At 34.1% G+C, this 72,089-nt stretch overlaps 2 protein-coding genes, 1 long non-coding RNA gene and 1 pseudogene across 12 annotated transcripts; all 4 read left to right on the plus strand.

Moving 5' to 3' along the window:
• The first annotated feature begins 7,951 nt into the window (after nucleotides 1-7,951).
• Nucleotides 7,952-22,572, plus strand: LOC112743782 (uncharacterized). 9 transcript variants are annotated; one of them, XR_003172383.3, is made up of 5 exons: nucleotides 8,172-8,462; nucleotides 10,337-10,558; nucleotides 15,053-15,195; nucleotides 15,369-15,616; nucleotides 15,749-16,028. It is a non-coding gene; the product is annotated as an uncharacterized lncRNA (long non-coding RNA). The 9 variants fall into 9 exon arrangements; XR_003172379.3 differs by lacking the exons at nucleotides 15,053-15,195; nucleotides 15,369-15,616; nucleotides 15,749-16,028 and adding exons at nucleotides 20,950-21,705; nucleotides 21,797-22,572 and having other exon boundaries at nucleotides 7,952-8,462; XR_011871118.1 differs by lacking the exons at nucleotides 15,053-15,195; nucleotides 15,369-15,616; nucleotides 15,749-16,028 and adding exons at nucleotides 20,950-21,705; nucleotides 21,804-22,572 and having other exon boundaries at nucleotides 7,952-8,462.
• A 5,369-nt stretch (nucleotides 22,573-27,941) lies between these two features.
• Nucleotides 27,942-33,088, plus strand: LOC112740542 (uncharacterized). The gene is made up of 4 exons (XM_025789206.3): nucleotides 27,942-30,536; nucleotides 30,654-30,739; nucleotides 31,270-32,121; nucleotides 32,240-33,088. Exons 3-4 carry the CDS (start codon nucleotides 31,712-31,714, stop codon nucleotides 33,006-33,008), a joined length of 1,179 nt encoding a protein of 392 aa, XP_025644991.1. The 5' UTR covers nucleotides 27,942-30,536; nucleotides 30,654-30,739; nucleotides 31,270-31,711; the 3' UTR covers nucleotides 33,009-33,088.
• Nucleotides 33,089-34,383: 1,295 nt separating this feature from the next.
• On the plus strand, nucleotides 34,384-36,766 carry LOC112743783 (uncharacterized). Of its 2 annotated transcripts, XR_011871119.1 has the most exons (5): nucleotides 34,384-34,582; nucleotides 34,673-34,765; nucleotides 34,869-34,976; nucleotides 35,196-36,225; nucleotides 36,540-36,766. XR_011871119.1 is itself a non-coding variant. In XM_025793116.3 (4 exons), the coding sequence occupies exons 1-4, from the start codon at nucleotides 34,502-34,504 to the stop codon at nucleotides 35,268-35,270; spliced, it is 357 nt and encodes a 118-aa protein (XP_025648901.1). In that variant the 5' UTR covers nucleotides 34,384-34,501; the 3' UTR covers nucleotides 35,271-36,521. The 2 variants fall into 2 exon arrangements, 1 of the variants encoding a protein (XP_025648901.1); XM_025793116.3 differs by lacking the exon at nucleotides 36,540-36,766 and having other exon boundaries at nucleotides 35,196-36,521.
• An 18,948-nt stretch (nucleotides 36,767-55,714) lies between these two features.
• On the plus strand, nucleotides 55,715-60,496 carry LOC112743784 (uncharacterized; annotated as a pseudogene).
• Nucleotides 60,497-72,089: the final 11,593 nt, after the last annotated feature.

Raw genomic sequence — 72,089 nt, forward strand, 5'->3', positions numbered from 1 at the left:
GAAGAACACATTACCCTGCATTCTCTCTACTAACATCTGAATCTGAATATGGATCTTGTAATGAGAAGACACATGATTTATGTGTCATTGTCAGAACCAGAATCTATTTCTCCAAATCCAGGGACTGATCATGCGCATTCATCTTCAGGAACAAGCTTTCCAATCATAGCAATTGCCATATTCAGATTCAAATGTTGGACAGTTAAGACAAAAGGAATTGGATTATAAGTTGGTCAGAAAGACAGCAAATAGCTCAGAAAAACAACAAATAGAAACACACAATTTCCTTTTTCTTGAAAAAATCACACACAAAAAATAGAGCAATTAGAGTAGGAAAGGAAAGATTTGAAGTGCGAACCTAATGAAATGAAACAAGTTTGGTTGCAGATCAAATGCAGAATGAAACCAGATCTTGTACTATGTAATTTTCTGGCAAAATGTAGAGAGAAGTAACCAAGACAGTGCAAAGAACAGAGAAAGAGAGGAACATGAGGTAAACTATGTTGAAAACAGAAATGAATGAAAAAATCTCAGCAGAAAAAGAAAAACTCAACTAAAAAATATACTACCTGAATTAATGCAAGCTAACAAGGCGAGAATAGGAACGCGAGAAAAACAAGGCGAAGAGAAGAACCTGACTAGCATGAAGAACCGCGAGTAGAGAGGAACATGAAGAGAGCACAAGAAGGGGAATAGTGACAGAAAGACCAAATTAATTATAATTAAAATAAACAATTCATGAAGCAAGGCTTAATTTCAATTTGCTCAACAAAACAACTGAGTAAGAAATACCTAGTGATAGAAAGACCAAATTAGACACAGCCCTTTAGCATACATACAACAAAACCTAAACACAAAGAAAGCACTAAAAATTTACAAAACACAGCTCCTATTTAGTTTCTGGTTTTCTCTTTTTGTTTTAACCTTTAGTTTCTTTTAGTGTTTTAGAAGCTTCAAAGGCCAATAAGTATGCAAGCTTGAACTATGTTTGGTACTAATGAGCATGACAGTGATGCAACTCCTTATTATTCCTAAAATAATGTAGAGGTTTTCTAGAATAAAAATTATATACAAAATAAAATACCTGAAGATTACCATCTGCACTGCCTCCTTGTTCCATTTTGATAATGGCTTGCTGCAATTCTACCTTCCTTTCCTAATATGCATAAAAAATAGTTAAAGCGATGTAGTGAAATGTCATATTTGCAGAGAAATATGGACAAGACATGTCAATTAACCCTACCTTTAACTATTTGCCAAATAATAATGCAAATTTCTAATTACCTATATATCATGAAATTTAGCTTCTTCAACAATCAATTTGGATGTTATTTCTGCTACAATGTTGGTACTTCTCCTCATATTTCTTGCTTACCAACTCTGCCTGCAAAATAGCAGCAATTGAGAGTTTATTCTTCCAATATCTTAAACTTAAAATTAAATCACATATTTAAAGACAAAAGGAACATTTATGAAGAGGCCTACTCCTTGTAAGTTCCCATCACTTCCAATTCTAAATCCTTGGTATTCTTGGCAGCCACAACACTGTCCCCGGTGGCCACGAACACGGCTGCACAACTCAAAACAGAACCAGAAAGAGCGGCATCAGCCTCCAACAACTCCGGTGAGCTTCCTCAACGACAATGGTGGCAGGAGCATCGGCGGTGCTAACCGAGGCTTCACCTCCTCCGCGCGCTCTTTCTTCTCCGTCCGTGGCTATGGTTCGCGCGCCCTTCCGTTCGCAGTTCTGTTTCCGACGCGGTTCAAGGACGATCGGCGGCGACGACCAGATCTCCAGCGACGACAAGAGGATGCACGACGGTGCCTTCTCCCTCCCAGTCCTGGCTTGCGCTTGTCACTCTCTCCCATGGCTCCCTCCGCGAACGCTCTCTCTCTCTCCACGGTTCGACAACGACGCGACGGCGCAGTGAGGCCCAGCGCGCCGGCGCGGTCTTCTTCTCCGCTCTCCTCTGCTTTCCCCAGATCTCTCTCTCTCCAGTGATGGTGGTGCGGCGGCAAGATGCAGCACGGTCCCTCCTCCCTTCTCCCTCGGACTCCCCCGTTCTTCTTTCTTCGTTTCTAATTGTTGGAGTTAGGGTTTCTAATTGAAAATAGGGCTTGCAATTTCGTTTTGAACTCTTAAAGATTTGAATCAGTAAATCAGTAAATAATATATAAATTATAAAGATGTATTTTGTGTTAAGTTAAAAAAAGGAAAAAGTATTTTTTGTTAAAATATTTGGAGAAAAGGTCAAAATTTTAGAGAAAAAATTTTAATTTATTTTTGGCAACATTTATAATGAGAAGTTTATTAAAAATTTAAGAATAACACTTATAAAGTGTAATATATAAATATTATAAATATTGCTTATTTAATTTACAAAAGCAACACTTTTTATTTGTACTTTTAATTGATCAAAAGGAACATTTATGGTCTGTTGTTAAAAAAGAGTTGCAAGAACTTTATTTTTATGTAACAAATATTAAGTGTTGTCTTTAATTAGTTTAGACAACACTTTTTGAGTGTTATTTGCAATATATGTTGCAATAGCTAAGAAATGTTGTAGTGCATGTGAACATTATTTTTTGATAAAATTATGAAAGAATAGGAAAAGAATAGATGAAAAAATTTTATTAATTGTTGATTGATTGAATTGTACTGAAGTGTGTTGTAAACTATGAGGGTAAAACTAAATATATATAGAACATTGTCCTATGAAAGATAAAAGCAAATAAAGATAAGATAAGAACAAATAAAGATAAGATAAGAACAACTAAAGATAAGATAAAGATAAGATAATAAAGACTAAAATTGTAATTGAATTTATGTATTCTATTTGGCTGAATTTGTGGCCACGAGACTTCTTTATTGTTGTCATGGGCTAAGGTAGAAGAGTAGTTTAATACGCCCCCGCAAGCTGGTGGATAGAAGATGTCAATAATCCACAGCTTGGATAAGTTTCAATGAAATTGTTAAGGAAAACGCGTTTGACGTGGTGATGCGGAGGAAGATGCGTGTGGCGGAGCTTGAGCTGCCGGCGGCAAAAAGATAAAAGGAGATGCTGTGCTTGAGAAGCGATATTCAAAAAATACGTGCGGCGGAGCTTGAGCTGCCGGTGGCAAAAATATAAAAGGAGATGCTGTGCTTGAGCAGCGATCTTCAAAAAAATGTGCTTGAGCAGCGATCTTCAAAAAAATGCGTGCGGCGGAGTTTGAGCTGCCGGCGGCAAAAATATAAAAGGAGATGCTGTGCTTGAGCAACGATCTTCAAAAAAATGCGTGCAGTGGAGCTTGAGCTGCCGGCAGCAAAAAAATATAAAAGGAGATGCTGTGCTTGAGCAGCAATTAAAATTATAATTGAATTTGTGGATTCTGATGGGCTGAATTTGTGGGCCATGAGACTTCTTCAAAAGAAAAATGAAAAAATAAAAATAATAGGCGCGTAGAGCGCAATAAGATTGATCTTTAGAGGGCGCGTATGGCGCAATAAGAGTGGTCTTCAAAGGGCGCGTAGAGCGCGATAAGTGTGCAGATGGAACTGCTTGAAGAAAGGAGGCGCAGACGGAATTGCTGGTAAAGAACCGGAATAACAAAAAATGTGGTAGGATTTTCACTTAGATGCATGTAACTAAATCTATGATTATTGATTGTGGGAGGAGGTTGAAAAAGAAGCATGGTGATTTTTCAACGAAAAGATGATAACTTATATATCCTCTTCAAGGAGGATACCATGACTCTGATACCATGATAAAATTGTGAAAGAATAGGAAAAGAAGAGATGAAGAAATTTTATTGATTGTTGATTGATTGAATTGTACTGAAGTGTGTTGTAAACTATGAGGGTAAAACTAAATATATATAGAACATTGTCCTATGAAAGATAAAAGCAAATAAAGATAAGATAAGAACAACTAAAGATAAGATAAAGATAAGATAATAAAGACTAAAATTGTAATTGAATTTATGTATTCTATTTGGCTGAATTTGTGGCCACGAGACTTCTTTATTGTTGTCATGGGCTAAGGTAGAAGAGTAGTTTAATACGCCCCCGCAAGCTGGTGGATAGAAGATGTCAATAATCCACAGTTTGGATAAGTTTCGATGAAATTGTTGAGGAAAACGCGTCTGACGTGGTGACGCGGAGGAAGATGCGTGTGGCGGAGCTTGAGCTGCCGGCGGCAAAAAGATAAAAGGAGATGCTGTGCTTGAGAAGCGATATTCAAAAAATACGTGCGGCGGAGCTTGAGCTGCCAGTGGCAAAAATATAAAAGGAGATGCTGTGCTTGAGCAGCGATCTTCAAAAAAATGCATGCGGCGGAGCTTGAGCTGCCGGTGGCAAAAATATAAAAGGAGATGCTGTGCTTGAGCAGCGATATTCAAAAAATGCGTGCGGTGGAGCTTGAGCTGCCGGCGACAAAAATATAAAAGGAGATGTTGTGCTTGAGCAGCGATCTTCAAAAAAATGCGTGCGGCAGAGTTTGAGCTGCCGGCGGCAAAAATATAAAAGGAGATGCTGTGCTTGAGCAACGATCTTCAAAAAAATGCGTGCAGCGGAGCTTGAGCTGCCGGTAGCAAAAAAATATAAAAGGAGATGCTGTGCTTGAGCAGCAATTAAAATTATAATTGAATTTGTGGATTCTGATGGGCTGAATTTGTGGGCCATGAGACTTCTTCAAAAGAAAAATGAAAAAATAAAAATAATAGGCGCGTAGAGCGCAATAAGATTGATCTTTAGAGGGCGCGTATGGCGCAATAAGAGTGGTCTTCAAAGGGCGCGTAGAGCGCGATAAGTGTGCAGATGGAACTGCTTGAAGAAAGGAGGCGCAGACGGAATTGCTGGTAAAGAACCGGAATAACCAAAACTGTGGTAGGATTTTCACTTGGATGCATGTAACTAAATCTATGATTATTGATTGTGGGAGGAGGTTGAAAAAGAAGCATGGTGATTTTTCAACGAAAAGATGATAACTTATATATCCTCCTCAAGGAGGATACCATGATTCTGATACCATGATAAAATTGTGAAAGAATAGGAAAAGAATAGATGTAGAAATTTTATTGATTGTTGATTGATTGAATTGTACTGAAGTGTGTTATAAACTATGAGGGTAAAACTAAATATATATAGAACATTGTCTTATGAAAGATAAAAGCAAATAAAGATAAGATAAGAACAACTAAAGATAAGATAAAGATAAGATAATAAAGACTAAAATTGTAATTGAATTTATGTATTCTATTGGGCTGAATTTGTGGCTACGAGACTTCTTTATTGTTGTCATAGGCTAAGGTAGAAGAGTAGTTTAATATTTTTCTTTTGTTCTTTTTTCATTTTATCTTCTAGTTTTTGTTGGTCAAAGTAAGCAAATGACTTACCTTAGGCATGTAAATATTTCCATTTGGATGTTCAAGATATTGGGTCTTACTATTTTTTCTGATTGTTCTTGTATTTTGATACTTTTGTTTGTGCTTTTATATTTGTCATATTATATTTTGCATTGCCTGTGGCATATAAATAAAAAATCCTAACAGTGAGTCGATCCAATTTGAGTTGTTTAACCATAGTTAACATCACGCTTGCTACTTTCTTCTAAGATTTTGTTTCATTGCAATTTTACCTTCATGAGCATATGAATTCCGGCAACTAGTATCAATCTAATTTGTGGTTCATATAAAAAGATCGTCCAAAGATCAATCCTGACGAAGCTGAGTGCTCGAACCGAGGAGAAGATAGTGAAGAGACAAGTTGTGCTCCACTGGACTTTGCTAGCATAATCAGCAAGAAATCATTGGAAGGTAAATTGAGAAGAGAGGGTGACCTAAAAATGATATCCATTCTTACAGCAATTCCAATCCTAAGAAATAGAGTTCACACATGGAGACTCAATTACCATTGGAGTGAAAAGGAAAAGAGGACTCTTCACAGGGATCAAAGTTGAGAGTCCCTCTAAACAGGGACTTGCAATAACCAATAAAATCATGCCATGTGGTAAGTTAATAAAAAAAATAAAAAATATATTAAATATATATATTAAATATTTATATATCTATTTAATTAATTATTTATATTAGGGTAAAGTATACTTTTTGTCCCTAAAGTTTAATAAAAGTTTCAAAAATACCCCTAAGTTTTATTTTGTTTCAATTTTGTCCCAGAAGTTTTCGATTTGCATCAAATATACCCTTGACGGCTAAATTTTTAAAAAAATTTAAGATCAATCTAACAATAATACATGAAAATTATGCTTGATTTGTTTGTATTGAGGGTTGTTCTTATGAAATTGTTGTTAAATTGGTCTTAAATTTTTTGAAAAATTAACCGTCAAGAGTATATTTGATGCAAATAAAAAACTTTTGGGACAAAATTGAAACAAAATAAAAGTTAGGGGTATTTTTGAAACTTTTGTAAAACTTTAGGGACAAAAAATATACTTTACCCTTTATATTAATTATTTAATAATTAATTATATTAAATTATAATTAATATAAATAATTATGTTAAATCAATATCAAATATTATTTATATTGTTATATTAAATCATAATTAATTAAATTTATTTTACATAAAAAATAAATTTAATTTTTATATATTATAAAATAATTTTTAATTAAATTATTTATTTTTATTTATAAAATTTAAAATACTAATCAAATTTAAGTTATTTATTTTAATATTTTATAATATTGAATTATTTTAAATTTATAAATTTAAATAATATTATTATAAAAAAATAATAATTATATTAATTTTAATTACTTTAATTAATTAATTAAGTAGGACCACAATTAGTACTATGAAGAATCAAGAGAGTTCAAAATTCCTATCATATTGTGTAGCTAAGAGCTTTTTTCTGGTTATCCTAGTAAAGTTTTGATTCAAGTATGGTAAATAATAGTAACTTTTTTTAATGGACAATAATTAACTAAAAAAAAATGCTATTTTGTACAATAAAATTTAGTCTTTCGTCAGTCTTTAATATTATTTAATTATTTTTTAATTAAAATATATTCCTAACTTTTAGATACACATTTATAACTAAAATTAATTTAAATTTTAAAAACTAAAATTTCTCTAACTTCCTATCCACTTCATAGTTAGTTATTGTTTCCTTCTTTTAGATTTTTTCTCTCTGTAACACGATTTTTTTCTTTCTTCTATTCTTCTATCTTATTCTTTGCTTCTTTCGTGGCCGTAATTTATTTTTCAATTGTAACAAATCTAAAATTATTAACTTATACAAAAAATGTTTTTAAAATGTATCCAAAATCATAAATCTAAAATTTAAATTTAAACATTAAAAAATAATTATAACACATCTAAAATTATGAAGTGATACACAAAATATTTCTAAAACACATTTAAAATTATAAATAAAAAATTTAAACTCTTGCCGCAGCCGTAATTACAGATATAACAGTGTTGACAATTTGAAGATTGTGATTCTTTAAGTTCTTCAATTTTACTGAATTTATATTTTTAAAAGTATATTTAAATGATAATTTATTAATAATTAAAAATAATAAAACTGAAACAGAAATTTTAAATTTTAAAATTTTAATTTTAATTTTATTTAGTTTGTATTTTATATGTGTATTCAATTTTAAAAAGATACTAAATTTATTTAAATGTGTTTATTTTATTTTTTTAAATTATTATAATAAAAAATTAAAAATTATATAATTTAAAAAAAATACGTAGTTGAATTGTTAACTAATTGATTAGTGATTATGGGACTCTTTGGTATATTTTTTTTTTGGGCGGTGTCATTTATTATTCTGCAAGAAGCGGAAACTTTTTTGTTAATATAAAGCACAATGGTTCAAGAATTGGTTATCCACATATGCATATTTTATTTATTATTTTATTATAAAACAATTATTTCGATTAAATTAGGATTGAATTGGTTAAATTAATAAAATAATAAATTAATAATTAAAACGATTTAATCACAGATTAAATTTCGAGAACCTTGAAATTATTTAAAAATAATTTACATAATTTTAAGCCCAAAAAATTAGATTAATAGCATCCAAATCAAATCCAAACACGCAATTGTTGTAATTGGTCATCGTTATAAAATAAAGAATAATCTTATCCAACACGGTACGTTGACTATTGAATTCGGAATCTTCTAGGCCCAACAAATTCACATTACAATTAATTATTAATTATACTTAATAAGAAAAGATTATTCAATACGCTACATATATGTTTCTGCATTCATCATGGCAAATCCGCCACCACCACCGTTTCCGACGATCGCAATCGTTGACCCTCAGTACTGTGCACCATATCCAGTCGCACTTATAATAAAGAGAGAGAGGACTTTTACGGAGAAATACACGGTCACAGACATAAACGGCAACTCGTTTTTACGGCCAAGACACCTTCCCTGACTCTGCGCGAGCACCGTTTCTTGCGCGATGCTTATGGAAACCCTATTCTCTGTCTTCGCAGAACGGTAATTGCTTCAACCAATTCCATTTCTTTTTTCGGATCTACCATGTCTATATATTTTTTCCCCTTTTTTTGTTTTAATTTTATGGAACGATAAGTCAAACCAAATTTCATTTAATCTGTTCTCTCTTTTTCAGTAAAATTTGAACCTTTAAAATTTTATTTTTTAGTTTAGAGAATAAAATATACTTTTTTTATATATTTTTTTTGTTTTATTTATAAAATAAATTATAAAAATTATATTTTATTCACTCAAATAAAAGCAAAAATTTAAAATATTCAAATCCTTTTTCTAATATTCTCGATGATATTAGTTGAAGTAAGAGCATCGATCTCTGTTTTTTTTATTTGAAACCGCTTTGTTGTCAATATAAATTTCTTTTGTTACTTTAATTCGAACTATGTAACGATATTTAGGGAAGGAAAAACATGGATCCAAATCCTCAGTTCTTTCACATGCAAAGTTTAATTTATTTTATTTGGTTGTTGAATTTCGCTATGCCACAGCCTTAGTGACTTACTTTTGTGTGTGTTTTTTAATTTTTTTTATGATTTTTATAAACATGAAATAATCAATAAATTTGAATTTAAGGTTTTATATTATTAGGTTGAAATTATGAGATTAATCTTAATGTTTTAATTGTGTAAAATATTTTATATAATTATCTAATTATATCTCTTTTTTTAAAAGATTATTCATGCCGTTAATATAAAATAATTATTTTTATTAATATAACTTTGCAGGTTAGATGTACATATAGAATTATTTTATATTTACGATATATCAAAATTAAATTCTTAAATTATTTGTTTTTTTTGCTTAATAATTTAATAAAGTATCTTTTTCAAATATTCGGAGTGAATATTAATATTGATCTTAACATTTTTAATCCTACTTGGATCTTAAATATTTCAAAATCACAATGTTATCTTTACTTTTAATCCTGTTAAAAATATTATAAAAGTCTTCTCAAACTCTTTTTTTCTTAAATTTAGTAGAAATAGTTATATATTAAAAATTGGTTATCAAATTATATATATATATATATATATATATATATATATATATATATATATACATTAAAAATAAATTATATATATTTAAGTATATTGTAATTAATTTAGTGATTAATTTTTAATGTATATATGTATTATTTTTGTTAAATAAATATAGGAACTTAATAATACTGTAAGGTGAGAAGAAGAACATAATATTTTTAATTTTTTTGAGTTACTTTTTTATGTTTTAATTTATTTTATTATTTTAACAAATTTTTAAATATATTCACAATAATAATATTATAGAAGTTTGTCATAAACAAAATTAATTGTATATATCATCACTTTTATTAGTAATTATTTGTACGATATATAAAAGAAAAAGAATATTGTAGACAACATTAATATTTATAAATATTAAGAATGAAAATAATTTTATCTTTGAAGTTTTAAAAAAGACAACTCATGAGATGGAAAGGTGTATTTTATATATATGAACTTATGAAGTATTTATGTGCTCAGATGATAACATATACGTACGTGATATTTAGATTTGGAGAAATATTTGGTGAATAATTTATTTTTATAATTAAGTTTAATTAAATATTTTTTATGTTTATTTTTAATTAGGATTTTATTTATTAATATTTAAGTTATTAAACTAATTTAGTTGAATTTAATTTTAAAAATCACTTCATGTAACATCATTATTAAATTTTTATTAATTACTATTAGTTAGTTAACCACCTAAGTGTATATAATGATAACAGTAATGATAATTTTAACAAGACTCCAAAATAAAATATAATTTTAACCAAAGTTGAAATTAAACTTCAAATTAAGTAGCTAACAGTTTTAATTTGTTGTTGGATCCACCAGCTATTGGGAACAGATAAGTGGAAAGCATTTAGAGGTGGAAGTACAAGCGAAAGGGATCTAATCTTCACTCGGGAGCGATCATCATGGTTCCAGCTAAGAACAAAATTGAATGTGTTCTTGGCAAATAACACATCAGGAGTTTGTGACTTCAAGATCAAAGCAAGTTTCTCTGAACGATCTTGGGTTGTTTACATCGCCGAATCTGACATGGTTGCTGCCCAGGTAGGTTTATTTTTTCGACACATAATTATTCATTTGTTTTAACTCACGGTTTAATTTTTTTTTTTTAAAAATGACTTATCGATTTTTTTTAGTTAACAAAAAACAGAAGTAAAGTAGTAAAGCTATTGAGAAAATATTATGTTATTAATAAAACTACTTTATGAAAGAAAGAAATTTATACTCAATACTCTTAAGAGGTTTATTTCGTTTAGAAGAATTTACCTAAAAAATCAATATTTTGTCAATGTAAAAATTATTTTTTATAAACAATAATTTTATCCTTTTATTTTTCAATAAACAAGTTCCCAACGACATATATAATATCTTATATATCCTATAAGGTAACTTTGATATTTTACTTAAAAAGAAATTGTTGTTGTGAAATAAATAATTAAAGAAGAGAAAATAAATATAAAATAAAAAAATATAAATAGAAGGTTCTATTATATTAGCAGTATAAAAAAAATGAGGATTATTGTTATTGCTGTGTGTAAATTGTATCTGATGATGTCTTCTATTTATATATGTAAGATGCTTTCATTTTTAACTCTCATTAATTTTGAATTCATCTTTGAAAAAGTGATTCCTTCAATGTTAAGAAAGTTAGCCGCCCAAGTCATAAGTGATAATCTATATTATCATATTTATCACAACATTCTCCTTGGATGACCATGGAGGATTATGCCTCATTAAAACCTTAGTAAAAAAATCAATAGAAAAAAAACTTTAGTAAAGGAAAAAAGGTACAATATCTTTTGTGATCGAAACTGCTTCATTAAAAATCTTGTCAAGAAAAATCCAATGAAAAAAACATGACCAAGAAAAAAAGAGTACACTCTCTTCCTCATGTCGACATTATTTAATATCTCGAAATCGGCGCATCCCAATCTGATTTCAAAGAGGATTTTGGAAGTGATTTAGTAAATAAATTTTTCAGATTATTGCTTGAACGGATCTGTTGGATATCAATTGTTCCTTGATTTTGAAGATCATGAGTGAAGAAGAATTTAGGAGAATATGCTTTGTTCTGTCACCTTTGATATATCCACCCTTAAGTTGAGCAATGCATATTGTATTATCTTCAAACAGAACAGTTGAGCTATCTTATGATCAATCAGTCCACATGATAACAGAATATATTGGATCAAACTTCTAAGTCAAAAACACTCGCGACTAGCTTCATGTATCGCTAGTATTTCAGCATGATTAGAGGATGTTGTTGCAATTATCTGTTTCGTGGACCTCTATGATATAGCTGTACCACCATAGATCTTCATTTGTGTGAATCAGACAAGTATCCAACATCTGTATAGCCAACCAATTGTGACTTAGATTCATAAGGATAAAACAAACACATATCAGCCATTTCATGAAGATATCGAAAGATTTGTTTGATTCTATTCCAATATCTTCTGGTTGGAGAGGAACTATACCTTGTTAATAAATTCACCGCAAATGATATATCCGGTCGTGTATTATTAACAAGATACATTAGTATCCCAATGACACTGAGATATGGTATTTTAAGACCAAGGATAAAGATCTAACGATCGTTGGAGTACTTAAGGGATGTGACTTATCCATATAAAATCTCTTCAAGCTCTTTTCTGTGTATGTTGTTTGATGAATAAAGATCCCATTTTTTGTATGATCGATCTGCATGCCAAGAAAAAATTTAGTCTTTCCAAAATCTTTTATTTCAAACTCTTCTTTTAGAGTTTTTATAATTGTTGAAATCTCTTTAGAAGTTCCAATGATATTTAAATCATCAATGTACACAGCAATTATAAAGAATCCAGATGTAGATTTCTTTATACATGGACAGATATCATCATCCATTTTTGTTCAGATACTCAGTAAGACGATTATACCACATTTGTCCAGATTGCTTTAGACCATATAAAGATCTTTACAATTTGACTGAGTATAACCCTTTGTGAATATTCATTGGATGGTTTAGATATCTTTAATCCTTCGAAAACTTTCATATAGATATCACGATCTAATGATTCGTATAAGTAGGCTGTTACCACATCCATTAAATTCATATGTAGTTTATTGCATGCGAATAAATTGACCAAATAACGCAATGTTATTGCATCCGCTAAAGGGAAATATATTTTTTCATAATCTATACCGTGCCTTTGTGAAAAACCTTATGTCACAAGTCGAGTTTTGTAGCGTACAACTTCATTTTTCTCATAAATATCTATCTGTATCCAACAGGGTTTATATCTTTTGGTGTATGGACTACAGGTCTAAAAACTTCACGTTTTGCAAGTGAGTTTAATTCAGCCTTTATAGCTTTTTTTCATTTTGGCCAATCATTTCGTTGTTGATATTCTTCGACTGTTCTTGGCTCAAAATCCTTACTTTCATGGATAATATTACTCACACATTATATGCAAATATTTCATTGATAATTATCTTATTTCTATCCCATTTTTTTCCTGTAAAGACATAATTTATCGAGATCTCGTCATTTTCACAATTTTTAGGTACATGAACATCTTCTGGCATCAAAACTATATTAGAATTTTGGACAACTGCAAGTATCTTAACAATGTCTTTATCTTATTCAACAAGAATAGTATTTATCTCTTTTTCTTTTTCGAGAATTTTTGTCTTTGGAACTGACAGACCTACCACACTTCTGACGTGAATTTGTTTCGATGGCTATTTGTTTGGCTGGAACATCAATTCGGATTGGAGCGTTTTCAGCTGGTATATAGGATTTAGTAATCCTTTTTGTATTAAAAAATGCATCAGATAATTCATTTGCTATTCTTTGCAGATGTATAATCTTTTAAACTTCTAGTTCTAACGTCCTGATCGAGAATCTAAATGCATCAAGTATGATGTATTTCAATTAAGTTCCTTTTTAGGAAGCTTATTCTCTCCTCCTAATGTTGAAATTTTTAATTCATCAAAATGACAATGTGCAAATCAGACTTTAAATACATATTCAATTTGTATCTCAAGATACTTTATTATAGATGGAAAATCATATCCAACATATATCCCCAATTTTCTTTGGGGTCCCATTTTGATGCGAGAAGGTGGTGTAATGGGAATATATATCGCACACCTAAATATTCTTAAATGGAAAATATTTGACTACTGGCTAAAAGCTAATTGCATAGGAGAGAACTGATGGTAATTTGTTGGCCTCAAACGAATAAGTGTTGCGGCATGTAAAATAGCATGCCCCAAGTCGAGGTTGGGAGATTTGTTCGCATAAGTAATGGTCTAGCAATTAATTTGAGGCATTTAATAAGTGATTCTGCTAATCCTTTTTGTGTGTGAACATGAGCTACTGGATGTTCAATGCTTATTTCGTTAGCTATATAATAAGCGTCAAAAGCTTGGGAAGTAAATTTACCAACATTATCAAGATGAATTATTTTGATTGGATTTTCAGAAAACTGTGCTTTTAATCGAATAATTTGAGCAAGTAATCTCGCAAACACCACGTTGCGAGAAGATGAATAGGTCCACATATATCACCTTGAATCCTTTCTAGAAATTCAGGAGACTCAACTCCAATCTTTATTGGTGATGGCCTTATAATTAGCTTTCCTTGAAAACATGCAGCACAACAAAATTCACTAGATTTAAGAATCTTCTAATTCTTTAGTGAATGTTCATGGAAATTTTCAATAATTCTCCAAATTATGGTTGTTCCTAGATGATCCAATCGATTATGCCCAATGATAAATTCATTTGGACTAGTAAACTTCGGGTTTACAATGGCATGTGATTCAATTGCACTAATTTTGTATAATATAACCCAGATGAAAGTGAGGATAACTTTTCTAATATAACTTTTTTATTTGAATCATGAGTTGTGATACATAAGTACTCATGATTTTTCTTATTCATTGTTTCAATATGATATCTATTTTGCCGAATATCTTTAAAACTTAACAAGTTTCTTAGAGACTTAATAGATAATAGTACATTATTTATTATGAAATTTGTTCCTCCGAAAAACAAAATTATAGCTCTTCTAGAGTCTTCTATCACATTGTCTGAGCTAATGATAGTATTAACATATTCTTCTTTTGGTACAAGATGTGTAAAATATATATACTTTTGAGAATAGTATGTGAACTTGCACTATTCGTAAGGCAAACATTTTCACTATATGTCTTTGCTATTTACCTCAAAGACAAATAATATCAATAAATTGAGTAAAAGTATATGCGCAGTGAAATTATTTTCTTGATTGTTTTTATAAGAAGTACTGTACATAATATCATATACTAAAGTTTTTATTATTATTATTTTAGAACTTGACATATTTAGTAATTTTGAAATTCATTAACATAATATTTTATTAAACATTATTTATATACATCATACTTGAAATTCAAATGCATAGAAAATAAAATTTAACAAGAAATTTCTTTCATTATTTATTTACACGAGTACTTAACAAACTCACATATTAAACTTTTCCATTATTGATCAAATGGCCAATATTTCTTTCAGGATCCTCAAAGAAATCAGATGCTTCATAATGAGTGGTGTAATTTTTAGCAGCATCATTTAAAACAAAATTTGTCTCATTTCCTTTGTCGTTCTTTTTCAAAGATGCTTGATAAAGATCAACTAGGTGCTTCGGGGTATGACAGGTACGCGACCAATGGCCCTTTCTACCACAACGGAAACATTTATCCTCTGTTGATTTATTTTACCTATTATTTCTTTCTTTATCCCACTTTTGGTGAGATCCTTTCTTGTGAACATAATTTTTCTTGTTTCCATAATTTTTTTTTTACTAAACCTTGCCATTTACCTCTTTTAGGATAATGATTTGCCGCATTTGCTTTAGGAAATGGGGCGGCGCTAGCTGGGCGTGCTTCATGATTTTTTAAGAGTAATTCATTATTATGTTCAGCAACAAGAAGGTAAGAAATTAGCTTAGCATATTTTTTAAATTCTTTTTCTCGTTACTGTTGCTGCAGGAGCACATTCAAGGCATGGAAGATCGAGAAAGTTTTCTCTAACATGTCATTATCAGTTATCTTTTCTCCACATAATTTTATTCGTGAGGTAATTCGAAACATTGCTGAATTATATTTATTTATAGATTTAAAATCTTGTAGATGCAAGTGCGTCCAGTCATATCGGGCTTGAGGAAATATCACTGTCTTTTGATGATTATACCTTTCTTCCTTCCTACAGATCTATGAAAAAATGTTGAAGAAAGGTATAATCATCTAAAGACAGTGATACTTCTTCAGACCTGATATGACTGGATGCACTTGCATCTACAGGATTTTAAATCCATAAATGAATATAATTTAGCGATGTTCCGAATTACCTCACGAATAAAATTATGTTGAAAAAAGATAACTGATAATGACATGTTAGAGAAAAATTTCTCGATCTTCCATCCTCGAATGTACTCCTGCAGCAGCAGTATCGAGAAAAAGAATTTAAAAAATATTCTAAGCTATTTTCTTACCTTCTTGTTGCTGAGCGTAATAATGAATTACTCTTAAAAAATCATGAAGCGCGCCCAACTGGCGCCACCCCATTTCCTAAAACAAATGCGTCAAATCATTACCCTAAAAGAGGTAAATGACAAGGTTTTGTAACAAAAAAATTATGGAAGAAAGAAAAATTATGTTTACAAGAAAGGATCTTACCAGAAGTGGGATAAAAAAAGAAATAATAGGTAAAATAAATCAACAAAAGATAAATATTTCCGTTGTGGTAGAAAGGGTTATTGGTCACGTACTTGTCGTACCCCGAGGCACCTAGTTGATCTTTATCAAGCATTCTTGAAAAAGGACGACAAAGGAAATAAGACGAATTTTGTTTTAAAGGATGCTGATCAAAATTACACCACTCATTATGAAGTATAAATATTGGTCATTTGATTAATAATGAAAAAATTTGAATTTGGGTTCAGTACTTATGTAAATAAACAATGTAAAAAAAAACACTTAAGTTTTATTCCCTATGTATTTAAATTCTAAGTGTGATGTATATAAATAATGTTTAATAATGTTTATGAATTTCAAAATCACTAAATAAGTGAAGTTCTAAAATAATAATAATAATAAAATTTTAGTATATGATAGTATGTACAGTAATTCTTAAAAAAAAACGATTTCAATCAAGAAAATAATTTTACGGCCCATATACTTTTACTCATTTTATTATTATTATTATTATTATTATTATTATTATTATTATTATTTGTCTTTGAAGAAAATAACAAGGACATATAGTGAAGATGTTTGCCTTGCGGATAGTGCAAGTTCGCATACCATTCTCAAAAGTAATATATATTTTACACATCTTGTACCAAAAAAAGAATATGTTAATACTATTATTGGCTTAGACAATGTGATAGAAGGCTCCGGAAGAGTTATAATTTTGTTTTTCGGAGGAACAAAATTCATAATAAATAATGCACTATTGTCTACTAAGTCTCTAAAGAACTTGTTAAGTTTTAAAGATATTCACCAAAATGGATATCATATTAAAACGATGAATGAGGAAAATCATGAATATTTATGTATCACAATTCATGATTCAAATAAAAAGTTTATATTAGGAAAAGTTATCCTCATTTTCATCTGGGTTATATTATACAAAATTATTGTAATTGAATCACATGCCATTGTAAACCCGAAATTTACTAGCCCAAATGAATTTATAATTTGGCATGATCGATTGGGTCATTCGGGAACAACCATGATGTGGAAAATAATTGAAAACTTCCATGGACATTCACTAAAGAACCAGAAGATTCTTAAATCTAGTGAATTTTGTTGTGCTACATGTTCTCAAGGAAAGCTTATTTTAAAGCCATCACCAGTAAAGATTGAATTTGAGTCCCCTAAATTTCTAGAAAGGATTCAAGGTGATATATGTGGACCTATTCATCCACCATGTGGATCTTTTAAGTATTTTATAGTTTTAATAAACGCATCTTTGAAATGGTCACATGCGTGCTTGTTGTCTTCTCGCAACCTGGCGTTTGCGAGATTACTTGCTCAAATTATTCGATTAAAAGCACAGTTTCCAGAAAATCCAATCAAAGTAATTCGCCTTGATAATGCTGGTGAATTTACTTTCCAAGTCTTTGATGCTTATTGTATGGCTAACGAAATAAGCGTTGAATATCCAGTAGCTCATGTTCACACACAAAATGAGTTAGTAGAATCACTTATTAAATGCCTTCAATTAATTGCTAGACCCTTACTTATGAGAAAAAATCTCCCAACCTCTGCTTGAGGGCATGCTATTTTGCATGTTGCAGCACTTATTCATTTGACGCCAACAAGTTACCATCAATTCTCTCCTATGCAATTAGCTTTTGGCCAGCAGCCAAATGTTTCCCATTCAAGAATATTCAGGTGTGCGATATATGTTCCTATTGCACCACATTCTCGCACTCAAAATGGGACCCCAAAGAAAATTGGAGATATATGTTGGATATGATTCTCCATCTATAATGAGGTATCTTGAGATACAAACTGGAGATGTATTTAAAGCCCGATTCGCAGATTGTCATTTTGATGAATCAAAATTTTCAACATTAGGGAGAGAGAATAAGCTTCCTGAAAAGGAGCTTAATTGGAATGCATCATTCTTGATGCATTTAGATTCTCGATTAGGGTAATGTGAACTAGAAGTTCAAAAGATTATACATTTGCAAAGAATAGCAAATTAATTGTCTGATACATTTTCTGATACGAAAAGGATAACTAAATCCTATATACTAATTGAAAATGCTCCAATTCGAATTGATGTCCCAACCAGACAACTGGCCACTAAAACAAATTCACATTAGAAGCGTGGTAGGCCTATCGGTTTCAAAGACAAAATTCCTCGAAAAAGAAAAGAAGTAAATACTATTCTTGTTGAAAAATATAAAGACATAGTAAAGACACTTGTAGTTGTCTAAAATTCTAATATAAAGACACTTGTAGTCGTCCAAAATTCTGATATAGTTTTGACGCCAGAAGACGTTCAGGTACCTGAAAATTGTGAAAATGACGAGATCTCGATAAATTATGTCTTTACAAGAGAAAAATGGGACCGAAATAAGATAATTGTCGATGAAATATTTGCATATAATCTGGCATTACGTATCATGCATGAAAGTAAGGATCTTGAGCCAAGAACAGTCAAAGAATGTCGATAAAGGAATGATTGGAAAAAATAAGAGGAAGCTATGAAGGCTGAATTAGACTCACTTGAAAAACATGAAGTCTTTGGACCTGTAATATGTACACCAGAAGATGTAAAACTTGTTAGATACAGATGGGTATTTGTGAGAAAACCAAATAAGAAAAATGAAGTTGTACACTACAAGACTCGACTTGTGGCACAAGATTTTTGACAAGGACCTGGTATAGATTATGAAGAAACATATTCTCTTGTAGTGGATGCAATAACATTGAGATATTTGGTCAGTTTATCCACATACTATAAACTACATATGCATTTAATGGATGTGGCAACAACCTACTTATACCGATCATTAGATCATAATATCTATATGAAAGTCCCTGAAAGATTAAAGATACTAAATCATCCAATGAATATTCGTAGGGGTTATACTCAGTTAAATTGCAAAGATCTTTATATGGTCTAAAGTGATATGGACAAATGTGGTATAATCGTCTTACTGATTATCTGGCCAAAAATGGATTTAAGAATGATGATATTTGCCCATGTGTTTTCATAAAGAAATATGCATCTAGATTCATTATAATTGCTGTGTATGTTGATGATTCAAATATCATCGGAACCCCTGAAGAGATTCCAACAATGATAAAATTTCTAAAAGAAGAGTTTGAGATGAAAGATCTCGGAAAGACTAAATTTTGTCTCGGCCTGCAGATCGAGCATACAAAAATGGAATCTTTATTCATCAGACAACATATACAGAAAAGATCTTGAAGAGATTTTATATGGATAAGTCGCATCCATTAAGTATTCCAATGATCGCAAGGTCTTTGGATATGGAAAAGGATTAATTCCGTCCTAAAGAAGAAAATGAAGATATCCTTGGTCCTGAAGTACCAAATCTTATTGTCATTGGAGCGCTAATGTATCTTGCTAATAATACATGACTCGATTTATCATTTGCCGTGAACTTACTAGCAAGGTATAGTTCTTCTCCAACCAGAAGACATTGGAATGGAATCAAACAAATCTTTTGATATCTTCATGGAATGATTGACATGAGATTGTTTTATCCATATGGATCCAAGTCACAATTAGTTGGCTATGCAGATGTAGGATACTTGTCTGATCCACACAAAGAGAGATCTCAAACAGGATACCTGTTCACATATGGTGGTACCACTATATCATGGAGGTCCACGAAACAAACGATTGCAACAACATCCTCTAATCATGCTAAAATACTAGCGATACATGAAGCAAGTCACGAGTGTTTTTGGCTCAGGAGTTTGATCCAATATATTCTGTCATCATGTGGACTGATTGGTCATAAGATAGCTCCAACTGTTCTGTTTGAAGATAATACAACATACATTGCTCAACTTCAAGGTGATATATCAAAGATGATAGAACAAAGCATATTTCTCCCAAATTCTTCTTCAATCATGACCTTCAAAATCAAGGAACAATTGATGTCCAACAGATCCGCTCAAGCGATAATCTGGCAGATTTATTTACAAAGTCACTTTCAAAAACCTCATTTGAAAGATTGGTACATCAGATTGGGATGTGCTAATTTTGAGATATAAAATAATGTTGGCAAGAGGGGGAGGTTGTACTCTTTTTTCTTTAGTCAGGTTTTTTCCCATTAGATTTTTTATTGACAATGTCTTAATGAGGCAGTCCCAATCACAAAAGATATTGTATTCTTTTTCCTTCATTAAAGTTTTTTTCATTAGATTTTTCTTGAGTAATAAGATTTTAATGAGGCATAATCCTAAATGGATATCCAATGGGGAGTATTGTGATATGGATATGAATGTGGATGCCCATTCAATTAATGATGTGATGATTTTGATTTATTATATGGGCGGCTAAATTTTCCTATGAAAGAATGAAGCTCCCAAGTTAAACTGAACTTAAATGAAGTTGAAAAAGTAAACATTGTGCATGTATAAATAGTGAGAAGGTGTCCGACAATACATGTACAACAAAATACTTTTTTCTTTTATATATATAATATAAACTCTCTCTTTCTTTATTTCTCTGAGTATAAGCTGCAACATATATAATATTAGTAAATATATATGAATTACTTTTATTATAGTAAGATAATAATATTAGTAAACTTTAATACTAGAATCTTCAATTTATATTTTTTATTTTATATTATTTTTTTTCTTTATTTATTTATTTTACAACCAGCAGTAATATATGAATTGTTATCATCGTAGATAAAGAAGAAATTCGGTGGTATATTTAGAAGAGAGAAGTTCATCGTCACCGTGTCGTCCAATGTTGACTATGCGTTCATAGTGGCCTTAATTATCACCTTTGATAGCGATAACAGCTAATCAAGCCTACTCATGTGTTTTTAGTTTCTTTCTTTCTTATTTTTTTTTTGTGTTATAAGATTTTTTATTAGGTTTTACCAACAGTAATGGTTAGGATTTTTGTTCATAAATGTATGATAAATATATTTAGAATTTAAATTATGTTTTTTTTTTATAAAAACAGTTTTAGTTAATAATTGGTTATCAATTTTTTACTAAAGAATTTAATTTATTATTATTTTTTGTCAGATGAATTTAATAGTTCTAATAACTCTAAGCATTTTTATGTTACCAGAAAACATTAGAGAAAAATAACAAAAAAGAAAGCAACATAATAACATCTGTCAGAAAAAAATAATCGTATTATGTGCACATTAAAATCAGTCACTAAAATTAGTTATTAGTATAGAATATATGTTGGAATATAAAATATATTTTAAAAATGAATTAAACAATACATGTATTTATACATAAATAAGTAATAATTAATTTTAGTGATTCATTTTAATGTACAAAAAGCATTAAAAAAAAACCCTACTACTCAGTAGATAATTAAATTCTTTGTCATAGGCACCTGAAGCTTTTCTCAAGGCTCCAACCACTCAACATAATCATCAATATCGCTCCTCTCCCCTCTCTTCGCAATCAAATCCGCAGGTAAGTTAGCTTCACGCCTAACTAAACTGAAATGAACTTCCCAGTTTAAAACAAATAGCTCTTTTCCTAATAATGTCTCAATCTTCGCTAGTCCCCAGCCGACGATGGTAAGAATTGGAGTAACAGAAAGTCTCAGGGACCAGCAAATATATAAAAACATAACCATCATTCAGCTAGCAAGTATTTTTATACCATCATAATACAGAAAGCCTCACGCGCGTTGTTGAAAAGATACGATACGATGACACAAACGGATCTCTCTCACGCTCTTCTCCAAGGCACTAGGTGGATATCTCAGTTTCTAGCCTCTTCAACGATAGTTAGCATGGTTCTGCACTCGCAGTTCTATTGACAAAGGTTATGAAGCTTCACCTCTTTAAGATCGCGGCTCCTCTACTTGACTTGTCCGATTTTCAAATCATCGGTGCCGCTGTATTTTGCACTCTTCCAAGAGGAGAATGAAGGTCTCGATTAATGGAGGATGTGACGCACTCATCGGTTGCTGACTTTCTTACTCTGGAATAGAAATTCTCTTCTCTGTCGCTCATTCCTTCTCAACTGCAAAACAACTCAGAATTTCACTCTCTCACTCCATGTCAATGGTGGAATCAGTTTTAGAAGAACAGAATATTGAAGTGAGCAGTTTCTCCCTCTTCTAATTTCATGATTTTTGTAATGGTTTTCATATTGCATCAATGAACACAATGATGATTATGATTATGAATTTCTGAGCTCGCAAAGCATGCTATTTATGATTTTCATAATAAAGTTTAAATTGAATGTACAGAATCCAAATTATACATTATTCGATTTTGATTTTCATAATGCAATAATGCACAGTTGACACAAACCAACTGTTTGATGAAATGACTAAGACAGAAAATATAAAAAATATTAGTGTTTGTTGTTTGTTGTTTTGATTTTTCAGTGTAATTTGAGTTATATACTGTTGTTTTCTTTCTATTTTTTAGTGTAAGACACCATGTTGAAGCATCAAACATACTGAAAATTTACATCCATTGAACCATAAGCCAGAATTTCTATATTAAAAATGAGGCATGTAATTATGATTTATACATTAACCCTCATACAGTGTTTCACCTAGTTTGGCCTCCTAACAACATAATAATTTATTAATTTGTATGAAATAAGCATAGAAATAAATAAGGAAAATAGATAATAAGACAAGATGCATGCTCAATGAAGCTGATCTAACCTTAGCTGCTAAGAACCCGAAGTAGAAGTAGAAGCATCAAATTTGTAACTATTTTTAACAATTCAATGAATGTGCAAATTGGTAGCAACTTCTCTCTCTGTTTTGCTTTGTGTTACTTTTTCTTCTTCTTCTTCTATTCACACCTCACTAGTTTTCTCCACTTGTTGGCACAAATATTTTTCAATGTAATTATTATATTATTGAATTTTCCCAAATTATGAAATTCAAATCTTCAGAACCAGGCAGATTTGGTCATGAAGGAATATTTGTTAGCAGATAATTCCGTGTGCATACATTCAAATCTTCACCTTTTTTAAGTTCTAGTGTCATTTGTTAAAACAATTGCCATGATATCCATCCTCACGCATTGTATTCTCTATGTATCCAAATTCAAGAAAAGTAAATCATGCTATTGCATTCTCTGTTCCTTTTACCATTGTGGCACTTGATGCCCATCCTACAAGGCTACAAGCTAGGCTAAGAAAGTTGATATTTCTTTTGTTTTAGCTATTTTTGGATTTATATTGACCATCCCATTCTTTTCTCTTATTTTTTATGGAGAAGCATGCAACACTTTGATGTTGGCCTTTTATTTTGAATGAATGAAATTCAATGATGCTATGCTAGATCATAGAAGTTTTAATGATAAATACATTTTTAATTGGCTTAAATCTTTGATTATGATAGATCATAGAAGTTTGTTAATGATTCTTATTTATGCAAAAGGGTTTTGTTGATTCAATACCTAAGAGTAGTTGAGATACTTCACTCAATACATTTTGCACTCACTTTAATGAGATTTTGCACACCTTACTCAGCACACTTTGCACCCATCTTAATGAAATTTTGCACACATGAATCAAACAGTTTCCACCCACTTTAATGAGATTTTGCAAACCTTACTCAACACATTTTGCACCCAATATAATGAATTTTTTGCACACATGAATTAGATTGTTTACACCCATTTTAATGAGATTTTGCACACCATACTCATCACAGTTTGCACCCAATGTAATGAGATTTCGCACACATGTATCAGACAATATGCATCCAGTTTAATGAGATTTTGTACAACTAACTCGGCATAATTTGTATCCACCTTAATGAGATTTTTCACACATGAATCAGATAGTTTGCACCCACTTTAATGAGATTTTATTTTATCATCTAATGTATGCTTACTTTTTTACAAGATGTGCCCAAAGTTGGCATGTGTTTTGGAACCCTTAATGATGCAAATCAATTTTATCAGAATTATGCCAAGCGCGTTGGTTTTGTTACTAAGATAAGGTTTACCCGAAGAGTTGGTAGAGATAAGGTTCCTAAGAATCAAATGATCACTTGTAATAGGGAGGAAACACGTAAGTCTAGAGTTTCACCAATAGAAAAGACCAACCCCAAAACCAACTACAATTGCCCAGCAAGGATTTCTATTAGATTGAATAAGGAGGGTCTTTGGGTTATATCCAAGGTGTGTTTGGATCATTCACATCCTTGTAATTCAGAGATGGCAAAATTGTTGACATGTAATAGGGAGATGAGTATGCACATGTGTGAAGTCATTAAGAGGAATGATGGAGCAGGTGTCAGACCAAGCAAAACATATTAAGTGTTGGTGGGTGAAGCGGGGGGGTTTTTCTAAGATAAACTTAATGAAAAAAGATGTTAAAAACTATCTCAGTAGAAAGGTATGCAATGTTACGAAAGAAATAGATGCTAGGAAGATGTTGAAGTATTTTACACGGATGAAGGATATGAACTCTAATTTTTATTTTGATGTTGAACTTGATCAAAAGAAGTGTCTCAAAATTATATCTTGGGCTGATGCTGAAAGTAGAGCCGCATATGAGTACTTCTGTGATGTAGTTTCATTTGATATTACTTATAAAATCAATAATTACAATATGCTATTTGGTTCCTTTGTGGGGGTTAATCATCATAGTAACTCAGTGCTTCTTGGGTGTGGTTTGTTGACTAAAAAAAAATTCAGGCTTGTTTACTTAGTTATTTAATGCTTGGCTTAGATGTATGTATGGAACGGCTCCTTAGGGGTGGCAACGGAGCGGATTTTTGCTTTACCCAACCCCATCCCGCCCTACAAAAACCCGCATCGAACCCGCTCCGCCTCTACCCGCGGGTAGTAAAATGTTAAACTCTAACCCGCCCCTGCGGGTATCTATCCCGCTCCTATCCGCCCCTATAATTATTAAATCCAACAAATAAAATTAAATTTTATAAATTATATAACCATTATTTATATACATAACATAAATTAAAGTAAAAATTTAAATATGATACAATATTATTAATCATTTTACTAATTATTTTATATATATTATATATACCGAGACGGGTAGGGGCGGGTTTAACCTAAACCCGACCCCGCCCCGCCCTGTTAAAACCCGTCCCAGTGCGGGGCGGGTAATTACCCGCATTACCCGCCCCGAACGGGTAGGAGCGGGGTGGGTACCCGCGGGTTCGGGTAGTGTTGCCACCCCTACGGCTCCTAAAGGCATTATAACATATCAATGCCTCGAAATACAAGTTGGAATTGAGAATGTGATGCCAGAGACACGTCATAGGTTATGCATTTGGCACATTTTAAAAAAGATTTTAGAAAAATTCAACGAATACAGGAGATATAAAGAGTTACAAGGTGATTTAAATAATATTATTTGAGAGTCTACTCCAGAATATGATTATCAAAATCAATGGGAGGATTTTCTGATTGAATATGGTCTAGAAGATAACAAGTGGCTATCAGGTACTTCTCTACACATGAATTTTTATATTTTGCATATAATAATTAGTATATTAGTATTTTGAAAGTATCAAGTGGCTATCATATTTTATTTGCTAGAGTTCTAACATGTGTTTGAATATGCCTCTAGTACAATTTTCTTATTCTAATATTTTCTAAGTTTCAATGTGTTATTAATATATTTATAGCAACATTTTGCATCCACTCTTATTAAGTTTTTTCACAAGAATTTTTTTATGTATATTTGTTTACTATGATACATAGATATTTATGAAGAAAGACATCGATGGATTCCAATTTTTTTACCACTCTTTTTGGGCTGGTATGAGATCCACACAACGAAGTGAGAGCATGCATTCATATTTTGATAAATTTTTAAATAACAAGAGCTTGTTGATTGAATTTGTTAAATAATATGACAATTGACTTGGATAGAAAGAGTAACAAGAAAGGGAGGCTGATGTTGAAGACTACAAATTAATAATACCTTGTGCCACTAATTCCTTAATAGAGAAGCAATTTCAAGATGCCTATACTAATGCAAAGTTTAAGGAAGTACAAAAGCAATTTAGAAAGAAAGTAAATTGTATTTTGCACCTTATGAAAGTAGTTTCTACATCTAAAGTGTATTCTATTTTGGAGGATGTATCTACTTCTAAAGAGAGGTTTATAAAATTAACTACAATGTGAAAGCGAATGATATTACATACAAGTGTCAAATGTTTGAATCAATAGGCATATTATGCCATCATAGCTTAGTTGTCCTAGGGCATGAACGTGTGAAAGAAATTCCAAGAAGATATATTTTGGACCATTAGAGCAAACTTGTGAAGTTGAGACATAGTGATATTAAGAGCAGCCATGATCCAAGTTTGTTGAACCCAAAAACAGAGAAGTTTGATGATTTATGTTCCCATTAAAACAAGTGATATCTTGCATTGTTATCTTGATATGGCTATGGCAGAGTGTCAAAAACATGTTGCTAAGTCATCATCTAATGCCAATGAGTTAGATAATTTGATTACATTAGAAGATGGTGGTAAAGATGCATTATCCATTTTTATAGGAGGTTGTACAATAAGCATTCAAGATATTAAAATTCCTCCTTATGTGTCCACTAAAGGTTGTCCAACAAATAGGCTAGGATCTGAAAATGACAAGATGATAAAAAAGAAGACCAAAGCAAAGAAGAGGAAAGTGAGATAACTAAAAAAGAGGTAAATACATAAATCCTCAGTGGTCCTTCTTCTTCACAAAATGAAAAAAATTAACACAAATATAAAATGAAAAAATTAATACAAATACATAGAGAGTAGTTTTGGTTTTATTCACCTATCTATGTTTTGAAATTTTCTTTTTCTCAAAGAAGCTGTCACTATTTTTTCTAAAATAAGTGGAAAAAGGTACATAATTTTTTTTCTTTTGGCCAAGTGTCCCCAATGTAAGAATATCTCTCTCTATATATAAAGATATAGTTAGATTATAAAGTTTAAACTATTCAATCATGAAATTGGAAAAGTAGTTTATATACACACCAAAACAAAAGCATTCATGCAATAACCATCCAAATTAGGTGACCTTAATTTGTTGAAAAAAAAAAGATCATATAATTCAGAACCTGCATGTTATAATGTAATGTTAGTTCTAAAACATAATACACATAAAAATATTAAAAATAGAAACATGTAATAGTCAAGAAATCTAACCATATTGTTTATCTGATGTCTTGACAACATTGACATGATATCCTCCCTAAAAAATATTGCTCTAGGTATGTCTTTTAAGATGCACAAAGTCTCATCCTTGTTCAACCTATTATCTGTTTCCCAAAAGTATATATTATCCTTATCTACTTCTGTTAACTTATTGTCCTCTGTCACCTTTTCTTCTCTCCTATTTTGTTTTCTTCATCTATCCTTAGGGAGAATGATGGAATTGATGGTCGCACATGTTCTTGTGTCTTCTTGATTGGAGAACGTGTATAAATATTAGGGTCTTCTATTTCTAAGAATGCTTGGACTGCGCTTTGCACTATTTCTCTCCATTCAGGTTTTATTGCCTTATCTAAAGCATAAAACAGAACATATACACATAAATTATATTAACGTATGCACACAAAAATGAGATTTAAAATAGAGAGAAAGAGGAATCTAAATAATAGGAATGTGGGTGCAAACTATGCTAAGTCATGTATGTAGAATCTCATTAAAGTAGGTGTAAACTGTCTGATACATGTGTACAAAATGTGCTAAATGAGGTGTGCAAAATCTCATTAAAGTGGGTGCAAAATGTTTGATACATGTGTGCAAAATTTCACTAAATTGGGTGCAAACTATGCTGAGTAAGGTGTGTAAAATCTCATTAAAGTAGTAACAAAATCTCATTTATAATCACATAATTCATAGCCAAAACAGTGTGGAATGCTCATAATAACAAGTAGTATTACTTAACAAAAATTACACTAAAAAATCAAAACAAGAAACAACAAAAACTAAGAACTATAGTTTATACCACTATTGCTAGGCCTCATTAATTTGTTCGGTTCAGCTTCTTCTACTAATTTTATTGGCGATCTCGTACTATTTTCATCTTTTTTTCTCTTCCCTATTAAATTAGATTTTCATGACAAATAAAAAAAGAAATCATAACTTTAAAGAAGCACATACACTATTTTTACCTTGTTTTGACATCCTTCTTCCTATTTTGCTTTGCATCACTATAAAGAAGCACACACTCTATATTTTACTTTATATTCTCTTTTATCACAAAAGATAAATCAAAACTAATTTTTACTTTTCTTTATCTTTTTCTTCATCTGACACATTGCCTTCTTCCTTTGACATTTTGTTGTCATTATTTTCTTCATCAAATTTATATACAAGAAATCAAACTAATCCAAATATATATAAACTTAAAGGTGATCTTAGAACAAAAATTACTGAGCTTTGAAGCTAGCATAAAGATAATAGAAAAATATTAGAAAAATTTAGTAGTACCAAAAGTTTAATTAGTAGTAAAGAGTGTTTGTAAAACTCATAAGCTTCTGTCCTTTCATTTATAACACCTCAAAACTTTATTTGTTTACCTTTCTTTTTTCTCTTTAATTGTGTTATCATCTTTATTAAACTCCTTCATCCCTCTTTTCTTAGCCAAATTAGTTGGTGCTTTTGTTATGTTTTTTGCAAATTTAGCATCAACAACACCTTACTTAACTAAAAAGGTAACAATACCCAACAATAATAATCACACAAATAAAGGTTTTGTAAGAAAAGAGAAGAATGTGACAAGATAAAAAAAAAGCTATATTGAATTAACAAGATAAAATAGATAAAACAAACTGTTGACCTTTGTTTTGATGACTCTTGTATCAACTTCTTGTCAAGTTTTTCTTTATCCCAATAAACAACCCATGGTGGTGAAAGCCCCATATAATTTTTCTTATTTCCAAATGCGTCTTTGTGGTCGTAGATAATCTAGAAGCAAAATAATAAATGTAATGATTATCATCAAAAGAGAAATCGAAAAAGAAAAAAAAAGATAAGTACAATAGATTGATTACCATTAAAACATAAAGAAAACCATCAATACTTAATGTATTTTTTTCCTTGTTTCAACCCCTTTCATAAGCTCATCATGGACAAATCTTGCCCAATTGTATCTTGTGATGTTCTCTACATCAACAATGGCACGTAAGTGCTTTGGAGATGTGACAGGACTACTTCTTGGTGCTAAAAATGAGTTAATAATGAACATTATAAATACTCTTCTAAAGTAATATCTCCTATTAGATGTTGATGAAACATTACATTCTCTTGAATATAATATTTCTTGTAGCCATGGTCTTCTCACAGACTTGAACCGGGAAATCAATCTTTCTTGCTCTGAAGTTCATTCTTCTTCTTTTGGAAAGCTTTTACCAATTGAAGGTAGTCCTAGAGCTTCTCCAATTTTGTTTGTTGTCACATCGATGTCCCCCCCCCCCACCACTAATTCAAGTTTGCTTGTTGTTGTGTTATATACTTTAGCAAGTGCGAGGAATAATCGTCACTACAACAATTCTGATCTATGGCAACATATATTCTAAACAATACTTAAAAAGTGTTGTCTAAAATAATAAAAGGCAACTCTTAATATTTATTGCAAAAAAATAAGACTATTGCAACTTTTTTAAATCAATATGTTATAAATGTTCCTTTTTAGTTAATTAAAAAACATAACAAAAATGTTGCTTTAATAAATTAAATAGACAACATTTATTGTATTCATATATTACATTTTTTAAAAGTTGCTTTAAAATTTTTAATAAACATCAACTTATAAATGTTACCTAAAATAAATTAATATTTTTCTTAAAATTATAATCTTCTCACCAAATGTTTTAACAAAAATTACTTTTTCCCACTTTAACTAAAAAAAAGAAAAACAAAACCCTTTTCCTTCACGGGCCTTCAATTCACCATCTTCTCCTTTTACTGAAAGAAAGTCTGAAACAAAACTCCAACCCTAATTTTTTAAATTACAAGCACAAATCATCTTCATCTTCCTCTCTTCGATGATGGCAATAGAGGAGACATTGACCTGTGTTCTTCTCTGCTAATTCATCCCCATCTTCATCTTCCTCAGACATTGACGTGCTGCTAAATCATCTTCATCTTCTTCTTCTTCTCTTCGAGGATGGCAATGAAGGTCTTGACACGTGTTTGAGCTTTGATTCTCTCTGCTCACAGTTCAAGATTCAATCTTCTCTGCTCGCATTTGAGATTCAATCCACTTTGTTCACGTTTGACCTTTGATCGTCTCCGCTAGCAGTTCGAGCTTCAATCATTTCTGCTCGCTTGTTCATCACCACAGGTACCTATGATTTTGCCTATTTCTTTTCCTTTTCCATTTTGAATTCTAATTTTAATAATGTTGACGTTGCTATTATAGGGTTTTTGGTAATAATGTTGTTGTTTCGAGCTTCTCTAGGTTTTACTTGCCGTTCATCTATGATCTCTTCCAATTTGCCAGCGTTCTTCTGCTAGGGTTCATCACCGCTGATCATTGTTCTGCAGGTACTCATGATTTTACCTCTGTTTTTCTTTTCTAGTTTTGTGTTTTGAATCCTAATTTTTGGTTATATGAAACTTGTTGCTTTGTGCATTAGTGTTGAGCCATCTCTACTGTCACTGTGTGCATTTAATAGAACTGCATGTGTATTTTAGATCCTTTAGTTGAACTTAAACTTGTTTTTACATACATAGCTTTGTGTAGTACCATTTTATTTTGGTTATTTTATTATGATTTTGAATTTTAGCTTATTTTCATTCAATGTACTCTGTAGAAATAAATATATAAAGTATATGTTGTAGTGCTGATTTTTTGAGATTAGCAATTATTCTGGAAAATTTTAGTTATGAATAAAATATATCAGTAATTAGACTTTGTATAAACTGGATACCGAGGGTTGCGTAAAATTTTTATTACTGATATGCCATTCCAAGATTCGTATCCAATATGGCAATATCGATACTTGTTTAATTACTGATAAGTCTATTAAGATGATTTAAGTGTGTTTAAAACTAATGCAATGTCTGTATATCAGGGTAACATGAGTTGAAGTTATATTATATATGCAGTTAAATTCTTTGACATGGAGCCCATATGTCATAGAAAAGTGAAGTTTGCAAAAGCATGTTTCTCCATGACTAAAGCTGAAAAATCAATTTTTTGTGATGTCTTGAAGAAAGCAAAGCTACTTGATGGTGCTGCCTCAAATGTTTCTCGATGTGTGAACCTTGCAAAAAGAAAAATATCTGGTTACAAGACTCATGATGCCCATTTTATGCTGCATTATTTGCTGCAAATTCCCATCAAAAGTATACTTCCAGATTCGGTCGCAATCCCTTTAATTCGGCTTGGCTCTTTTTTTCGTCGGTTATGTCAAAAGGTTATCACATTAGAAGAGATAAATCAATTGGAAGCAGAGATTGTGATAACACTATGCCAATTGGAGAGGATTTTTTCTCCTTCATTTTTTTGACATAATGATGCATTTGCCTATTCATTTGGCTAATGAAGTGAGACTAGGCGGCCCAGTTCAATTTTTGTGGATGTATCCTCCCGAAAGATACATGTGTACTTTGAAGTCATATGTTCGAAATAGAAGTCGTCCTAAAGGATCTATTACGGAGGCCTACTTGGTTGATGAGTGTTTGACTTTTTGCTCATGTTATTTATATGATGGTGTTAAAAAAAAATTGAATAGAATACCCCAGAATAATGATGCTAATGACTTTGAAGCGGAAATTCCACATTCATTTCCAATTTTGTTTCCTAAGAAAAGATGTCCATTGGGAGCAAAGAAGGGTGAGCTTTTTTCTCTTGACGACAAGTCTCGAAACCAAGCCCATAGCTATATATTATTGAACTGTGGAAAAATTGAAGACTATGTTAGGTAAATCCTACTTACCTAACATATATTATTGAACTGTCCATTTCTTTTAATTTTTTTAATTATGAATCATGGTATTATCTCTAGGTTTTACTTACGAAAATCCTAATTTTGGATTTAGAGAGCATGAGGCTGATCAACAAGGAACAAGTTGGGTGAAAGCTAAGAACCATAGTCAAACCTTTTCCTCATGGTTTAAAGCATGTGCCATGCGTCAGAATGTTCCAGATTGCATTAAGGAGCTTTCTAGAGGGCCCAACAAGATTGCAAAAAGATATTCGGGGTATTTTATCAATGGGTATAGATTTCATACTAGGCAACGTGAGGCAAGATGCAAGACGCAAAATAGTGACGTAACTTTAGTTGTGTTAACTACGAGCTTTGCAAGTGCAAAGGATCCAAATCCAATTCATGCAAAAGTTTCCTACTATGGCAGAATAAATGATATAATTGAGTTAGACTACTTCGACAATTTTAAGGTTGTATTGTTTAGATGTGACTGGTATAAAACTCAAGAAGATGGCTATGGCTCTTCATATGTTCAATTCAACAAAAAATGCTATCAAGAAGAGCCTTTTGTATTGGCATGTCAAGTACACCAATGCTTCTATGTGCAAGATCCATTTGATCAAAATAAACATTATGTTATGAAGTCAATTCTAAGGGATTTATTTAACATAGGTGACGAAGCTGATGTTGATCCCCAAGCTATTTATGACAAAGAGCCATCTGACCAGTCAATGGGTCCTTCTATACCCAATGATAATGGTGAAATTGATTTGATTAGGGGTGACTTGCACGAAGTTGTTATAGATGCTTCAAAAGGAGTTCTTCTTTCACAAGAATATAACACAGAATCAGAAGATAATTCCGAAGACGGCATTGAATGATTTATACTTTTTTCCTTCATTACACTAAATAGTAGGGAAGTAGAATGAAAGATGTATCACTTTTTATATATGTGTCTTATGGCATGCCTTCTTGTTTATTTCTATTAAATAGTAGTCTTCTTTTTTTTATTGACATACAGCAGCTATAGCATAACTGATTAATTTTATTTTCTTTTTATTTTTAAGGTTCTAATAGAATAGGTTTATTTTGTTTTATTTCAAAAATAGAATGAAAACAAGAACTACTCTAAAGCGGAGAAGACTGTAAAACAGTATCAAAGCAACAAGCAATTCATGCAGAAAAATACAGCAGAAATTCATAAGAAGCAGCATTTTATCTCTCCCATGATGGCTAGTGGTTATGGACAAAAGAGAGTGACTCATATGCCTTCTAAGCAAAGCACTCAAAAAGAAGTCCCAATTTCCAAAAGAATGAAAAGTATGCCGAACCAGAAAATTGGAGCTAGTGAAGAAGAACCAGAAAATCTTAAAAAGCGTCCAACTATGGGTATGGATAAATTTTTGGAGACACATGGGATTCATTTGAAAAGAGAAGATGACGATTTTGAACCAAGTGCTGAAAATGAAAGATCTATTCAGGAAAAGCAACAAAATCTTAGGAAAATAAATACAAAATCAAGTTGTCAAGCCATGACACTTGATACATTTTTGGAGACAAATGGGATTCATGTGGAAGGAGAGGAGGAACATAGTGGAGCAAATGCTAATGAAGTTGGAGATGATGATGATGATGATGATGATGATTTCTTGGATGATGAGGACTATGTTGGTGAATATGAAGATGCAATTCTTCATGGTGATGACAATCACCTTATGGAAACTAACAATGTTAAAGGTGCTGTACTTTATACATAATTATCATTTTACTTATTCATTAGCATGTATAGCTATATAATTCAGTTAAATGGTTAAATTGCACATATTTATAGATACTCCAAAGACTAGAAGGACACGAGGAAAAATAAGGTGTGCTAAAATCCATGCAAGAAGTTGGGAAGAAAGAGAAGAGGTGACTTTTTATAAAGGACAGGCAGTGGGACCAACTCCAAGAAGAGTGAAGGACTTAACTTACTTTATTGGAACAATGGGAAGGAATAGTGATTTCATAACATTGATGTACACTAGTTGGAAAGCTGTGCCCCTCAAAGTCAAAAAGCGCATATGGAAATATATTAACGTAAGTGTTTTATTTCTCATCTATTTTTTATGATCTGAAATTTTTCAATTTCGTATGGCTTAGCTGTAGTTTTGTGAAAATATGTAGCTGCTGTTTTATGCTGTAGTTTCGTCTTTATTTTTAGTGTTCTTGAATTGTCATTTACAATTTTTGTTTTGTACTTTTTCGTAGTCAAAGTTCATTCTTCCAAAAGAGGGAAAAGAGTGGGTGATGATTGGTGTTCGAGAAGCTTGGAAAGGTTACAAAAAAAAGAATCAAGGAAAAGCATTTTGAGATATATAACAACATTGAAGATATGCTGAAAAATTGCCCTTTAGATATTCCAGAAGTTCAATTTCAAAAGTTAATTGCATATTGGAGTATTCCTTCTGTTAAGGTGAGTTGTAGAATAAATAATTTTGTTTCTTTGTCTTTTTGATGCTTTTGGTTTATTACATATAACTCCCTTTAATTTTGTTGGGTATAGGCTCTATCTCGTTTAAATTCTGAAAATCGTAAAAAACAACAACATCAACATCGAATGGGACCTATAAGTTTTGCAAGAGTGCGTAATGAAATGGTAATAATTTTTATTTTTTATAATTTTTTTCTTGTTGTATAATGACCATCTTAGATAAATATTATTTTTGGCCATTTTTAATACTCTTTCCCCTTACTTGTAGCGTGAAATGAATGAGAACAAAGAAGACCCATCACAAGTTGATGTGTTTGTTACAACTCGAACTGGACGAAAAGGAAAAGAGCTTGATTCAGGAACACAAGCTGTTATTGTAAGTCATAATAAGTTGAAGTAGAACTGCCTTAATTTACAAATTGATCTGAAGTAGAACTGCCTTAATTTACAGTATCATTTTAAGTCAGATTGTCCAGTATAAAACTAACAATGTTCAAAGTCATAATAACGAAAGCAATTATCTTTATCTGCCACAGAACATGATAATAGGATAAACTTATCTACCACAAGCTAAAATCGTTATTTTTTTTAATAGGATAAACTTAAGAGCCACCAAGAAGCTGGAGACACTCCCGAGAAAACATTTACTGCAGTATTTGGCAAAGAATAACCAGGAAGAGTTCGATGTTATGGGAGGACAAGCACAAAAATATCTCTACAGAAAGAATGGGAGATTGCTAAAATTAAGCAACAATATGCAGAGACTATAAGTTCAATGAAAACTGAACTTTATGAGACAAAGTTTGGAAGATCTTGTGAAGCTTCTCTTGCAACAGAGTTCTCTTGGCACAAATATTGATGAAGCACTGTCTTTGTTACGGGCCAAGGAATCAACACATGATATAAATAGTAAGCAATGTTTGAATGGCAACAATCGTCCTTCCTCATCAACTCGTGATCCAAAATGATGACCAGGTATAACCAAAATATTTGCAGTAATTTTTGTGATTTATCATTTATTGGGAATGGACTATCAACATTTTTGGCCTTTGCTTTCTCTGTCTTCTATCATCTTACTTCATGGTGGCTTCTGCAATATACTCTTGCTATTTTTAATCAATCATCTTTTTTTCTTTTTCCTTTTAATTACTTATTTTTATAGCGTTGTGCTACTGGGAGGAAGAAAAATTTTTTCTCATTGCTGAAATAATGTGAATATGTTGGGGAGTGATGCGTGTTGTCACTGCAACAGACTCTAGTAACTGTTGTTTCATTCGCAGGAATGGCAGAAATTGTCAAGGGAGTTGTTTCATATCTTTATCTTTTCATTTTTTCCCCTTCAAATTTATGTTTCAGTCATTTATTTCTCTGTTGCTTTCTCTCAAACATAAATTAATTAATTTTATATGATAGTGATAATAAAAGAATAATCATTAAAAAAAAGAGAAAAATCTAATATAGCAGCAACGTTATTTCCTTCCACACCAACAGTTATGTGAGTGAAGTCTCTTCCTATGAGCTTGTTCCTTCTGATTCTATGATTCTAAATAAGAACTACTAAGCTAATACCTTTTTGGAGCAATCATCATTCTCTGAATTGCATTTCTATTTCTCAGTTTACTCAGGTACTTCATCAAACACATACCATGCATCATTTTCCGTTATTGCACCTTTTATGTTTCAATTTTTTTTAAATGCAACTTTAACTAAACCCCAATTCATTTATGTGTTTGTTTTTCATTTGGAAACTTCCGCTTTTATATGCTGTAACTTTATAAGTTGTTTCAATGGATTCAACACTAAAAATTTGAAGTATATGGATCCTGAATTATTTTGTTCCTTTAATTTTATTCTATTAGTGTTGTTTTGCTATTTTATGGATAATCATATGGTTAGAACTTCGAATAATTTGGAAGTTTTCTGACACCTGTATTTTTAGCTGACACAGGTTAAGAATTATTGACTTAATAGGGAAGTTTGATGTTACTCGCATATAGTTATTAGGGGAGTATAACAATGGCTATTGCAGCAGTTATTGGACTCAGTGGAGGCAAGAGGATTTTGAGTTCATCATACTATTACTCTAATGTTACCGAAAAGCTTTCATTTGGCACTGATTTTGGATCCACACACTATCAGATTGTTCCAACAAAGTCAAGCATGGATATAAAATATGCAAATAGATTGACATCTTTTTGATAAATATTAATTACTATTTTGTTATGACAATTATTGTTAGACAAAAATTTTATTATTTTGTTGAGAATTATTGATGAACATGTATTTGAAATACTAATTGAACTTTTTAATATCTATTTTAATTAGAATTTTATTATTAGTTATTTTGTCTCTTTTATAATTTTTTTCTATTGTGCACAAATTTATTTATTAATTAAAATAATTACACAATGAACAAAAAATTTTATTGTAAATTTTATTTTTTTGTATTTTTATTACAAAAATAATTTTTATTTTTATCAAAAAGGCAACCCTTTCATTAGTTGCATATTTTGAATATTAGACAACACTTGTATGGTTGCACATCCAAAAGAAAAAGCAATACTTGTATAGGTTGCATATCAAAAGAAAAAGGCAACACTTGTATAGGTTGCATATCCAAAAGAAAAGGCAATACTTTAAAGGGTTGCATATTCAAAACTAATAGGCAACACTTCAAAGGATTGCAAATTCCAACTTATAAGTAACACGTAAAAGAATTACATTTTATTGCAAATAGGCAACACTTTTTAGTAGTGACCAAAATACGAGAGAAGAGACAACACTGCAAAAGTGTTGTCTCAAACACACCTTTGAAGTGTTGTTGTTTTTCAACCAAAGGCAACACTTACCAAGTGTTGCTCTCAAAACGTTGCTTTTGAAACAAAAAAGTGTTGCCTTGATCTAAGGCAACGGCTGCATATGCAACATCACCCAAAAACGTTTCCTTAGGTCCAAAAGTGTTGCCATAGATCAAAAGCAACCTTTTGTCAGTCTTTAGGCAACACTTTTTAAATGTTGCCTCAACCTGAAAATGTTGTAGTGCGTCTATCAACTTTTCAATCTTGAATAGTCTTCAAGAATGAAAATCCCATTTTATCGACTTCAAGTTTTTGCTCTTTTGTAAGTGAATTTATCATTGTGAAAACCAAATTGAAAGAACGACATTTTATCAATTTCTACAAACATAAAGTAAAAAATCTTCACCCAATTTAACTATCTTTTTTTTTGAAAAATAATAACAATAACAATAACAACAATAATAATAATAATCATAATCATAATAACAGTAATACTCGCATTCAGATACAGATACAGATGGGTGCAAACTATATTAAGTCATGTATGCAAATTCTCATTAAACTGGGTGCAAACTGTCTGATACATGTCTGCAAAATTTCATTACATTTGGTGCAAACTGTGATGAGTAAGGTGTGCAAAATCTCATTAAAGTAGGTGCACATTATCTGATTCATGTGTGCAAAATCTAATTAAAATGGGTACAAACTGTCTGATTCATGTGTGCAAAATTTCATTAAGATAGGTGCAAAGTATGCTGAGTAAAGTGTGCAAAATCTTGTTAAAGTGGGTGCAAAGTATGAGCAATGAACTACTTCAAAAGTTATGAACATCACATATGCACAAATGAATTCTACCTACACACTATCCAACATACATATAATTACATGTCAAAACCAAATAATTGAAACTTTAACCAACGAATTTACCTATCTAATTTTTTAATGTAATTTAAGATTATATTCAGTCACACCAGACATAAATTAAGGGGGCCTTTGGTTTGCTTCTTTTCACAAAAACTCAGTTTTTCTTTTTCTTTTAACTGACAAAAAAACCAGTTCTCACTTCTTACATTTTTGTGTAAATTTTATAAGCAGCAAGATAACTTGAGCCAGCAATAGCTGAAATAAAAACACTGGACTACAACCAATAAACAAGATCTTAATTATGAGAAATCTAAGCATTTTTAAGGACACAAGTTTACTGTAAAATTACTTTTTAAATAATCCGAAGCAAGCGCACCCTAAATAAGTCTAAGAATGGTTTCATATCATGCACCAAAGCTTCATTGTTATAAATTGTCTGATAGATAAGTACAAATTAAACTATTGAAGAGAACAAAGAAGCAAAGAACTGTTATAAAATCAGATAGATAAAATTCAGTAGGTGCTAAAACAATAATTTTGCAAGTAATAAACACACAATATACCCGAGATGCTAGTTCTTCAACAGTTTTCTATTGCATTTTCCTTCTTGTTCCTGTTTTAGATTTCTTTGTATTTGTACTTCTTCGCAGCATCTTAATATTTGGATCTTTTTTTGTAAAACCCGGTTAATTAACGGCTAATTAACCCATAAATGAGAATTTATTCTAGAAAGCAAAAAATGTTATTTTTATGGCTTAATGTGATAGAGGAGTTTGAGACGAGAATTTCGGTACCAATTTTATGGAAATCGGACCAAGATTGGACCGAACGGGCCAAACCGGGCCGACCGGACCCAAAGTGGGCCCTTGGCCCAACATAACTAAACCAAAACCCTAGTTTTCAGCATTCTCTTTCCTCATTAAACACACACACACGCTGAAATGGAGTGAGGGAGGAGAAGAACACTCTCTCAAGTTCTATCTCTCACTTGATCTTCAAACCACCATAACTTTTGATCTAGAGCTCCGATTGCCGCTCCGTTTGCGGCCACGCGTTCACCGCGGAGAGCTCTACAAAACTCATACAATCAATCTTAAGGTAAGCTACGTTTTAATCTTCGAATTTCCAGCCTTGATTTCGAGTTTCATGAGCAAAAATATTGAGATTTTGGGCTCTTTGATGTTATAGGACCCAACTCTCTTGAAGGAGAAGATTAATCTTGTCTCTTTGGACCTTGAGTAAGGTAAGATATCTCAAACCCTAGTGAGAATGTTGAACTTGTGGTTGTGGGTATTGAGCTCTTGTGTTTTGGTATGATGATTGTGGCTTAGGTTGTGTATATGTGAATATTGGAGCTTGATTGGTGATTTTGGAAAGCTTGGGAGAGGGTTTTGTGTGACAAAATCTGTTCTTGGAGGTGTTGAGACCATGAGAGCTTGTGGACAAGTGGTTTGGAAGTGCTCCGGTTGAGCTTGGGAAATCGGCTAAGGTATGGTTTCAGTTTCCCGTATCTAATATGTAATGTGGTAGGAAATACTTAGGCTAGAGGCCCTAAGATAGGCATTGAATTGTTGGTGTTGTTGAATGGTTGAGATATATGATGTGTTCATATATGTGATTATGAATATTGATGTCTTGATTGTGTGATATATGAGAAATGCATGTTGTGATATATGCTTGATGGATGATTGAGGTTGAATTGATGGGTGGTACCATGTTGATGGTGAGTATGATGTTGATCATGTATAATAATGGTTGATTGGAAATGGTATTATTGGAAATTGGGATGAGGAAGGATGTATGACATGATATTGTGTTTGCCCTTTAGCCATTGGATTGAGAAGTGTTAAAATGGTTGGATGTGATTTTGGAAATTTTGGTAAAATGTCAATGTGTGAGTTGAGGATGGCTTGATGTTGATTTTGGTACATTTTGATTGATTTCAAAGAAAAGGGATGGAATTGGCATGTTTTGATTGATTTTGAAAAGAATTAAAAATGGCTTGTTTTGAAAATGGCACTTTATGGTTTTGTATGAAAACATGGTTTTTGGGCATACTTTGACGGGACATAGCTTGGACTACGGATCTCTGATTTGTGCCAAATCTATTTAGAAATGAAATTGGATCCGGGATGTTCATGCAATTTGAAGAACGGGTGAAAAACAATTTAAAATGAGGAAGTTATGTCCGTCGGAAGATTGGGGGTTGAATATGTGAATTCTGCAGTTTTAACTTAGAAAATTCTTAGCAGAATGACCCCCCGTGCGTAGGTGCACTTGGTGCGTATGCGCCGTTCTTCGAGAAAGCACCATCCACGCGTGCGCGTGGTGCGCGAGCGCGTTGATGCGCTGCATCGAATGCCCAGCCATTTTCCAGAGAGTTGTGCCAGAGTTGTGCCAGTTTTGTGCCTGGGGCGTAAGAGTACCCACGCGTGCGCACCGTTTGGCTAATTTTCAATCCGTGCGTTCGCGCATGTGACGCTTGCGCGTCAATGAGTTTTAAGGCCATCCGCACGTGCGCGTGGAGTGCGCGTACGCGTGGCCCTGTTTTCATCCCGAAGTTGATTTTTGAGTTTTAAAAGCCAAGTTTCATACTTCTAAGCCTCCGATCTCACCACTTATGTCTTGAATCATTATGATATGCCTAGCATGAGAAAAAGGGCTAGTGAATGTGGTAACTTGCGAGTGAAGCAAGGGGAAAAATGAATGATCATTGAGGATCAAAGATAATTATGTGAGATGCGGAGGATGGCGGTGGAAGTGCTTGTTATGCCATGGGCCGAAGGGCCGTAATTGTTAATGAATTGGCTGGTTATGGATTTAACCGTGAGCCGGATGGCTAGATTATTGCCGTGTTACGGCGGAGCCATGGTTATGGCTAAGTATAAATGCATATATGCTGTTGAATGAATTGTGAATGTTTGCACTTCCACCATCGAAGATGAGGGTTTCCCTGGGGGGAAGCAGTGTCTAGCCACCACGTGCTCCAGGTTGAGACTCGAAGCTCTGTTGACCCTATGTCGTAAGTGTGGCCGGGCACTGTGAAAGGCCCGGATGAGCTCGCCCCCGTAAATATTCACCAGTGAGGGTGATGGATATGGATCATGATTATGATCACGTTTATGATGAGTATAACTCGAGTTGGGGATGCGCGACAGAGGGACAGTCCAATGGTTAGCTACCAGGACTTGTCGGGTTGGCTCTATAACCGACAGATGATATCATCAGCCACTAGGGACAGGCATGCATCATAAGCATACTACATGAATTGTTTGAGATTGCCTATTTGACTGCATATTACTTGCTAATTGTCTAAATGCCTTATTTGTTTCTAATTGTAAATTTCTTGTCTGATATAACTGTGTTTGCTATATTATACTCCTGCTGGTGGTTGGGAGGTGTGAAGGAATTGGAAAGGGAAGTATTAGTTAGACTGAAGAATCTTTAGTCAGTCGCCACATATGGTTTAGCTTGTTTATAAGCTTTGATATTATCTGGAGGAAGTTCTAGGATTGCCTTCGGCTTTCCTCTATTATTATGTATTATATATGTGGAAGCTGTTACCATGCTGGGGACCTCTGGTTCTCACCCATGCAGATTTTGTGGTTTTCAGATGCAGGACGTGAGGTTTCTCGCTGAAGCATGCTGGAGACTTCTGGATTAGCGAAGATCCTTGTTCTTGGGACTCTGTTTTGGTTTATATATCTTGTTTAGATACTTTTATCTCCATTAAATAATACAAACTGTGATGACTCCTCTTATAGGAGGTTTTGGAGAATAGGTTCCTGTATTTGTATCCCTTTGGGTTTTCTTTGGGGTTTCCTTATTTTATTATATGTATATATTACTATGCTCGGATCGGTTATCTTCGCATCCGGATTTTGAGTCTTGATATTCCTGTTTTTGACACTCCTTTGTATATATATAATCTCGCGTTGTCTTATTCTTGTTCGCTACGTTATTGATCGGAGTGTTGCGCTTTTGAGTTACGGTTTTTGTTTACCCCTTTTTCTATAAAGGCTCCTAGTTATAATCAATCATTCATACTACTATACGTACTAAATTTTTATTTTAGAGGTCGTAATACCTTGCCATCTCTGAATTATGACTTAAGCATAAGACTCTGTATGGTAGGGTGTTACATTATGGTATCAGAGCAATTCGTTCCTGTAGAGCCTGAGGAATGGACTGACTATGCTTCTGTGCATTCTCTGTATGTGTGTTATGTGCTGTTAGTATATCTGCTTGATATAATTGGTATAAACGTTCATGAGCATGCATTTGGGACTTTGAAGCACTAAACTTCCGATATTGAGACTGATCAACTTAATATCGATTGTTTGCTGTGTATAGGAACCAGATGGCGCCTCGTGGACGCGGTAGAGGCCGTGGGAGAGGACATACGAATGCTCGTGCGTCGGAGAATAACCCTAATGACCCGGTGAACTTTATGACTGCGTTGGAGAACATGGCTGCTGCTATGCAAGCCACTGCTGAGGCTCTTGGCCAACAGATGAACAACCATGGTAATGACGGAGGTGGAGTTCAGGGCCCGATGACACTGGCGAACTTTTTGAAGGTTAATCCACCGAAGTTCAAGGGAAATACTAGCCCGACTGAAGCCGATACGTGGTTTCAGGCTATGGAACGAGCACTGCAAGCGCAGGTGGTACCTGAAGGGCAGCGTGTGGAGTTCGCTACCTATTTGCTCACTGGTGAAGCGTTGCATTGGTGGCAGGGTATCCGACGCCTTCTGCAGCAGGGTGATGATTATATCACCTGGGATGTCTTCCAAGAGGAGTTCTATAAGAAGTACTTTCTGACTTCTGCTAGGACGGCCAAGGAGCTTGAATTGTTGCAGCTGAAGCAGGGTACTATGTCCGTATCTGAGTATACTGACAAGTTTGAGGAGCTGTTCAGATTCTCTCGTATGTGTCAAGGGACTCCGGTGGAACATGAGGAATGGAAATGTGTTAAGTACGAAGGAGGACTCCAGAGCGATATTTTCGGTTCGGTGGGGCCAATGGAGATTAAGACTTTCTCCGAGTTGGTGAACAAGTGTAGGGTTGCTGAAGAGTGTGTGAAGAGGGCATCCGCTGAGAAAGGAAATCACAAAGGATCATTTCCACAAAACCGAGGGAAGAGCTTTGCACCTAGAGGTCCGCCCTTCAAGAGGGGAGGTTCTTTTAGGAGGCCCAACAACAACAACTCCCAAGGGAAAAGGTTTGGGAAGCAGCCTCAAAATGATCAAGCTTGTACTAGGTGTGGAAGTCACCATCCGGGTGTACCATGCAAGGCCGGATGGGGTTTGTGCTACAATTGTGGAAAGACGGGGCATAAAGCCGCAAGTTGTCCGGAGCGGCAGAAGCAAGGTGCTGGGAAAGCACAACAAACTGGTCGGGTGTTCACCACCTCAGCTGTGGGTGCAGAGGGATCCGAGACACTCATTCGAGGTAACTGTGAAATGGCTAGTCAAACTTTAAATGCTTTATTTGATTCGGGAGCATCACATTCATTTATTGCATTTGAGAAAGCCCATGAGTTAAGATTGAAGATTGTAACCTTGGGTTATGACCTAAAAGTGTATTATGCTACCCATGAGGCCATGGTAACTAGGCTAGGATGCCCGAAAGTTTCGATTAGGTTCAAGCAGCGTGATTTTGTCCATAATTTAATCTGTTTACCGATGATCGGTCTTGATCTTATCTTGGGATTGGACTGGTTATCTGAGAACCATGTCCTGCTTGATTGTTCTACAAAGTCGGTGTACTTTATGCCGGGAGATACAGAAGGGCCGGTCGTGGTAAATAATTATTACTTGAATTCGATGATGGTGAACTGTTCTGGAATCGAATGTCAGGGTATCCTGTTGTTAACCGCGGGTGTTTCGGGTGATGATCAAAGGTTGGATCAGATTCCGGTAGTGTGTGAGTTTCTGGAAGTATTTCCCGATGATGTTGAGGAATTTCCACCTAACCGAGAGGTCGAGTTTGCTATTGAATTGGTGCCTGGGGCGGGACCAATCTCAAGTGCTCCTTATAGAATGTCACCGTTAGAGATGGCTGAGTTAAAGTCTCAGTTAGAGGAATTGTTGGGTAAGAACTTTATCCGACCAAGTGTTTCCCCATGGGGTGCTCCAGTGTTACTGGTAAAGAAGAAAGATGGAAGTATACGACTCTGTGTGGATTACAGGCAGCTGAACAAGGTCACCATAAAGAATAAGTACCCATTGCCGAGGATTGATGATCTCATGGATCAGTTACAAGGAGCTGGTTTTTCTCCAAGATCGATTTGCGATCCGGTTATCACCAGATAAGGGTGAGGGGTGAGGATATCCCTAAGACCGCTTTCAGGACTTGTTATGGTCATTACGAGTATACTGTAATGTCTTTTGGGTTGACGAACGCTCCTGCAGTGTTTATGGATTACATGAATAGAGTATTCCGTCCGTTTCTGGATAAATTCGTTGTTGTCTTCATTGACGACATACTGATTTACTCCAAAACTGAAGAAGAGCATGCGGAACACTTGCGGACCATGTTGCAGATTTTAAAGGAGAATAAACTCTATGCGAAACTGTCTAAGTGTGAGTTTTGGAAGAGTGAGGTAAAGTTTTTGGGTCACGTGGTGAGTAAGAAGGGAATAGCCGTAGATCCAACTAAGGTGGAAGCTGTGATGGATTGGAGGCAACCAACCACAGTAACTGAGATAAGGAGTTTTCTGGGTTTAGCTGGCTATTACCGAAGATTCATCAAAGGCTTTTCGCAATTAGCCTTGCCGTTGACAAAGTTAACCCGCAAGGACACTCCGTTTGTTTGGACTCCTGAGTGCGAAGAGAGCTTTCAGACATTGAAAAAAAAGTTGACCACTGCACCTGTGTTGGTGTTACCTGAGCCGAACGAGCCTTTTGAGGTGTACTATGATGCATCGTTAAAGGGTCTAGGGTGCGTGCTGATGCAGCATCATAATGTGGTTGCGTATGCCTCACGACAGTTGAGACCTCACGAAATTAGTTACCCTACGCACAATTTGGAACTCGCTGCTGTTGTGTTTGCCTTGAAAGTGTGGAGGCATTATCTCTATGGGGTTAAGTTCCAAGTCTTCTCCAATCACAAGAGCTTGAAATACCTCTTTGATCAGAAAGAGCTTAATATGAGGCAGAGAAGGTGGATGGAATTATTGAAGGACTACAACTTTGAGTTGAATTACCATCCGGGAAAAGCGAATATAGTGGCGGATGCGTTAAGTCGGAAGTCGTTATATGCGGCTTGGATGATGCTTCAAGAGGAGAAGTTGCTCAAGGGATTCGAGAGTCTAAAAATTGGTGCTCAATAAGTATCTGGAACCTTGTGTTTGAGCCGATTAGAGATCTCGAGTGACTTTAAGTCCGAACTCCTAAAGACTCATGAAAACGATGAAGCGTTATGGAAGGTGTTACCGGCTATCGAGCAAGGAAAACAGTGGAGAGTGTCGGAAGAAAAAGATGGGTTATGGAGATTCAAGGGTAGGATCATTGTGCCGGATGTTGGCACTTTGAGGCAAGATATCTTAAAGGAGGCACACAAAAGCGGATTCTCCATTCACCCGGGAAGTACTAAGATGTACCATGATTTAAAGGCGATGTTTTGGTGGCCGGGTATGAAGAATGATGTGGTGGAATATGTTTCAAAGTGCTTAACTTGTCAAAAGGTAAAGATTGAACATCAAAAACCTTCCGGGATGTTGCAACCTTTAGAGGTTCCGCAATGGAAGTGGGAAAGTATTGCAATGGACTTTGTGTCGAGATTGCCAAGGACTAGGACTGGTTTTGATGCTATCTGGGTGATTGTGGACCGACTGACGAAGTCAGCTCACTTTTTGCCCATTCGGATGACTTACACCCTTGAGGATCTAGCACGGTTATACATAAAGAAGATTGTGAGACTTCATGGTGTACCTGCTACTATAATCTCTGATAGAGATCCTCGTTTCACTTCGAGGTTCTGGGGTGCATTTCAGAAAGCTTTTGGGACCCGATTAAGCTTGAGTACAGCTTACCATCCTCAAACAGATGGTCAATCCGAGAGGACGATCCAAACCCTAGAGGATATGTTGAGAGCTTGTGTTTTGGATCAACCGGCAAGTTGGGATCGGTATATGCCGTTAGTGGAGTTTGCATACAATAACAGTTACCATGCGAGCATCGGAATGGCTCCGTATGAGGCATTGTATGGGAGGAAATGTCAATCTCCGCTATGTTGGTATGAAGCTGGAGAGAAAGGCTTGTTGGGGCCGGAAATGATAGCTGAGACCACTGAACAAGTCAAGAAAATCCGAGATAGGATGCTTACGGCGCAGAGTCGCCAAAAGAGTTACGCCAATCAGAGGCGGAAGCCCTTGGAATTTGAGGAAGGAGATCATGTTTTCCTGAAGGTTACTCCGACCACAGGAGTAGGTAGGGCGATTAAAGCGAAGAATTTGAATCCTCGATACATTGGTCCATTTCAGATCTTGGAGAGGGTCGGACCGGTGGCGTATCGGATGGCTCTACCACCTCATCTTTCGAACCTGCACGACGTGTTTCACGTGTCGCAGCTTCGGAAGTACACCCTTGATGCTAGCCTTGTGTTAGAACCCGAATCGGTTCAGTTAAGGGAAGATTTGACGCTTCCAGTGGCTCCAGTCAGAATTGATGATACTAGTATTAAACGATTGCGTGGAAAAGAGGTTTCATTAGTCAAAGTGGCATGGAGTCGAGGCGGTGTTGAGGAACACACTTGGAAACTTGAGTCGGAGATGCGTACGGATTATCCGCACTTATTCTCAGGTAATTTTATTTGAATTTTGTGGGCAAAATTCCCAATTAGGTGGGTAGAATGTAAAACCCGATTAATTAACGGCTAATTAACCATAAATGAGAATTTATTCTAGAAAGCCAAAAATGTTATTTTTATGGCTTAATGTGATAGAGGAGTTTGAGACGAGAATTTCGGTACCAATTTTATGGAAATCGGACCAAGATTGGACCGAACGGGCCAAACCTGGCCGACCGGACCCAAAGTGTGCCCTTGGCCCAACATAACTAAACCAAAACCCTAGTTTTCAGCATTCTCTCTCCTCATTAAACACACACACACACACTGAAATGGAGTGAGGGAGGAGAAGAACACTCTCTCAAGTTCTATCTCTCACTTGATCTTCAAACCACCATAACTTTTGATCTAGAGCTCCGATTGCCGCTCCGTTTATGGCCACGCGTTCACCGCGGAGAGCTCTACAAAACCCATACAATCAATCTTGAGGTAAGCCACGTTTTGCTCTTCGAATTTCCAACCTTGATTTCGAGTTTCATGAGCAAAAATGTTGAGATTTGGGCTCTTTGATGTTATAGGACCCAACTCTCTTGAAGGAATAGATTAATCTTATCTCCTTGGACCTTGAGTAAGGTAAGATATCTCAAACCCTAGTGAGAATGTTGAACTTGTGGTTGTGGGTGTTGAGCTCTTGTGTTTTGGTATGATGATTGTGGCTTAGGTTGTGTATATGTGAATATTCGAGCTTGATTGGTGATTTTGGAAAGCTTGGGAGAGGGTTTTGTGTGACAAAATCTGTTCTTGGAGGTGTTGAAACCTTGAGAGCTTGTGGACAAGTGGTTTGGAAGTGCTCCGGTTGAGCTTGGGAAATCGGCTAAGGTATGGTTTCGGTTTCCCGTATCTAATATGTAATGTGGTAGGAAATACTTAGGCTAGAGGCCCTAAGATAGGCATTGAATTGTTGGTGTTGTTGAATGGTTGAGATATATGATGTGTTCATATATGTGATTATGAATATTGATGCCTTGATTGTGTGATATATGAGAAATGCATGTTGTGATATATGCTTGATGGATGATTGAGGTTGAATTGATGGGTGGTACCATGTTGATGGTGAGTATGATGTTGATCATGTATAATAATGGTTGATTGAAAATGGTATTATTGGAAATTGGGATGAGGAAGGATGTATGACATGATATTGTGTTTGCCCTTTAGCCATTGGATTGAGAAGTGTTAAAATGGTTGGATGTGATTTTGGGAATTTTGGTAAAATGTCAATGTGTGAGTTGAGGATGGCTTGATGTTGATTTTGGTACATTTTGATTGATTTCAAAGAAAAGGGATGGAATTGGCATGTTTTGATTGATTTTGAAAAGAATTGAAAATGGCTTGTTTTGAAAATGGCACTTTATGGTTTTGTATGAAAACATGGTTTTTGGGCATACTTTGACGGGACATAGCTTGGACTACGGATCTCTGATTTGTGCCAAATCTATTTAGAAATGAAATTGGATCCGGGATGTCCATGCAGTTCGAAGAACGGGTGAAAAACGATTTAAAATGAGGAAGTTATGTCCGTCAGAAGATTGGGGGTTGAATCTGTGAATTCTGCAGTTTTAACTTAGAAAATTTTTAGCAGAATGACCCCCCGCGCATAGGCGCACTTGGCGCGTACGCGCCGTTCTTCGAGAAAGCACCATCCACGCGAGCGCGTCGATGCGCTGCATCGAATGCCCAGCCATTTTCCAGAGAGTTGTGCCAGTTTTGTGCCTGGGGCATAAGAGTACCCACGCGTACGCGTGGCTGACGCGTGCGCGCCGTTTGGCTAATTTTCAATGCGCGCGTTCGTGCATGTGACGCTTGCACGTCAATGAGTTTTAAGGCCATCCGCGCGTGCGCGTGGAGTGCGCGTACGCGTGGCCCTGTTTTCATCCCGAAGTTGATTTTTGAGTTTTAAAAGCCAAATTTCATACTTCTAAGCCTCCGATCTCACCACTTATGTCTTGAATCATTATGATATGCCTAGCATGAGAAAAAGGGCTAGTGAATGTGATAACTTGCGAGTGAAGCAAGGGGAAAAATGAATGATCATTGAGGATCAAAGATGATTATGTGAGATGCGGAGGATGGCGGTGGAAGTGCTTGTTATGCCATGGGCCGAAGGGCCGTAATTGTTAATGAATTGGCTGGTTATGGATTTAACCGTGAGCCGGATGGCTAGATTATTGTCGTGTTACGGCAAAGCCATGATTATGGCTAAGTATAAATGCATATATGCTGTTGAATAAATTGTGAATGTTTGCACTTTCACCATCGGAGATGAGGGTTTCCCTGGGGGGAAGGAGTGGCTAGCCACCACGTGCTCCAGGTTGAGACTCGAAGCTCTGTTGACCCTATATCGTAAGTGTGGCCGGGCACTGTGAAAGGCCCGGATGAGCTCGCCCCCGTAAATATTCACCAGTGAGGGTGATGGATATGGATCATGATTATGATCACGTTTATGATGAGTATAACTCGAGTTGGGGATGCGCGACAGAGGGACAGTCCAATGGTTAGCTACTAGGACTTGTCGGGTTGGCTCTATAACCGACAGATGATATCATCAGCCACTAGGGACAGGCATGCATCATAAGCATACTACATGAATTGTTTGAGATTGCCTATTTGACTGCATATTACTTGCTAATTGTCTAAATGCCTTATTTATTCCTAATTGTAAATCTCTTGTCTGATATAACTGTGTTTGCTATATTATACTTCTGCTGGTGGTTGGGAGGTGTGAAGGAATTGGAAAGGGAAGTATTTGTTAGACTGAAGAGTCTTTAGTCAGTCGCCACATATGGTTTAGCTTGTTTATAAGCTTTGATATTATCTGGAGGAAGTTCTAGGATTGCCTTCGGCTTTCCTCTATTATTATGTATTATATATGTGGAAGCTGTTACCATGATGGGGACCTCTGGTTCTCACCCATGCGGATTTTGTGGTTTTCAGATGCAGGACGTGAGGTTTCTCGCTGAAGCATGCTGGAGACTTCTGGATTAGCGAAGATCCTTGTTCTTGGGACTCTGTTTTGGTTTATATATCTTGTTTAGATACTTTTATCTCCATTAAATAATACAAACTGTGATGACTCCTCTTATAGGAGGTTTTGGAGAATAGGTTCCTGTATTTGTGTCCCTTTGGGGTTTCCTTATTTTATTATATGTATATATTACTATGCTCGGACCGGTTATCTTCGCATCCGGATTTTGAGTCTTGATATTCCTGTTTTTGACACTCCTTTGTATATATATAATCTCGCGTTGTCTTATTCTTGTTCGCTACGTTATCGATCGGAGTGTTGCGCTTTCGAGTTACGGTTTTTGTTTACCCCTTTTTCTATAAAGACTCCTAGTTATAATCAATCATTCATACTACTATACGTACTAAATTTTTATTTTAGAGGTCGTAATACCTTGCCATCTCTGAATTATGACTTAAGCATAAGACTCTATATGGTAGGGTGTTACATTTTTCATTTCAAATAATCACTGCATATTAATCATGTTTTATGAAAGTACATATGTCAATTTATTGGATGCAAAAAAAAAATAATAATAAAATAATAGTCAATTGATGTATTACTTGATTAACCAATAAAATGTATTATTAGCACAAACACAAATAAAAAACCTAGTCACATTACAAATCGATTGTACATTTTCGACCAGAAGCATAACGCATCAGTAATGATTGCTAATATTGCCACAACAAAGCTCTGCCAACAATAGCCATTGTCAAAAACCAGTTAAGTAACTGAGATAATGACATAATGAATTTTTTTCAAAGATTTATAAATTAAAAGTACCTAAGTTTCATAAATAAGATATGATGAATTAAAATTAAAATCAAAAGATATTTTTATTATAGAATACTTAAAGATTTTCATGAATAGACAGAAAATGTTGAGTCATAATTTTGGGTGCCATTATGAGTTTTTCCTTGCATATTTTGAATGGATATAGAATGATGACATCAGTAATGAACATTTTATTTAGGACAGAGATTCAGGATCAAATATACAATAGAACTATATATATATAAGTTTACAGCTGCCAAATTTAAAGAGCAGTTCTATGACAATTTAAATTTGAATTAAACAATAAGGAGATCAATATTACAATGATGCTAAGCCAATCTATTTTGGTTGCATGGTCTGACTTCTTGATGCAGTTTTTCCAGTTACTGCATATAAAATATATATGCCAAAGCTCAAATACACTAGAAATGAAAGCGAGAAGCAAAGAGTTGCAAAAAATAATAAATGAACAAAAATTAAAACTAATTAACCTCCACATTAAAATTTTTCAGTGATACAAATTTTAACCTTGCAGAAACATAATGCATCAATAGAAACGAAAGAAAATGTATAGAGAGCTGAGAGATGCTACCGCAGAGAGTAACGCCGTTGCTATTGGAGACGCTATTGGCGATGAACAGCGAACTCAAGAAGGTTGATTCACGTTGAGAGCAAGAAAGAGGGCGCACTGCAAGAGTATCGAGAGAGAGTGTGAGATTTTACGAAGATGAAGAGCGTGTGAGGTAAAGAGTGTGTACTCACGTTTTCTATATGCTGATAAAAAATACCAATGCTGGTTGTTTGCTGGCCCAAAAATTAAAAATCTATTAGCCCCTAGCACTACTGTTAGAGCAATTCGAAAGACCTCTAAAAAATCCGTCTCACAGATAATATCCGTAAACCCGCACTCCCACGCTAAGATCAAACCCCTCCGTAACACAGAGCTCACAGTGGAAGATACTTCAAAACGGCAAGGATCTAGTACAAGCCTTTACTCACGTCCCCGCAGAACTCCTGATGATGCATCCATAACCCGCTTCACCCATCTCAGAATATACTTGAGTTACAATTGATCTTGAAAACTCCCTCAAGAGGAGGTTTACAATTTATTGAAGTTGTATTTCTCTTGTGCCAAATTTCTAGCTTTAGTAACTACTTTCTCATCAGACAGGCATCTATTGGATTGAAATATCATTTCTGTGTCTCCAGATCCAGCATAAGTCTGCCAAGATCAGAAAATTTTTCAGACAATAAAATTTCTTTGGCATCTGCTCCAACTATTTGCATTCCGAGCCATCTCTCTAATATGCTTAGTAATTCCAAGAAGACTCCAGATTGCTTTCACTTTCTTGCAATTAAAAAGGGCACGCACTACAGTCTCTCTATCCTCATAACACCTGATGGGGCAGATATATATCATAGTTCGTTAGACCCCTTCTAGCATGAAAAACAGCCATAGGTAGAGCTTAATGGATACAAAGTTAGACCGTAAATTTTATCTTCGCTGAAATTTTTGAGTGCCAGACCCAATTCCAATTATAAGAACATCTCAAAAGTCAAAGATAGTCATCTCTAGCATTATAGCTCTTATTGGAATTAGAGTTTCATCGCCAAATATATATCACCAAGAGTTAAATCTGTATCAAATACGTGAATGTAAGGTAGAGTTTATTTCTACAATTCAACAAAATAGATTGATTCTTTAAATATTTACCAACTATAGTCTGGATCCAGAGTTTATTTCTACAATTCAACAATTGCGAAATTAGTTTGCTTATTAGAGCACAGTTCACACAAAGGGAACCTCTAATTCCAAGTCCATCCACTTTCTTTGGAGAAATAAGATTTAAGAATTTTTATTCACTACTTGGTCTTGGACAAATTTTAAATCCGACTATAATTACTTATTATGAAGAAAAAATTAATTACCATTGCACCATGACCTCAACCACTTATTTAAAATTCTATGATTCGTGTAATTCTCAGTGTTCTGAAAATCGAACCGGACTGGCCGGTTCAACTAGATTAACCGGAAATCGGTCTTCTAGTCGGTTCGGTTAAGATAAAAACCGTTTAGTAAAAAACCGGTAAAGAAACCAATTAAATCGGCGGTTAATCGGTGAACCGCTTGAACCGGACGATTTTTTCGGGTTTTCAATTTAAAAAAATAAAACAAAAATATTAAATATATTAACCCCCCTCTCTCTAGCACACACCCACGAGGCAATGACCCATCACCACTCAGCCCCTCTCTCTCTCTCTGATCTCATGAAACCCTAGCAGCTCTCTCCCTCCCAGACCGCCAACAGCAGCAGCCAGTGACCAGCGCCGCTGTTACTGACGAACTCTTCTCCTCAGCCAGCGTTGAGCTCCGCGGTCGCGATTCTCTTCTCCTGGATCGCTTCACCTCGCGTCGCCAGGTATGCTCGCTGTTGGCGTTGCCACCTCTTTCCTCGTCGTCATCGGCCACCCTGAAATCGTGTCTCCATCTTCATCGTCGATCCCCCTCTCGCGCGCGTCAAGTCTGTCTTCGATCCACTCTGCCCGATCTCACTTCCCCTCTTCCGTCGCCGTCACTTGGATTCCTCCTTCGCCGCCGGTCTTCAATTTAACGTTGCTTGTTTTGTACTTTTATTTGGTTTTTTGATTTTTTATTCTGAGGTTGCTAATTTCTGGATATTTTGAGTTACTGAATTCTGAGTTTGTAAGCCTTCATCCCTACCCTGCTTCAGTTTCATTTTTGGTAGTTAATTGCTTTTTTTTTTATTTAATTAAGTTGATTGTTAGCTTGTTTTTCTAGGTTAATTGTTGGTTTTTGATTGCTATCTTCTGCATTTAATTTCCGTTCATTCCTGTCTTCTGCTTTTTTAGCTTTTTTCATTTTGTTAATTAAATGAATTAATCAGGTTTTTGTAATTCTGTTTTTTAAGTTTTAGATTTTGTTTTTGTTCTGTTTTTTATGTTACTGCAGTTTGATTTGGTAGTTTGTTTGTTTGATTTTATATGTTTTTATAATTCTGTTTGTTTTTTTCAAATTCTGATTATGTTTGTTCCAAATTTAAATTTTGTTTGCAAATTCAATGGTTGGTGGTTGTTACTGAATTGATGGTTAGTTTTGATTATTAGGTTATATATTGAATTTTAAATTTTATTAGGTTAAAATTTATTGAAATTCAAATATTTAAAATTATATATTAAATTTTAAATAATTTTATTTAATATTTAATTAAATCGGTTGAACCCCAGTTAAACCCCGATCAAACCATTAAACCGTGAACCAGTAATTTCACCGGTTTATTGACCGGTTCGATTTTCGCAACCTTGGTAATTCTGCCATCAATTAGTTAGGTTTTCCTTCCTCCTTATCCCAAGTTTGTGCCATCTATAAGAAGAGAAGAGGACGTAACACTTTATTAGCATTTTTTGTTTAAGAATAGCTGTTTATTTCAAAGTATTTCTTAAAGTATGTTTTTAAGCAATTTTATATGTATGTGTGAAATTATAAATATTACATTAAATATGTATAATAAAACTTTTTTTTTTATAATCAAAACATGTACAATGATACAATGCTATGACTAAGCATTTTTTTTAATACAACAGATATTTACTTCAAAGCAAAACTATTTTTATTATTGCCCCTTTCACACCAATTATTTATATATAATTTATAAAATAATTAAAAATGCATAACAGGAAAAGTATCTAGCATGTATTAGTTTTTTCTTAAAAAAATATCTTAATTGAAACCAAAATGAACACACATCTTAGGAAAAAGTAAAGATTTATTTAGAAAATTAATATTTAAATATCATTTAAAAAATGTGCACAAATATAGATATACAATAAGTTTTAAATTGAATCATGTATATAAAGCTACGGTGATGAGAGAAAAAGTAATGGAATTGATTTTGAGTGATAAAATCAAATAAAAAGAGAAGTAAATAAATTGATAATTAAAACCAATAGATGAAAAATGTCTATCACTCATTGCAGCTTGTTGTTATTGTATATTCACGAGTGACTCATAAAACTAATTTAAATTGGTAGAGTGGTTAGTTTAATTATCTGCTTAAACATGTGTTAAGAGATTAAATTTTGACTTTTGCATGCAATAAATCATTAGTGAGGAACAAATCTTTATATGGAGTTCTGATCTGTAATAAATTAGTTCTTGATCAATTTGGGTTGGTCGAGTTGTTAGCTCACTCATTCACTTAAACAAGTGTTAGAAGTTCAAATTTCACTTTATACATCAGTAATCCATTGACGACACATGATAAACTGTTAAATAGAGTTCAGATATGTAGTAGATTGATTTTTGACGTACTGGGTTGGGAGAGGAAAATAAAGACAAATAACACATTCTTAAAGCATTCCTTTTACCATTTTAGAAACATTACTAGAAAACTAGTTATTACAGATGGATATTTTCGACGGATTTTATCCCACGGAAATATAGACAAAATTTCAGAGAGATTTTTTGTCGGAAAATAAAAAAATGAATTAGCATAAATTACAGACAGAAAAAAGAATCCGTCGATAATTCTGTCGGAAAAATTAATTTTTTGTGTGGAAAATAATTACAGACGAAAAATCCGTCTGTAATAAATAGACAAAAATACTGCATTTTATGAAATTATTACAGATGAAAAATCTGTCTGTAATTTAAATTTTTCCGTCGGAAATAATAAACTAAACCTACCATTGCCCCGAGCCCCATTTCCAGCACACAAATCAAAAGAAATAAACACTGAACTTCTAACATGTGTCTGATAACAAACCCTAATTTTGATCCCAAATAGATCGATCAAATTCCATGGCAAACCCTTCCTCATCTTTCTCCTCCTCGTCTCAATTCACCTAGTCCTCCGATCCCTCTTACTTCCCCACCCCCTTCCACCTTCAACAACCGCCTTACGCCCCACCCCTTCGTCCCCCTCCTCCCACCGTCGCCGCTGCCCCGCTGTTGCCGCATACAGCTATCCTCCTCCACCGTCACACCACCACCAATTCCAGCGCGACGCTCAGTAACTCTTCCAGCGCGACGCCCAGACCATCACCCCGGAGGCTCTCGAGAGCGTGAAGGCCGCCATAGCCAGCAGCGACGTCGACCACAAAACCGACGCGAAGTGAAAGGCAGTTCCCCGCCGTGCCGCCGGGCAGACGTGGGAGGATCCCTCGCTGGCCGAGTGGCCGGAGAACGACCATCGCTTGTTCTGTGGTGACCTAGGGAACGAGGTGAACGACGACGTTTTGTCGAAGGCCTTCACAAGATTCCCTTCGTTTAACATGGCGAGAGTTGTGAGGGACAAGCGATCTGGTTAGATTTGTTTTCTGATTAGTGGATTTTTAGGTTGTTAAAATAGGATTAGATTAGGTTTTGAAAATTGATTAGGCCTCAATCTGGCTTTGATTTTGCTTCTTTTGTGGTGTTTAGGCATTAGTGACTAGCTTCTGCTCGTAGTAATTATACTAGTATCTTCAATTGAGTCTCCATTTTTGAATTTAGATTCAGTCTCTGTTTTCTTCACTGCTGTGCTTTTCTTTTATGCATACATAAGTAGTAATATGTATCTTTATTCTTGATATTTCACTCTTAATTAATTATTTTTATGTTGCAAGTTCTGTCAAGGGGAGGGGAGGCTGTACAGATGACTACTGACCATGAACCTAATACTGAGCGGGGCAGCATTGAGAACAGAGGTGGCTTTGTCTCAAACATGCCAGGTTCTTCAACTAACCCTGAATTCTATGCTTTGTTGCTACTGATATTCAATGCCGATTTTTGTGTTTTCATTCATCATTCCTTTTACTATAGGAACTTGAGTTTCATTTGCTGTGATATTAGTTTGCTCAATTCCTTTTACTATAGGACAGTGTTTCTTCTCTGAGACTGATATTCTCTTTCCCAGAAAAAAGAAACTTCTTTTGGAATAGAATGGACCACATGTTGCAAGAATCTCAGTTTACGAGGTATGCTATAAGAATCATTTACTCAATTAAAACCTCCTTGTCTTTTTATTGTTCCTTTGCTGCTTTTTATAACTCGAGTTTTTGTGCAGGGGTGTGAGAGAGAGGTTGTTGAGACTGGGAAGCAATCCGATGAGTTCTTGCAATAGTTATCTGCAGAAAGTTCCGGCTATTGTTCATGGAAACTTGAAGCTCTTCGAGAGGTAATTCTTGATAAGGAACCATGCTTTTTAACCCTCCTTTCTTATTTTAATGCTTATGGCGGTGCTCCATTGCACCTGTTGGTTATCACTGGGTTGTCAAGGTTATTGTCAAGGTTATTTATGTACATCATGGCTATCAAAATGAAGGAAACATGTTGGGATATCCTAATTTAAATCTAAAACATGACATGTATTTTATTCAAGTATCCTCCATTCTGTTCACTTTTTGGTTCTGTTAGTCTAATTTGTGTAATTCACTTTATAAATACGTGAATTTGTGTTTTTTTACAATGCTTATGTAAGTGGTGGAATTAATCTTGTTTTTTTTTTTGGCAGCCATGCAATCCTAGTATATCTTGCTTCTGCTTTTACTGGAATTGCTGACCACTGATTAGTAGAACCATCTCATCTACTTCTTGTGACCTGATGAACTGCTATTGTTCCAATCTTGTTTTTTCACAAGTTTCCTTCTTCAAATTGAACTCAAGGTTTAGTTTTATTGGTGTTTTGCTGACAATTTGCCAGATCTAAGTTGCCAACTTTTTCTATTTCTTTCAGCCTATGATGCCACCTTATGCAGCACTTTATTCACCTGGAGGGGTTTATACTCATCCTGCCATTCTTATTGTAAGTCTAGCTACTTTCATGCAATTTATTTCATGGTTTATGAAAAATTGGAGCTTGTCTTGTTTCTTGCCCATGAATGTTTGGCTTCTACTGTAATGATATCAATCAATAGTTCACAATAGAATAAGAGAAACTAATATACTGAAATGTCAAATGTGTTTCCTTTGATTCTGTTTGTGGACCTAGATAATTCAAATATTTATATATATTTATTTTATTATCATAAAATCTTTTCGGTCCTTAATTATATATAATTTTTACGTAATATATATATTAATTAGCTCATACAAAAGCAAATGCAAGGCTGGTGCAATGTTTAGGCTATGCGTGCTAATCTTTCATGTTGCAGGTTCGTATCCTCGTGGTACCATTTTAGAATTAATTCCAAAAATGCAAGGGTTGAAGACCGGTTTGACACAAAATGGCCGATTTTTACTAGGTTTACCTACCGTTGATCGGTCCAATTTAGATACTAATCCGAGGTTTGCATAGTTGAATCATTCCATATTTCCACCTTTGAGTTCTTGGTTTGCATAGTTGAATCAGTTTCACTTCACAAAATTCGAAAGATATCTAAATAAAAGAAAACCAGAACCATTTGAGCATTTGACTATTTCTTTCATGTTCTTAAAGCTGAGAAACATACAGGTGTTAAGTCTAGAAAGTAATTCACTTCACCTGAAAAAGAATCTCAGCAGGGCTTGAGTGGTTGGCCACTATGCCACCTTTTAGCAGAGTCCAAGATCCATGCTTTGCTATTGCCTGACCTCCTTGAATCAGCTCAGTTGCATTTATTTTAAATGTAACTGACACAGTGTCCTTCTTTAACTGAGCTGAAACCAAGTTGAATATGGAAACAAGGTTACAAATTTCTGGTTGAAACAGAACTCATGATATTAGAGATAATAACAAGTCTAAAACACAGATGGTATGTATGAGAATGTTGTCTTCAAAGTTCAAAGTGTAAGTTATCAGTAAAGCTGCATAGCATTCCTTTCTTAAGTCGGACCTTGTGGGAGAAACTATCTGAAAGGGTTTGAGGGGCTTGCAATGTCAACTGGGAATGGCCATACTGATAGTACAGAGCTTAGAACTGAAAACAAGCTGTCACAGAGGTTTGTTAGTCTGTTTTCTTTTTATATAATTTTTTGCAGATTCTTTTTTATTTTTTATTTTTTGAATTCTTACGTTGTGGGGTCATGGAGGGGAAATCAGATGCTCTTTAGTGGGATTAAACTCAAATTTTATCCCTCTATTTAGAAGACTAGTCCATGAGTTAGTTATTCTATTAGGTGCTTGTGGATAACTACGTTTTTGATGATATGAACAGTGTGGATACTGGGGGTTCTAGTGATGGAAGTGATGCCAACACTGTGGGGGTGAGAACTTGCTTGCAATTAGCAATTTTTTTTCATGCATTTGATTGACCATGTTGCCAATGGTTTATTTTTCTTTTTAAATTGATTTCACAAAATTAAAGATTAAATTATGATATTTTCCGTCTTATGTTCAGGCTAATCAAACACCAAGGAAAAGAAGCTGTGAGAGAACATCAGCCACTAGTATGACTCTGTTCTTCACCAAGTGTCATATCTTGATGAACAATAGAGTTGTCCTGGGATCACAATTATCTTTCTGATACCATTACTGCACTAATTTTCTCGACCAGTTAATTGAGTAGAGTCTTTATTAGTCTGATGTCAGATTATTTTAATCTTTAAGTTAAGATGAAAATTTACCCAAAAGTTTGTGATTAGTTCAATAAATGCAGTTCACTTTAACATAGGAGTTTGCCAGATCAAATTGAACTCAAGTTTCCTTCGCTGACAAGGTTTGTATTTCTCTGTGCCGAATTCTAGCTTCAACGAAGATGATTTGTATCCTTCTCCAATTTTTGGCGGCTGAACAATTTTTAACATAGAACTGAAAAAAGTGAAGATAAAAAATTCTATAGATGAAATAGTGAAATTATGTTGATCTGCCACCCTGAATGATACCAAAATCAATTCACATATGATTGTGTTTTACATTTTTCATCCATTTGATTTATTTCTATACTTTGTTTTCAGAAATTCTATATTGAAGCTATGAAAACTAAAAAGATTATATGACGATTTTGGCTTTTTGTTTACTTTAGTCTACACCACATGAATGTGATCTCAGAATGAGTACATTTTAATGTAGCATGATGTAGCCTCCATTGTATTAGGGTGTAATTGTATTTTTCCTTGGTATATGATAGTGCATCTCTTGGTTGAGCTTCATTTCTTCATTGCTAATTGCTATTTGCTTAGCCAGCTAATCTTGATATGGTTTGTTATTTTGCATATTATTAATTTAAAGATATCAATTTTCATTTTGTTGATCACTTATCTGAATTTATTAATGATAGGGTCTATGTTCTCACTCTGGGCATTTTTATTGAGGAACAAAAAAGCAAAGTTTTCTTGTGAGAAAAGCAGTGATGAAGAAGAAGCAGCAGCAGAAAGAGCAAGTGAAGTGAATTTTGCAGATGAGATAAGTGGAATTAACACAGGACCTCCTTCACCAACTTCATCTATTAATTATTAGAGCAGCGAAAATTGTTCAAATAAGTTAGGAAATTGAATAGGAGTTGCTTGCAATATAGGTCTTTTAATTTACTAGTATGAGAAAAATCATTTAGAGCCCTTTGGATACCCATTAACAACTTTTAATTTACTCAATAGACTTTGTTGATGTATGTTTGTTACTTATTATTATAGTTGATGTATCAATACACTTTGTTTATATTTTGAATTATATTGACTTGCTTGTTTATAGTACTTTTTCTTTAGTTTGATAATACGATGAATTTGTTTATTTTTTGAAATATTATAAATATTTGAATATAAATTAGATAAAAATTTGTATTAAATTTATATTTATTTTGTATAAAAACAAGTTTATTTTATAATTGAAAAAATAAAAAAATTCTATTTTACCTTACTGACGGATTTACAGACGGATTTTCTGTCTGTAATCAGAGTGAGATAATTTTTCAAAGTTCAAATTACAGACAGAAAATTTGTCAGAAAATCCGTCTGTAATTACAGACGGAAAATTCGTCTAAAAATCTTTCTGTAATTACAGACGGAAAATCCGTCTGAAAATCTGTCTGTAATTACAGTCAAAAAATCTGTCTGTAATTATAGACGGAAAATCCGTCAAAAAATTTGTCATCTTCGGGAAATGGATGGAGAATTTACAGAGGTAAAATCCGTTGGTAACTGGTAAAAATCCGTCTGTAATTTTTCGACCGAAAAAAATCCGTCGGTAAATAATTTTCGACGGGGCTTTTACAGAGGGACAAAATCCGTCGGTAATTTCGTCGGTAACCAAAAATCCATCTGTAATAAAGACTAAATCTGTCTGTAAATCTGTCTGTATTAATCCATTTTCTAGTTGTGGTGGTATGGGAAATGGTAGCTAAGAATGGCCAAGAGTTGACTAGCCTATAGAAAGAGGATAGATGGTGATACAATGAGTTCTACTTTAACTGATGGTGCTTTGACTGATGGTTAGTGACTTAGTGTTCCGGTTAATCCAGTGAGAATTGGATCGGATGGTTATTGACTTAGTGTTCCGGTTAACTCGGTGAGAATTGGACCGGATCGAACCGCTCGGTTGAAGGCGAATCTAGCTCTCTGCAAGTCTACCGTGCTCTATATGCTCCAGCGCTGCCAAGTGTCAAGCTTGTAATATTTAAAAAATTTTCCAAAATGCTTCAAAAAGGATTGCTCCATATCCTCCAGCGCTCTGCCAAGTGTCAAGCTTGTAATATTTGAAAAAGTTTTCAAAGTGCTTCGAAAGGGGGTTTGAATCCTTGCCCCGAAGATACAAGAAAGATAATTATACCACTATACTGGGATGCTTCTTACTATAACATAGACAAATTATAATATATATAACAATCTTTTATTTTTCTTATATTCAATTTATTTAAATTTAAAATTAATTATATTTTATTTAACTATAAATTTTATTAAATATATACAAATTAAAAAGATAAACAAAAAAATTTTATTAATCACAAATTATTTTTTTTATGATTATCTGATACTTATTAATATTATTTTTTCAATAAATACTTATAGTATATAATAATAGGTAAAGACTCACATGCAGTTGTCTTCATATGAAGTTAATAGTTGAAAAATTTTAGATGATATTTAGTTAAACTTGTCAAATCATCTAACAGTTCTTAAATATCAACTTCACATGAAAACAACTGTATGTGAGTTTTCACTTATAATAATATAATAATATAATAATACAATAAATATAAACTAATTAATAAAGTATTAAAATTTAAAAATGATCATTATTTTTATGAAAACAAAATAAAAGTATTTATAATAAAAAATAATTAAATTTTATATAATTATTTAATTATACTGGGTTAACTGGTTCGACCAGTGACTCACCGATTGAACCAATAACCCAATGACTCAATATAAAAGAATGATATTCTCGCAAAATAAAATAAAAATTTGTTTCGCAGTTAAAATTACAATTTATTTAATTTAAACATTAACAAAATTCGATATGTATCATACTTTTTTTTTTCTATTAATTATTATACAAATATTATAGAAAAAAATATTTAGTATTGAATAATAAATATTATACAAAATTCAATCGTTGCTGTATTTTCAGATTGAGATTTTTTATTTATTAGAATTAAATTATAAACTTTTTTCTAAACAGATTTTTTTTTTTTCACAAAAGATAGCTAATTTTAGTAAATGGAGAAGATGTTTTGTTTCACAAATCCATAAACATTTATATTGGACCAGTATTAGAAAAAAGAAAAATAGAAACTATAATAATTGGAAAAGTATATGGAACCAAAAGGTTATTAGTCAAAAACTAAACAAAACCACATTAATTTATATTAATAATTAATTTTAAATTTTTTAAATTCAAAATTTAAAAAATTTAAAATTAATTAAGTAAACCTAATTAAAACCTATAAAAGCCTTCCTCTTCTCTTTTACATTAACCTACCCACCTCCAACAATTACACACATAAACCTCTCTCTCTCACCTATGGATTCGGCGACGATGGTGGTGCTTTGCTTTCAGATTTCAACGATTGGGATCTACACGGACAATACAATCAAGTAATGCTTTTGATCGGTTTGACGCCGACACATTTGGCTTGCATGCACATGCGGTTTCGAATTCCGGAAGCTCGGAGCCGTTTGTTCCACCCTCTTCCGCAAGCCGTGTGAAAAAATCCATGCCGGGTTCAGCTTTTGGGGCTGTGGCTTCTATGCCGGATCCTTCCGTGGAAGACACGGTCTTTTCTTGAGGATTATAGCACATGCAAGGCTTATCCTCAAAATTCTCTTCCAAGGATTATAGCTGTTTGCTCTCTGCGTTTTGGGATATTAGGTGTCGTTTTGATGATTAAAGAGACTGCAAACTACACAATTACAGAATTATAAAAAAAAATTCATTTAATATGAAAAAAAATATCCTAATACTTAACAAAAGAAATATCTAGTTATATTTTAGCAAAAATAATTAAATATCTATACAATTTAAAAAAAATATGAAATTCTTAAAGAAATAGAGACATTCACATTTGTAATACAAAAAAATTCGAAAAATATATAAAAGAACATCCATTTAGTATGAAAAAGAAACATTTTGATACTTAGCAGAAGAAACATCCATATATATTAACTCGTAGAGATTTTGAATTCATCGAAAGGTATTTGGCTGATTTTTGGCTAATACCCTTTTGGTTCCCTAGCATTGCTCATAATAATTTATTGAAGTTTGTCCACTTACTTGCAAGACCAAAACATAAAAAATATCTTTTGGGCAACGTAATTACGAGTCTATCCTGCATTAAACTCACGCAAATTATTATGCTTTACACCAGTCTAATGAACGTCAGAACCGAACCGGTGTAAGGTTACTGGGTCACTGAGTCATTGATTCAATCGGTGAGTCACTGGTCGAACCGGTTAACCCAGTATAATTAAATAATTATATAAAATTTAATTATCTTTTATTATAAGTACTTTTATTTTGTTTTTATAAAAATAATTATTATTTTTAAATTTTAATACTTTATTAATTAGTTTATATTTATTGTATTATTATATTATTATAGGTGAAAACTCACATACAGTTGTTTTTATGTGAAGTTGATATTTAAGAAATGTTTGATGATTTGACAAGTTTGACTAAATATCATCTAAATTTTTTTAACTATTAACTTCATATGAAGACAACTGCATGTGAGTCTTTACCTATTATTATATACTACAAGTATTTATTGAAAAAATAATATTAATAGATATCATATAATCATAAAAAAAAATAAATTGTGATTAATAAAATTTTTTTGTTTATCTTTTTAATTTGTATATATTTAATAAATTCATATCGAAATAAAATATAATTAATTTTAAAATGAGTGACTTTAAAATTAAAATAAATTGAATATAAGTAAAATAAAAGATTGTTATATATATTATAATTTGTATTTATAATAGTAAGATGCATCTCAGTCTAGTGGTATGATCATCTTCCTTGTTTTTTTAGGGGCAAGGGTTCGAATCCCTTGCACTGGAGCATATGGAGCACGGTAGACTTGCAGAGAGATGGAGTGTCGTAAATTCGTCTTCTTCAACTTAAGCGATTCGTCGTAAATTTCTCTTTTTATAGGCTAGTCAACTCTTGGTCATTTTTAACCACCACTTTTCATGCCACCATAGAACTTTCCTTATACATATGCTTGTATACGTGGATGACATTGTTGTGACAGAAAACAATGCTCAAGAAATTGAAGAACTCATTGTTAAATTAAACTCAGTTTTCTTTTGACGGATCTTGGAAAGTTTAATTATTTCCTAGGTCTTGAAGCAGCATATCAGCAAGATGGTAATGTAGTTTTATCACAAGAAAAATATGCTATTAAATTATTAGATAGAGCTAACATGCTTGATGCGAATCCAATGCCAACTCCTATGATAGCCTCTCTAAAGATTCACAAGAATGACTCATAATCGTTTAAAGATCCCAGGTTGTATAAGTCAATTGTGGAGCGTTGCAGTACCTCACAACAACTAGACCTGATCTTTCTTATTTAGTGAATTGTGTCTCAGTTTATGCAAGAACCTACGTTGCAACAATGGAATGAAGTGAAGACGATCTTAAGATTCCTCAAAGATTTCACATGGTCTTGTGTTTACAAAAAATACTAATTACAAAAAAAAAAAAATCAGTTATAAATTAGTTAAAGTGTAGTTAAGAGTTTGTTAGAATGGTTGTTAGTAGTTACATTGCATCTGCTGTGTATGTATACCCTTGTATCTCCTCTGCATAATACATATTCACCGACTCTTTCAATTTCTTAACTCACAAGCTACAATACTTTTCATTCCTTTCTATGTTCATCTCTTGCTGCTAATAATCCGTATAACTAATGATTTGGTGGATTGAATTTAAAAACGTAAAATTGCTTAGAATTGATAACATTATTAAATAAAATCTGACAAGAGATGATTATGTAACTGTAATAGCAATAAGTGGAAAAATTGTGGATTCAATTATTACAAGCGTGAAGCATCACGAGTTAAATATTAAAATACATTATTGGAAAAATTACTCTACAGAATAATTGGAAAGATTTAATTATTAAAAAAAATTTTAATATCAAAATTCTTAAAAAATTAATATTTAAAAAGAAAAATCAAACTTTTGTATAGAAAGATAAATATATTTTTAATTATTTTTTATTTATTATTTATAATTTTTATATTAATGATTTTTATTTCTCTTAAAATTTTGGTCATTTTCATAATCATTTATTTTTCTCGTTTGTTTTTTCATTTATGTAATCTTTCATTTTTTTTCTTTTCTCATTAATAATAAAAATCTAATATAAAAATTCAACAATTATGAACATCTCAACGAAATAAAAATTATTATGAAAATTTACATTACTGAAAAATTAAACATGTTTCCTAGAAATAAAATTACATGCATGGACATGACATTTTTTTGGGATAATTTTTTTTTCTTGAATTAAAGGGAGCTCAACACAACAGAGTGGAGTATAGAAAGATACTACAATGTCATAAAAATAAGCATTACAAAACAACTCCTAGTTATCTTCGATATGGTGTCAACAATCAAAGGGTTCACCTCCAATCCATTCCTCGACAAACGCAAAAGACTTGTTTATAATTTTCCGCAAACTGGACACGTGATTTCAAAACAGCCTGCTATTCCTTTCTAACCAGATTGTCTAGACAACGGCAAAGAACCCAATGAACCACCTCTTTCTCTCAATCTTCCATATTGCCATGTTTGTCCAGCTTTCGAAGTGGTCCTTGAGAGTACCGGGAGGGCACCAACTCCTTCCAAACGCATGCAACCAAGCACACCATACCTGCCATGTGATATCACAACCAAGAAACAAATGGAACACAGTTTCCTCAGACTTAGAACATAGCACACACAGCTTGTCATTCTGATCAAGAACACGTAGTCTACACAGGCGATCCTTAGTATTCACCCTTCCAACCAGCACAAACCAAGACAAGAGCTCAATCCTTGGAGGGACGAACCCTTTCCATATGGCACGCATGAAGCTATAGCTTGTAATTTCACCCGGAAGGACTTCCACCTGCATCATCTGTGTAAAGGAGGTCGTTGAATAAACACCTGTGTTATCAAATTTCCAAGTCACCGTATCCTCTCTTGCATTTGTAGGCTTTGCTGACTGCAAGGTCTCATGAAGTTGTCTTACCAGGTCCAGCTCCCACTGAAACAACTCCCTTCTCCACTGGAAACTCCAAATCCAGTCTAATCCATCCCAAAACCCACAATCTCCTACGACGGCGCCAGTAAGGGTTGAAACCGAGAAGAGCCTAGGAAACTTATCTTTCAACGCCCCATTAGGCAGCCAGCTATCCTCCCAGAATCGGATCGTTCTACCGTTCCCGAGCTCCATAGACAACCCGCTTATCATCTTTTCTCTGAGTCGCGGCTCACAGACTTGAAGCTGACAGATATCCTTCCAAGGACCTCCTCGTGTGGGTACAGGCTGGTCACGCAGCATCACCGCAGGATCCATATTGGTGCAGTAGCAGACCACTTTCTTCCATAAGGGGCAGTCTTCTCTTGAGAACCTCCAGCACCACAACAGCAGTGCTGTATTTCGAATAACTGCATCCCCGACCCCCAGTCCACCTGCTTTCTTTGGAGCCATAATTACTTCCCATTTTACAAGAGGCAACCCTTGCTTTCCCCCATCTGTACTCCACAAGAACTGCCGTTGTAGAGAAATCAGCTTCTCTGCCACTGACTTTGGCATCTTATATAAGCTGAGGTAGTAAATAGGTAGGCTATTAAGCACCGATTTAATTAGGACCAGCTTGCCTGCCTTGTTCAGAGTCTTTGCTTTCCACAAGCTCAGCTTCTCCTCAACCTTATCAATTACGGGTTTTCATGTCTTCACCCTTCTCGGATTTGCACCCAGGGGGATGCCCAGGTATCTGATCGGTAAGGACGCCTCCGTACATCCCAATAATAGACACATCCTACGGACCCACAACCTATCACAGTTGACCGGAATAATGTTGGACTTCTCAAAATTTATGCTCAATCCAGACATCAGTTCAAAACACCGCAGAAGTCGCTGATAATTTCTGATGGACTCCTCTTCAGGTGGGCAGAAGAGAATAGTATCATCAGCAAACTGCAAGTGAGACAACTCAATGCTATTCTTCCCAACCACCAACGGAGAGATACGTCCGTTCCTCACTGCCTCGCCAATCATCCTATGCAGAACATCCACGACTAAAACAAACAGGAAGGGTGACAGCGGGTCTCCTTGTCTCAACCCCCTCTCCATTTTAAATGGCTTTGACGGTGATCCATTGATAAGCACCGACATAGAGGCAGAGCATACACATTCCTTGATCCATCCTCTCCATCTCTGGCCAAACCCCATTTTCTGCAAAACAATATCCACAAAGGCCCACTTGACTCTATCATAAGCCTTTTGGAAGTCCAGCTTGATTATCGCGGAGCGCCTTTTTCGTGATTTCAACCAGTGCACAGTCTCACAGGCGATCAAAGCTCCATCATGTATTTTCCTGCCCTTCACGAACGTACTTTGAGTCTTGCCTACAAGACCCGGCATTACCTTCCGCATTCTCTGAACCAGAATCTTAGATATTACCTTATAGACACACCCCACCATACTAATTGGCCTTAGATCCTTTATTTCTCTTGCACCAGTAAACTTTGGCGCCAGCGCCACCCAAGTGACATTCGACTCACTAGGTAATTTACCAGACTGGAAGAACCCTGTCACCGCTCCAGTGAACTCGCCGCCTAATTCCCCCCAACACTTCTTTATAAAATTCATATTATATCCATCGCTATCTGGTGCCTTTGTTGACTCACAATCCCATACTGCCTCCTTTATTTCTGCAGGTGTTGGCATCATCTCCAGCTCCGTTGCCTCTTCCTCAAGAATTCGTTTTACTAGCCCATCCCTAAACCCAATAGTCGGCGAGGGTTCCTGATGGTACAATTCCTTATAGAAATCCCGTATAGCAATCTTTATCCTTGCTTGATTCCTTACCAACCTCCCATTAACCATTAAAGCATCAATCCGATTGGACCTTCTTCGCGATAAGGCTAGAATGTGGAAGTAGCGTGTGTTTTTATCCATCTCCTTTGCATGATGAGATCTTGACATCTGCTTCCAATGTAATTCCTGTCGTATGTACCATCTTTTACAGCAACTCACAAGCGCCTTTCTCCTAGCTTCAACAGTCCCATCAGCCACTCCAGAGCCTGTCAGATCATCCACTTTTTTATTTCATCCTCAAACTGTGTAATCCTTTTATCCATGTCCCCAAAGTTCTTTTTATGCCATCTGCTCAGCGGATTTGTCAATGCCTTCAATTTGTCCATGAACTGCCTGTCACCTAGAGCCCTCCACTCCTCTTTTACCATCCTTAGAAACCCATCATGCGTGAACCAAAAATCTAAACTTCGAAACGGTCTTGGCCCTCCTCTCAACTGAGAGACCTCCAGGATCAACGGACAGTGGTCAGATAACCCTCTTGGGCCACCTTGCAGCCTGGTTTCCGGAAACACTTCTAGCCACTCCAAACTCACCAGAACCCTATCAATGCGACTACAGGACTGCCCTCTAAACCAAGTGAACAATCGGTCAGTGATTGCTAAGTCCACTAGCTCCATATCTTGGATCCACGATTTAAACTCCGCAGCAGACACTGTCAAAGAATCAGCTCCCTTCTTATCCTCTATCTGAGTTATCTCATTGAAATCTCCCAGATAGCAAAACGGGACTTGACACAACCCAAATAGAAAGCTCAATTCTTCCTATGTAGCAAGCTTGTCCCCCTATCATGCGGGCCATAAACCAGGCAAAAAGCACAGGAACAGTTATTTCTAAGTAACACACCCTCCACACACAACCAACGACTTCCCTTATAGCAATTATTCATCTGAAATACCGTCTCATCCCACATCAATAACAGGCCTCCAGAAGCACCAACCGACCCAACATACTCCCACTTAACAGCACCAGCACCCCACAGTTGCACTACATCAAAGTTTGTCATAACTTCTTTTTTTGTCTCTATCAATCCTAGCATATTTAACTTAAATTTCCTTCGAAAATTCTTTATCATGCTCAGTTTACCAACTCCCGCCAACCCCCTAATATTCCAGGAACTAAAGATCATTTTAAAGCACTTACACACACATTTTTTTGACTTTTTGGTCTACTCCGCCGTGCTTTCTCCTTCTGCTTAACCAGTCTTTTCTTCTCCGCAAGTGCCTCATTCTGTGCCTGGAATATTGCCATGATGTCATCTTCCTCATCATACTGCACAGCTCCAGATTTCACAGCAAGCTTCCATGCTTCCCAGTTTTCCTTCATTTCAGCTTCTCTTCTATTATTATCGAACGTTTCCGGTCCGGCCTCTCTCTCGACCTCAGAGGGGTCATTCAACGAGTCCGTCAAGTGTTCCCCTGCGCCCCCCAATGCTGGACCCACAACCCCTTTGGAATAATTATCCTTCACTTTGATTGTCTGCACCAAATGATGGATCATTCTTATAAAATCTTATGGTTTTATTAATATACCAGAGTGGGAACCAAAAATTTCATCGTATGAATCATGTGACTTTTGTCTTTTGATTTATGTTAAGTTTGCACCAATAACGTATCCAAGCATGATTTGTATATTGAATTTTTGTTGTTGTACCCAATAAAAAAAATGAAAGATCACAAAAATAAAAAAATAAATAATTAATGAAAATAACTAAAATTAAAAAAAATAAAAATTATTAATATAAAAATTATAAAAAATAAATGAAAAAATAATTAAGGTAATATTTGTTTTTTTATTAAAAAAATTAATTCCTTTTTTAAATATTATTAATATTAATTTTTTAATCATTTTGTTATTAAAAACTTTTTAATAATTAAATCTTTATAATAATTTTTTAGAGTATTTTTTTTAAGATTATTATGGTTGATTGAGTTTATTCAAGTATTGACTTTATTGGCCAAATTTTTTATAAGATAGCGACTCATTTTTTGGAGTGGGTATTCGTAAGTGTAGAGTTTATTATAGGCTAAAAAATTTAGATATGAAAGTAAAATAAGTGATATATTTTAATATTATAGTTTTTTTTAATTTTTAAAATTATGAAAAATACATAAATTAGATCTTTTGATTTGTATTTAAAAATTAAAAAAAATAGATACACAAATTGGAAAAAATTTTAGATACAAATCAAATTTTTCGATTTGTGTATCTCAATTTTTTTTTTAAAATTTTAAATACAAATCGAACTATTGGAGAATCTTATTTGTGTATCTGAAATTTTTTTTTAATTTTTTAAACACAAATTAAAAGATTTGAGTACAAATATCAAAAAATCGGACAAATCGATTTCTGTACTTTTTAAAAATTAAATAATTTGATCGGAAAAGCTCTGCATACAAGCCATTAGGGCTTGTATGCTTTACAAGTTCATTAAATAATAAAACCAAAATATGCGCTGCTCCACATACATTGATTACACGCGCTATATAAGATCCCGCGTATATCTAACTACCAAATTTAAAATATTTGTTTCCTTCTTCGTTTTCGTTATTTTGAGATTTGATTGTTCTTCTTCTCGCGCGTCTTCCCTCCTTCTTCTCCATCGTTCTTTTCCTCTCCTTTTCTCACTGGTATGTTCTTCGTTTACGTTACCTTTTTCTCTCTCTGCAACTTGAGCTTCGTTTTCTATTTTGATTTGTTGTTTTCTGAAATCAAAGTTTGAACTTGTTTTGAAGATAATGGATCATTCAACCTCAGATTGTCAGCTGAATCCAGGCGAAGTGGATTATGAATTTGAATCTAACGAAGTTCCTGAGGTTTGATTTACATAATGAATTTTCTTTCAGTAATTTGTATAGCATTGTCAAGTTGAAAAATTGCTGAACATTGACTGTGAAACTAACACGTTAACATGAATCTGTCGATTCAATGTATTAGTTGTGATTAATTAACTGGAATTTATAGCAGACGCTCGGGTGTAGATCAGGTCTTTTTTTGGGTGTATTCTTGCTTGAAGTGTGGGTGTATCTACAGTACTGGTTTTGTTATTTTAATTGAGTTGTTGTTGTTCAGGTGTATTATATCAGACATGATTGGGTGTGTTTTTAGTTTTTGACATGGTGTATTCTGCAGCCTGTGTATTTACAGTTTATGGCTTTAAAGGTCATTGTGTAGTTGAGTTGTTGCGGTTCGGGTGTATCATATTAGACATGATTGGGTGTATTTGAATCATATCTATGGGTGTATTCACAGTTCTGACACGGTGTATTGTGCAGCCTCTCTCGGTTGTTGATGACGAGCTTGTTCCGAAGGTCGGAATGACCTTTACCACCCTTGAAGATGCTGGAAAATTTTACAGGAACTACGCCAAGGCTGCAGGTTTCTCTACAAGAGTTCGGTGCACAAATAGGAAGGGAAACGAGATTAAGAATCAACTGATTACATGTAGCAGAGAGGGAAAATGGAAATCTAAAATATCTCCGACCGAGAAGACCAATCCGACAGCCGGTCTAAACTGTCCTGCAAGAATTTATATACACACATTGAAGGATGTCGGTGCTTGGATCATTTCAAAGGTTGTGTTGGATCATTCACACCCCTGCTGTCCAAGTAAAGCAGAGATGCTCAAACAGCACAGGGAACTAAGCATGTCCATTCGTCGTACGATAGAGAATAACGAGGAGGCCGGTATCAGACCAAGCAAAACCTACCAATCATTTGTTGCGGCTGCCGGGGATCACCGCGAG

Source organism: Arachis hypogaea, chromosome 14 (genome assembly GCF_003086295.3).
Source record: "Arachis hypogaea cultivar Tifrunner chromosome 14, arahy.Tifrunner.gnm2.J5K5, whole genome shotgun sequence".
In the NCBI taxonomy this organism is placed as follows: Eukaryota; Viridiplantae; Streptophyta; class Magnoliopsida; order Fabales; family Fabaceae; genus Arachis; species Arachis hypogaea.

Coding starts and splice junctions, on each gene's coding strand:
- LOC112740542 (XM_025789206.3), top strand. CDS start 31,712: ATGATGCATTTGCCTATTCATTTGGCTAATGAAGTGAGACTAGGCGGC. Junction 32,122..32,239: donor AAAATTGAAGACTATGTTAG/GTAAATCCTACT, acceptor TTTTGGATTTAG/AGAGCATGAGGCTGATCAAC.
- LOC112743783 (XM_025793116.3), top strand. CDS start 34,502: ATGCTGAAAAATTGCCCTTTAGATATTCCAGAAGTTCAATTTCAAAAG. Junction 34,583..34,672: donor GGAGTATTCCTTCTGTTAAG/GTGAGTTGTAGA, acceptor TGTTGGGTATAG/GCTCTATCTCGTTTAAATTC. Junction 34,766..34,868: donor CAAGAGTGCGTAATGAAATG/GTAATAATTTTT, acceptor CCTTACTTGTAG/CGTGAAATGAATGAGAACAA.